This window comes from Pezoporus flaviventris, unplaced genomic scaffold (genome assembly GCF_033815535.1).
Source record: "Pezoporus flaviventris isolate CSIRO_AGI_PZ_B2104156 unplaced genomic scaffold, CSIRO_AGI_Pfla_v1 ptg000036l, whole genome shotgun sequence".
In the NCBI taxonomy this organism is placed as follows: domain Eukaryota; kingdom Metazoa; phylum Chordata; class Aves; order Psittaciformes; family Psittacidae; genus Pezoporus; species Pezoporus flaviventris.
In genome coordinates this window covers 42,306,576-42,377,196 of record NW_026892584.1, presented here as the reverse complement: position 1 = coordinate 42,377,196, position 70,621 = coordinate 42,306,576, and the positions used below count along the sequence as shown (strand labels likewise).

The 70,621-nt window shown below is 42.8% G+C and overlaps 3 protein-coding genes across 7 annotated transcripts; all 3 read right to left on the bottom strand.

Moving 5' to 3' along the window:
- Positions 1–3,775: 3,775 nt before the first annotated feature.
- On the bottom strand, positions 3,776–21,311 carry LOC133274643 (inverted formin-2-like). 5 transcript variants are annotated; one of them, XM_061464144.1, is made up of 13 exons: positions 21,142–21,311; positions 20,355–20,859; positions 19,390–19,532; positions 18,786–18,847; positions 17,203–17,305; positions 16,474–16,559; positions 15,362–15,462; positions 14,044–14,114; positions 13,831–13,938; positions 13,170–13,240; positions 11,778–11,898; positions 10,870–11,037; positions 3,776–6,386 (listed from the first exon to the last, which is right to left on the bottom strand). In XM_061464144.1, exons 1-13 carry the CDS (start codon positions 21,172–21,174, stop codon positions 6,270–6,272), a joined length of 1,689 nt encoding a protein of 562 aa, XP_061320128.1. In that variant the 5' UTR covers positions 21,175–21,311; the 3' UTR covers positions 3,776–6,269. The 5 variants fall into 5 exon arrangements, with proteins under 5 accessions (XP_061320128.1, XP_061320130.1, XP_061320129.1 ...); XM_061464146.1 differs by having other exon boundaries at positions 10,870–11,016; XM_061464145.1 differs by having other exon boundaries at positions 10,873–11,037; positions 21,142–21,310.
- A 6,560-nt stretch (positions 21,312–27,871) lies between these two features.
- LOC133274641 (inverted formin-2-like) lies at positions 27,872–45,882 on the bottom strand. The gene is made up of 14 exons (XM_061464142.1): positions 45,741–45,882; positions 44,259–44,361; positions 44,088–44,173; positions 43,492–43,592; positions 42,118–42,188; positions 41,900–42,007; positions 40,862–40,932; positions 40,131–40,251; positions 39,407–39,571; positions 38,594–38,696; positions 36,825–36,983; positions 35,043–35,813; positions 33,518–33,577; positions 27,872–30,119 (listed from the first exon to the last, which is right to left on the bottom strand). Exons 2-13 carry the CDS (start codon positions 44,337–44,339, stop codon positions 33,519–33,521), a joined length of 1,896 nt encoding a protein of 631 aa, XP_061320126.1. The 5' UTR covers positions 44,340–44,361; positions 45,741–45,882; the 3' UTR covers positions 27,872–30,119; position 33,518.
- A 4,251-nt stretch (positions 45,883–50,133) lies between these two features.
- Positions 50,134–60,243, bottom strand: INF2 (inverted formin 2). The gene is made up of 5 exons (XM_061464143.1): positions 59,856–60,243; positions 53,123–53,531; positions 51,684–51,799; positions 50,990–51,149; positions 50,134–50,171 (listed from the first exon to the last, which is right to left on the bottom strand). Exons 2-5 carry the CDS (start codon positions 53,514–53,516, stop codon positions 50,134–50,136), a joined length of 708 nt encoding a protein of 235 aa, XP_061320127.1. The 5' UTR covers positions 53,517–53,531; positions 59,856–60,243.
- Positions 60,244–70,621: the final 10,378 nt, after the last annotated feature.

Genomic DNA, 70,621 nt, shown 5'->3' with positions numbered 1-70,621 from the left:
TTCCCAGTTAAAAGCAAATGTTTGACTTATAAATTGACTAATGTGTATAATTAACAGGGAGGTCATGCAGACTGACATGAGATTTGTTAAGAGCTGCAGGTATGCATGTCCCCAGTGAGTCACCTAGTGCTGGTACTGACAAAGATGGGAACAAACCATTAACTCAGTAATCAGTATCTGTCTCAGAGGAGTTGCCTGTTCCTCAGAGCTCTTCCATCAAAACCACTTCACCTGACAACACTTGACCTTTGCAAATTCCCAGAAAAACTGCCAAGCATTTACATTCTCAGACAAAACAAAACAAAAAACCACAGTGCTTTTACTTTAGGGCAACTAATAAGAGCAAAATACAGCCACATGATTAAAGCAGTGCACTTGAGATTTACTGCAGAATAAATTAACCAGAACTGTACCATTTCTTTTCAGAATTACATTTTTACCTAACAGTTGTATGCTCACAGCTGTAATAAAAATAGTAAAGTGGTGCAAAAGCATGTGAAGATGTATCCTTGGGGAGTAGTAAAGAATTATTTCTTTGGACAAAGTGAACATCAAATCGTTAAGGCCCTGTTTGGGGTTCAAAATATTTTCTGTTTCCATGAAAGACCTGGAGTGTGCAATACGGTGCATTTATTGTATGTGCAGATGGCATGAAGCTGGAAGCAACAATTGTCGTGCTGGAGACCAGGATGCTTCTCTGAATAGGAGTCAAAATGCTGCATGGTTGCAGAAGTCAAACATCATGCTAAGATGGAAGAACAACCTGTAAAAGGCAGGAAGATGTCCTTTCACTCTCCTCAACCCTGCTGAACTGCCCAACTGGAGATACAGCACTGTGCTGTGGGGAAGGTGAGATCCAGTTGAAGGAAATCTAGAAAAGTGCCACAAGTGCATGAACACAGATTTGGAAAACCCTAGGATAAAAAAACTCAGAAAGCCCCAGGCTGAAAAACTGAAAAGGCTGGGGTTGTCAGTCTAGGAAAAAGAAGACTAGAGGTGACATGATAACAGCTTCTGAATATGTAAAACAGAGTGGTAATCTATTTTCTCAGTGGTAGATAGGATGAAATGAAAAGCATTTGCGTCTTTTAGTAGACTAACCCACTGATGTGATAAACATGGACATGGACAAACTTGAAGGCATATAAAGCTTTATTAAGCTTGAAACAAGCTGTGAGTAACACCAGCTTTGCTCAAGTACTGCTCCTAAGGATAGCATTTTAGCACCGTCTTAGCAGAGCAACAGTTTGTACAGGCTATGGGATTCCTGTGTCCTTGGGCATTTTTGAGAAGAGATAACACAAAAATGATTCAATGTTAACTGCTTTGAGTTAGACCAGCTTTACTAACTGAATAACTCTCAGTGCTGTAGGTCTTTTCTGAAGACTTTAGCCCAAACCCTCAGAAAGTGTTTATCACCTGTTTAGGTGCTAGGTCTAACACTAAAGCAACACTTAAAAAGCAGTTCAGCTGCCACCAAATTCTGTAATCACGTGTCTGTGAGTGGGCACATTTATTCCACTGTTTGTTGTGTCAAGCTATGAGAGGGGTATCACATCAGGTACTTTGCTACCAAGTCCCTCATGAATAGGGAATATATAAACCAGAGCTAATGTCCCACAACATGGTGTTTGGACTGTCACTAAAGGAACATTTTAATGAAATGAGTTCAATTTGAATCACCTCTCCAGACAGCATAATGAGTGAGAGATTCTGCAGTGAGATGTATGTTTTGAAAGATTAAGGGAGCAATGCAATACGGTTATGCTCCATTTGCCTACGAGAGCATGTCCCGAAGTCTGCCAGACTCCCAGGAAAAGAACTTCATGAAACTCATTGACTCCAGGGCACAGGGTCAATCTTTTTTATAAGAAAATCTTTGCAGTTTCCAGTTCATGTGGAATTAACTTAACTGCTTAACAGTTTCATATTGCCAGATGCAATTAAGAAGCTTTTTCTCAATTATTCACCATCTTCTTTGGGCGATTAAAAGCCATATAGTCTGTCCTTTCAGTTGCAATTAAAAATAAATAAAAACCCCACAACAGTTTTCACTATCAGCACAAGAGAAGCAGTTGCTTGGGATCTTATTTGCTAGAATGTGATTTAAAAACACAACTAATAAGCCTCACAGATTTGTTTATGTCTGTTTACTAAAATGAACATACGCAAAAATGAAATACATCCTGGATTACAAATACATACAAGAGTACAATGCACTAAGTAAGCTCTGCATTGAAAGCTGTACTTGTCATTAATACACAGTTTTTAAACCATTATTACATGCTTTAAAAAAGCAAAGCCAACCAACACAACAGTAACCCAGTAAGCAGTAGGCTTTTAGCAGCAGCTCTTGAAGAGTAGATGGTTTTACTATTGCAAGACCAATTTATGCTGATGACATTTTATCATCTATCAGTTTGTTACTCACAGCCGAATGAGTAAGTCCTGTGTAAGTACAGACATTAAGAATTTTGCCAGAGAAAAACTCTCTTGAATTTGGCCCTGAATATATCAACATAAGAAATTGGTCTGTGGTCTTTGCAGTTGGATTCTGTATGGAGTGCTGGTAGTTATGCTGTGGGACTCCCGTTCTTCAAAATTTACTTGCTTTGGATCTTTTAATAGCATTTTGTTTCCGCTGCAGTTACAATATCAAAGTGACATAATACATAAATTCTCACCAAGTATTTAAGTGCACACTTCTGTGGTTTTTTTTCTAAGTGTTTTTATTCTGTCACTTACTCTGGTCATTAGCTGTGTCTTCAAATTTCCATTAAAAGCAGCTCATTTTTCACTTGATTAGCTAAGGAAACCTCTGTATGTTATTTATTTTGAAATAACACATATATAAATATATTAGATGTTATTTTTTATTTGAAATAAGATCTAGAATTGGTCTTTGTAAGTATCTGATATAATTCTCCTGAAGAATTTAAATGCGCAGTAACCGAAGCTGCTGCAACAGAAACTGGAGAAAGTAAATCAGGATAGTTGTTTAATCCATTATCAGGCATGGAAAAAAATCTCAATGCAAATATATATGTAAACATGTTCAGAGAAGTTGAAAAAACCCTAGATGTCTGGGCCCCTAGAAACAGCAGGAGCTTTATTATTTTGGAAATCCTATCTTAAATTCACAGAAAAGTGGTTTTTAATACATGTAATCAACTAGGATATTGCTCTGTTCTCTTTATCATGCCTGTGGGAAAATGGGGGAAGTTAGAGACTGCCTCCCCCCAGCCCCCTGAAGTTTTAACACTAAGGAAATCTTAGAGTAAAATGCAGCTGCTACTTCTAGGATGGGATGCATGGAATCTACCCTGTGATAGTTCCCCAGGCAACCCTGCAACCTTGGCATATGCTAAGAGAAACTGAACAGAGGGTAGGGTGGAGTGGAGTGGAACCACCACAGCCAGGCTCTGTTATACTCCCTGTAGGAGCGAGAACTTGAAGGTACAATGTGCCGATAGCAGCATAGCAGCTGCCAAGCAAGGAAAATATATTTGCATTTTTAAAAGCAAAGCTACAGAATTTTACACCATTCTGTAGCAAAATATGCATGACTAGAGTCACTCAAGCGCCATAGGCTTATAGTTAAAAAATTGAAACCTGTGCTACTATGGAAAGGCCTGGACAGCTATAAGGGCCTCCTACAAGGTCAGGATAAACAACACTGGCGAACAAAGAACTGATAGCAGGAGAGGAGGCTTTGCCCCTCTATAGGCAGATTAAGAAACAGAGCTAACAAATCTCTAATCAGGAAGGACTGGAAGTACACAGACATCGTCGACATATGGCTTCACACATCAGCAAAGCATGACTAGGGTGTCCTTTCAATGAAAATGATGTAACATTATGTAAATTAACTGACCAATCAAAAAATGTGGGAGGTTCATGGGGAGTTGTTAGTAACCTGAATCAAATTGTATAAATGTGTGAAATTAGGAAAGGAGGGATGACTCTGTTGTAACTTCTGGGATCAGCTGATGCGCTGAACCTGTCTTCTCCCCCATAGGGATGCCTCTTGAGTAAGAACTGTATCTTATGCGTGCTAAATGACTAACTCACGCTACCTGTTATTAGCGATTATAGTCTGGTTGTGTGTCACTTCAAGCCTGTTTTTGCAGACCTCATCACTGGCAATATCTGAACATTACCCTGTCACAAACTTCTATTTTGTGTAGTAAAAGACTTCAGCTGAAGTCTGTTCTGTGCAAGTCTCCAGAGACTTGAATAATTGAAATAAGGGGTTTGAAAAGACATTGTTGGTGCAGGTTCCTGAACAGGTTAGATGAATCACCCTCCAGGCTGTCCAATAGGTTCCCTATAATGGAATGCAGATGGGCTGGTCAGACACAAGAATCTCATCTTTCTTGGGAAACTGCAGGCTGCTCAAATATAAAGGGTCTGACGAAACCTCCCTTGTAATGTGACAGTGTTGGAGGGACAAATTTGGACAAGAAGGTGCAAGCACTACACAATCTTTAGGCATAAATCAAGTCTGAGACCAGGATTGGATCCAGCTGAACCCAGCCCCTCTAATATCAGCTGGAAAGCAAGGGCATGCTTTCTAAACCTCATGACTCAATGGAGGGGTCTCCCTAACACCTGTTGTCTACTGGCCAAAGGCGACCACCCATTCTGTGACAATGCCATACATTTGAATTACATACATTTTGGTAACAACTTCTGACTCAGCTTGGTTCTCAGCAGTCTTTCAGGAGTAGCTGCAAGCCCTGCCTTGTGATCTGTGAATAATATATCAGCAATGGGTACTACTGTCTTCACCTCTTTTGTCTGTCCTTGCCAATTTACTGTCTTTTCATTCCCCCCTCAGAAAATTAATACAAAAGATAATTAACTTGCCAACTATTTGATAAATAAAAAGAAAAAAAAAGGTTTACATAAACTGAAGAATGTTAAGATGTGCTCCAACATCTTGCCATGCCAGATGTAATACACTGTAATTTATGTCACCACATCCTGATGGAGATTAAAATAGATTTTAAAAATGTCTTACTCTCATTGTCACCAGTGCTACACATATCTTTCTAAAATAAGTACAGAAAAATAATTCAGTCTAAATGCTCTCTCAAGTTTATGTTTATGTGCCAAGAATTAAATCCACCTTCTCACAAAGACCAAAAATAATGACAATTCCCTCTAAATTTCATGTTGGAAGTGCAGGAGGTTCTTCTGGTCAGGTGCTTCTTCTCTTCGCAGGGTTGAAGCACATCTTCAATATTTACAGCTCTTGAATGTCACTTTATAATTTTATTTTACCATATACTAAATTACTTTTCTGTATTTACAGCAAAAAGGTTTATTGTTCTAATCTGCAGCCTTACATTAAGCATGTTATGATTACAAAGTACATAAAATATATTTGCAGTGCAGCATATTGTTAAGACAATATTGAAAACTTTGTTTTGGTCAGTTTTCAATGAAGTTTATGCATTTTTAAAATTTATTCCTGTATAATATTCCTTATTATAAAAAGGAGTAACTGTGAAAGAGGAGCTAAAAGAAGATGTCTGATACAAGGGAAATTATAGCCTTCCAGAGGGTGAGCATCTGGTGTAATATCTACTTGAACTCCAATCAGATTTATTAATGCCATTTTTGCAGTGATTCGCTGAAGAATCAAGAATCATAACCAAATGCTATTGGCAGAAATTGTCAAGGAAAGTGGACGACAAGTATTTTCCAAAATAGAATTTTAAAACATACACATGCCAATGGTAGCACTAGAAATGCTTTACACCCAGGTAGGCCCAGCCCAACAAAAGCTTTCCGGTATTTATGTCAATCAGCTGTGTTTCAGCAAAGCAGTCACCCTTTTAGAGCACACTCATAACCACTTTAAGGAATCAGACATCTAATCAGAAAAAGGCAAATGTTGTGGTAACAGTAGCATGTAACATGACTTGCCTACCACAGTGACACAGCGCAGCTTGAAGTTCAAGTATATGCAACTTTCTACACCCTAAAAAGTCTTCCAACAGCTATTCATTGCTATAGCAGGGTATCACCTACCTCCAAGCAAAATAGTAGTAACTTGCTCATTGGAAGTGATGTTTTTTTCTAACATCTCTCTCATGATTTCTTCCAAGAATTCACGTGCACTTGAGAATTTATGTCTTACTATACTATCTGCATGGCAAGCGCATCACCCATGGCTAAATCACTGTCATTGTATTAGATCAACTACAGCTAAACAGATAATTTCCTCCTAGTTAACAAAAGACTGGCTGATAAAATCAGAATTATTTTTTGTTAAATGTACTTCCATACTCTCTCTTTGGCCTCTTTGCATCCTCTTCTTTAAGCTGTTTTTTCCTTTTCTCAGACTTTGCAGCTTGTCCCTTTCTTTCTTGATTTTCCTGCATTCAGACAGAAGGACAAAAAAAAAAAAAAGAGAGTTACTGAAAGAAAAGCTGGTAAAGAAACTCTCAATTTGCAATGAATAGCTATTCTGAATATGTCCTATGCACATTGAAAGCTTTCAGCTGCTGGGGTTCGAGGGTAAATAGCAGACCAGCTTCCCGGTCAATCCCTTGGGCATTCTCCATGTGATGATGTTACAAGCAAACAATTTCATTAGCTTTAACTGAAACATTCAACTATGGACTGAAATGCATTCTTCTTAATTAGTCCATTTGTCCACAAAACAGAACATTATCTTAACTTAATTAGCATGCTAGAAATTTATTCCATAGCAACCTTGATTTTATATTGTTTGCATTCAGGGATTTCTACCAGAAATTTCAGGAACTCTTCAACTTGCCTTAAACAGCAATTCACAGTTTCTTTTCAGGCACCCATTAAATTTGCCAGCTGTATTGCTTCACTAGTGTTCAGTGGCAGACTCAAGGCTGGATGTCTGTTGGTACCAGTCAAACAACTGCCAAGATGGCGTAAATCCTGTTGGGATTTATTCAGACAGGCAGGACTCTGATTTCCACAGAGCTGCTGGTACCAAGATGATATGATTAACAGAGGAAGAGAAAGCAATTGAATGATTACTCCTAATAAAGGAAGACCTTGGCTCAGTGGAAGAGTATTTCTGGGTTTTGGTAAGTATCACAATTGAGAGTAGTTCTGAACAACTGGGATAACTGCAGCAGAACATCCAGATAGCAAAAGCCATTTTCTTAAAAGCTTATGCAGTCCTTGTTGCAGAGCTGCAGTCATCAACAGAACAATGCCACCACCACGTCGAAGCTTGACTGCTTTTGTCTGCTATCAGCCAATAGCTTATCTACGTATTGTTGGTAGATTAGTAGTTATTTGTCCTGCTGTCCTAGAGATGTGTGATGCTAAGAGAAGGGTGCTGCTGTACCACATTACAAAATTTAATAATGCCCAGGAAGATGTTGATGATTTGATGCAGATAGGATTCTTGATGAGACATGTATGGTCTTCTCTGGGGGAGGGGGGGGAGTTTGGCATCAGGAAAGACATTTTCCCATTATAGTGATAGATTTGGTTGATTGCTGTGGGTCATCTGCCACTGTTTCCATAAGATGGGCTGAAGAAGTCCCAGGAAGCATGCACAAGTTTCTTAGAGACCTTATAGAAAATAAAATCCTAGAATTCTTTGGTCCAAAGAGATTTCCAGACAAATAAGGAAAATTTATGAACCTTAATAGAGTTAGTCTTTCTGAAATATAGAAGCATTATGGGCTCAAGGTTATGGTGCACCTTCACTGGATGCCTAAAAGAGGAGAGAAAAAATCATGTACTTTTGACAAAGAAGACCACATATTTGCTCCGAATGGAGGGTGCTTCTGAAAGAAAGAGGTGCAGGTGGTGCTGTCTTATGGGGAGGTTAAAAGCTTTTCATCACTGCATGCCTCCTATGTGCTTGCCTGATAAATTCCTAGCATAATATCTTTGAGATATTATGGCTGTTTAGAAACTTGCAGATCTGTGGGCCCTGGGAGAATATCTCTATGTAACATGCCACAAGGAATAAAGAAGGTGAATTCAGGGGTACATTACTTGAGCAGCACACACACAGTACTGAAAACAAACCGAAATACATTAAGAATAAATTCATGGATTGAGCAAGCCTGAACAGAATTGTTCAGAGAATTTTTTTTTTAAATATACAGAACGATTTGACACAAATACACTTTCAACAGAGTTTCTTCACCATAAGAAAGCTCAACAAGGTAGCTTGGTAACAAGGCAGAGGAATGAGTATTCACAATCACTTCTCCATCTCCTAGATTACTGAAGGCAGCTTTATGGATGAGACTGAATGAAAGACGGTATCACTTTGGATTTGCACTTTGTGGGATGTTAGATATTTGCCTGATCTTTGAATTAAAAGATGCTCCACAACAACTGTTTATCCCCACACTAACTAAAAGCACATCCTGTTCTGACACCATGTGCACCCTACTGAGGAGCACCTGCTCTGGCTTGATAATCCGAGGGGAGAACTCAAAGGAACTATCCCTGCACAGAGCTGTCTATATAACCTCTGTCAACTGAGTACTTCCTAAAGCATATTCTGTTTAACATTTTTCTCCTTTGTCTGAGATTAGACAGCCTCTTTTTTGGGAACTCCCCTCTTTGAACAGCTGCAACTACTAAGGGAAATCAAACGTTTCTCCCAATCTCCTATAATCACACAGTGTTTCTTTTCTGCACAATTTTACAACTCGGTTCTCAGTATATCTCCAATTATGTTTTTTTAACCTTGAGCTGGGAAGCTACTTTCTCCTTGTCTCCTTCCTCCTGCCATCTGCTCCTTTTATTTTTTAAGAGTTGGTGAAACAATCATCAGTCCCAGGTGACAAACCAGCTCCTTTTTGGTTTTGGGGGTAACTTGAGTGACTTTGAAAAGCCCTCCCCCCTCTTCCCTCACTTCAAGTAGATTAAGAGAAAGAGGGCAGGTTCTTACGATAGTAATTTCATTTGTGTAGCTCATTTTTTGTTACCTAAAAAATGAGACACCAGAAAGAACTCTCAGGGAATGGAAAAAGGTTTTGTTTAAACAAGGATACAAACCCGAAATCTTTCTATTTAAGGCTAGGAGATATGAAGTATCAGTCTATATCATAGTTGTTTCCCTTCTTATGTGGTGTGAGAATGGAAAGACAGCACTAGCTACTTTGGTAGTGCTAAGAGATCTGCTTTACACAGAAGATATCTCAAAATATAGGTTACACCTCAGCCTTAAAACTTACATCAAATGGCACTGTAAAGAGATGCACATGGCTGATTCTAGTGTAAAAATGAAAACTGCAAAACAAAAATATGCTTTAAAAACTAAGACCTTCAAGTTTCCAGCATGTTGTCATTTCAAGCACAGAGAGTATCTTTACTACAGTAATAAGAGAAAGCAAGGCAAGAAGGGAGAGGAGATTACATTACAGGTCTGCAATAGCAGTAATAAAGATGCATACCATGGGACTAACAGCTGTGGTACCTCTGAGGTGAGGTGCTGCTGAGAAATGAAACCAAAAATAGGATGAAAATGAGTTTATAAGTTGAGTAGATAAAAAGAAGCTTCTTTCTAGTTGCTCCAACCCAATTGTGAACAAGCAGCACCCAAACAAGTAGTTTGAATCTTCTGAAGCAGTACTAGAACAGTACATAACTTTTATTGGTACTGCTTCTTAGAAGAACTGCAGTTGTTACATTTACCCTTCACAGCAATTTCCCAGTATATGTCTCCACATATGCTGAGCCATTATGTTCTTAACTCTTAATTCTATCATTCCTGCCTACAGCTTTAGGAACTATAAGGATCAAGTGTATTGACAGAAGATCTGTGGTTCATAGGGTTTATTTTCCACACCGTCTGCGGTGCTATAGCATCTCTTTGGAGCCTGGACAGCTGTATTGCTTGCAAAATTGAAGCCCAGTTCCTCACAGGACAACCAGGTAGTGGGAACATTCAGGATATATTTTTCATCTTTCATCTTCCACCACTTCCCCAGAAGCTCCTTTGTTTTCATCTGAAACTATGATGTATGCAATAGCACTCCTTCAACCTCTCTTGCCTTGACATTGCCCAGCATAGATGTCTGTATTCTTGTAATATTTCTTGTAATGTGGATGATTTTCTCTATAAAAGGCAAATCCAGTCTGGGGCTCTCCTGGATTCAGCAAAGGAGTGGGTGATTGTTGCTGTTAAAATACGTAAATCTGAAGCCACTCTCACCTGGCTTAAGGGGTGATAAAAAGGGATGTTAAGAAAACCCTAAAGGAAATATGTTAGTTCAGGAGTGAAGTAGAGAGTAGGGGCTGTGAAACTGTGAAGGCCTCTAGCGAACCAGCTGGAAGGTGCTCTACACAACATTTGTGGTAGAGTTCCTATTTTCTTACTCCTTATTGCAAGCCTTATAAATTGATAAAGTGCCAAATATAATCTCTTGTGAGATACCTTGTTTTGAATGGGACACAAAACGTACTGTTTTGAGCTAACTAGTACAATAAAACACCTAGATGTAAATCTATCTTCCAATTAGATTTGTCTATTGGAAAAATCATCTTTTGCCTATTGGCAAAGCATATAAAGCATGTCAGGCTGTTCATTTTTTCCACACACCACTAAGCTTCTATTGCATTGAGGCCTGATTAATAATTTTGCAATGGAATGGCAACTTGGAGGTTTCCTAGTTCTCCAGAAAAGAAAGAAAAAAAAAAAAATAAGAAAAATCAATCACATTTTATATTTGCCCATGTGCTTATTTCTTGCTTCATGTTACAAGCAGATAAAGAATTACACTCATTTACTTCTGCAGCCGGGGTTTAGCCCAGCATGGAGTAGAAATAAAAAAGAAATTCTTGCTTGCTTAAAAAACACGAAAGTTCTCAACCTATTTCTAAATGGTCACAAAAGGAAACCACCTGTAAGGCCTTGAGGAAGAGCTCTCTGAAGGTTTTCATTGTCCTAAAAACATCTTCTAAAGACAATTTTGTTCGGTCTTCACAAAGATAATCAGCAAGTTCTTCTTTTTTCCTTTCAATGCTGGCAAATTCCTTCTGCAGGTCCTTTGAAGCATCGAGACTGTCCTGAGACACAGTTTACAACAAAGTTTATGTACATATAGCAAGTAACATATTCTGAGCTGCCCAGAAGACTCAAACCTGTTAGAGCAGTTAGTTTAAAAAAACCTGACTATTAAGAACAGTTCACAATATGTGATAGTTTCTTCTTCATTGAACCATCTGCTTTACCCACTTCCATTTGTCCCAAAGCAGCTTATTGCATGTTGCCACTTTCATCACAGCACCGTGTGGTAATTGGCACAACCTGGGATGACTGATCAAGGCAGATATAGCACTAGGGTTTCTGCCTTTTAGCTTTACTTAAGTGACCCTGTTTTGAGAACATGAAAAGCTGGAATGTTTGGAAATATGTGCAAAGGAGGAAAAAAAAAACAAAAACAAAAAAAGCATATTGCAAATCTGTTCACTTTTTTCCCCAAAGAGCATCGAGACAAAATATATTTCCATACTGCACTGTCTGCATTTATAGTTGCATCCTACATTTCATTTTTAGGGCCTTCCTTCCTTCTGCCCACACACAAAGCTGACTAGTCCTCAGCTGTTTCCTCATCACAATACCACATTACAGAAGTGGTAATGGGATATGGGATGCTCCTTCCAACAGGGTGCAGGGGGAGTGTAGCTATGACCTCTTTCCCATAGAGCTCTATGTCCAAATGCAACCTGAATTACAGTGGGTTTGAGAAGAGATTTAAAGTGTTTGGGAAGAAGGATGGGAAGTGTGTCACACCCACATTACCTACCTGAATAGATTTTGCATGCTGCATTTTTACATCATCTGTCGACAAAAATAAGCGCTTCTCTATTTCCAACAGTTTCTTCAAATTGGCACCTGCCTCCGCCCGCATAGCATCGAAGTGGATTCTGAAAGGTCCACAAAAAGGACAGTACACTGAAGGGGTGAGTCTTTTGTTTTCATTAAGTTAAAAGATTATTGCAAACAGTAACATCTCTGCAAATGAATGTAGAGTTAATCATCCAACCCAGACCCTGCTTTTGCAGTAGATCTCTAGATAAGTCCTTTTGGGTGTCCTCAAACCCTTATTTAAGAAAGAATCTGTGCTATGTCTTTGTGCCAGATAAAAAAATACTGAATCGGCAAAACTTGTGTTTCTCAGTGCCTCCAGGTGTGAGCAGCATTAGAAGAGTCCCTTGCAGGGTTTGCATTGTAAACAGCTCTCCACAGGTCAGCTCTGTAAGTTTGACTAAAGTAGAAGGCAATTATTTAAAACCCAGCACATTTCTGTCACTGACCATCAAGATTTAGTTTCAGGTAACAAAAGTATTTCTATTATGACACAACCCCAAAATAAATTCATGTTTCAAAACAACATCCAACTTAAATTCTGCACAGATAACTCAGGAAAGCCATAATATCTTCTGTTGCGCTACTAAATAAAAATACATTAAAAAAAAAACAAAACCAAACCAGCTACTTAACAAATGCTATTTCATTTCCAGGTTTAAAAGTTATCCCTGCTTCTAGATACAAGAAAATCTCGCACATTGCAAGGTTCCTATGAATCCATAGCAGGATTTAAAAATGTTATTTCTGATGCTATAAATGTGGATTCTGATTAGTGTAATTTAACATATCTCTCTGTGATTCTTCTGAGCTCAACAGAAGGAGTTGGCACTAGACTCATGAGGCTTTCAGGCACACAGGGGAAAGTCTGCAGAAACAGACTTTATTCTTTTTACCCAGATACATTAAAAACTTTTGTTAGAAACTTGCTCTAGAAACTCAGGGACTCCTGAGGACCCCCATTTGCTAGTAAATCACCCCAGTCGTTCCCTTCTTACACCAGCTCTGCACGTGTACCTCCTGATGGGCTTGCACATGAATACGACTAAGAATTTCAGGGAAACTGCATGTTTTTATTGCATTATTGAAAATGAGGGAGTTCACCATTTGTGAAGTTTTAGTAATGGATCATCCAAAATAAAAATCCACATGAAAAGTCTTAACCAGATTAATTACAAATCTCAGCGTTATTTGGTGTTAGAAGGGAACCTCTCCCACAGGAGAGAAGTCCTGTGACCTTATTACAGCATCATAAAATGACTCAGCTCCTTGTTAGCTTTAACGAGGTTAGTAATTTATACATGACAAAAACCAAACAATAATGTCCTACCCTGCTGCCTTGGAAACAAAGTCAAGATCTTTGGGAAGCTGCAGCAGATCTCTGTGGTTCTTTTCTATCTCCTAAAATTGAAGTGAAAAATGGTTACCTCGCACAGTCAGTCAAAGAGTATGGAAGTTTTTCAGCTATACAACATCATGATTGAAAAATTAACACTTCAGTTTTCATTCTTATAAGTGTAGGGATAAATTTCATCTCATTCATTCTTTTTCTCAATTTGGCATGCATAGGGAGTTAAAAAGAAAGCAAAAGGTCTTTTAACTGCTCAAGCTTACATCCCATGTGCTGCCACAGTGCACAAGCTGACCCAAGAATTTGTCATCATACCACTAAAATTAATTTCATTTGACAGACGAGTTTGGAAGAAATGTCAACACAAGACAGAAGCTGGAGAAGAAAAGATAGAAAACAGCAAGCAGATATGTTAAGTGAACTTGAGAAAGGAAATTTAATATTAACCCTCTAAACATTAATTTGGATTTGATCCCATCTGCACAGAGAGATGTGGAGAAGTTTTCGGTGTATTTCAGGCACAGAGGCTCACCTCCAGATACCTACAGTAGGGTGCTACTTAGGTCAAAGCCCCTTAGTTTCTGACAGATAAATATTTGAGAATAATGCACACAGGAACAATTTCACAGTTTCGTTATACCTCCAAAATATAGTGAAGCAGAGTAATGTGGCTTTGGTTTGCTTTTGTTTCTGTTAGTCTGAGCAGGGCACTGATTTTAAAGCCTCCAGCATCTCCAGTGTGATGCCCCTAGAAGATACAGAAAAATATTCCTTCCTTCGATTTCCAAGTCTTGCATTTGTATTTTCTGTTAATCTTTAGAAATACAGCAATTAAAGAAATCAGTTTACTTACATAGTTCAGAAAGTTTCCAACTTTAAGAATCAATTGGCAGAAAACTAGCAGTCGGTGACTGGTAAGAAGTGCTGAAAAATAAGAAGAGAGACATTTTCAATATATTAAATTATTTGAAACAGGATTTTCCTTAGGTTTGACAGTGGCAGTAACAAAATTCTTATCCAAGATTACATCAAGCCATCGTTACAGATTTGGAAATGCACCAGTACAGAAATAAATCAGCTGAATGGAAGTAGAATGAGTAAGTTTCTATTGTGATCTCTTCTCTGCAAATGGATGGAAAACTAGTTTTCCCATCGAGTTTGGAGTATAGATGTGTCATCTCTGCAGCTGCTTATGAGGGAGAAGTGCATATGAAAAAGTGTATAAACTTGTGAATGACTATAGCCCTCATTTCCAGCACATACTGGTCTAAGCTAAGAAAAGCAAAGGGCTTTTTGCCTCATTTTCATCCTTAGTGAGAGTGATAACTAGAAGCTGTGCATTTTAGAAGGAGAAACTGGGTCAAGAATAAAGCTTTTGGGAGAAATAGAACAGAAACCCTGATCCATGCAACAGGATGGACGGAGAACAAAGATGAACAGTTGGGACTGCAGTGTGCTATTGATTGCAGTGCAGTAAAGAGAAACTATAGCACTGACACCAGACAGCCAGGTATAGCCAATTTTGTGCTCAAACATAAACAAGTTTTGAAGTTTAAATGTTCAGTAGCAGGTCACTGACTCTCAAATTACTGAACTGAAGCAAGAATCCAAGAGCAACTTCAAGAAAGATGACTTAAAACTAGGACCAAAGCTAATTTTGAGTGGAGGGGGTTCCTGAAACACTGGTGAACATCACTTGGGGCATCCATTTTGGAAGGCAGACCAGATTCTGGTATGTCACTGAGGCCTGCTACACTACAGAGCTAAGCTGGACTGTGACCAGTGTGCACTAGAGGAAAAACTGGAACCAATTTATTGTTACAGACAAAAATCTCCACTGCACATCAAAATTTGACCTATATTCAAACAGAATCTGGCATGGACAGAAAGGAAGTTTCCTTCCTCTCTGCAGAACCACTGATAGGAGAGAGGTGTGTGTTACTCATGTTGACAGAAGGTCCACTCCAGAGCAGGACAGCACAACTGCAATTCTGCAAAATGAATCCTAGAAGAAGGAATCTGTAGAATAACTTTTACATTCATGACATATTCAGCAATTAAATAGAGTATTTTTATTGGATTGTAGCATATGCTACCACTGATGCTATTCAAGTAAAAGAGAGGCTTCCTACGACTGTGCCTGGGCATAGGCACAGCACTGATGCACTTACTTTCACAGGCTGTCCTGATGGCTTGTGCTTTTGGCCACAGACACTCCAGCTGAATTTTTGTTTCCTCACAAATCAGCATACATTCAATCCGCAAATGATAGCTAAAAGAGAAAAAAACCCTAACGAAACAACCCCACAAAAACAAACCTCACATGCCAGATTAATTGACTTGTGTTCAGCCCATTTTTAGGCAAAGCTCAGTACCAGCATTATGTTCTCCTTAATGCTCTGACACAAGAACTGGATTATAAATAAATCAAACACATACTTCCAAAGATGTCCTAGAAACAATTGTCTCCTCTTTCAGAAAGCAATGTTGCACTGACATCTGGCAGTGACTTCCTTGCATAAGGAAGCCATATTTTTTTCCCAGTTCCTAGGCAGCACTAACCAGGATTTTTGATCCTCCTTTTAACTTCCCAAACAGAAATTTAAAATATTTTTGCAGTGATGTCCTTTAACGGTATTTATGCCTCACCATGGATTAAAGCTGTGGAAGAGCCATGAAAACATTTTCTAAAGTACTTTTAAAGGTAGATATAAGTTTTAGACAATTAAAAGCCCCATTTTCACCGTGAAATTTTTGAAAAAGCATCTCTGGTTGTGGCATGGCAACCGATTGGATTTATGGAGGGCTATTGCTATGAATTACAACGTATCAACATGTTTTTATGAACAGCATAAAGATTTCTCTGTGTATACCTCATCTGACTGGGTGAAAGCACAGGCACTGCAGTGATTCACTCATGGGTTTGTGGGCTGTCTTTGGCAGACTGGAATCTCTAAACCAGTGGTGCAGTGAATCAGCAGGCTTGTGGTAGGATTCAGTCTGCAACTTGCTGCCATACAGATAGTTACTGTACACCAGTCAAGAGTTTCCTCATATCAAGGTTAAATTAACTGTAGTTTGCCAAAGGTGTCTGAAAGCCTCTTCAGCCTTTGGGAAGAAAAAGTTTCTCAAACCAGCTCTAGAAATAGCAGTCAGATGATTTATCCTGAAGACTGAATATCTGGAACATCTTTCTAGCACAGGAAACAGAGGTCTTAATTCTTACAGACAAACCTTACAAGAACCACACTCATAGATTGAAGACAAGGAAAATTTTGCTTACCTAGGAACTTCCAAGAGATGGAGATAAAACTGATCAGCATTTGCTAATTCTGTTCTTTCTTCTTTGAAAGACTTCAGGCTATTTATCTAACAGGGAATGAAACAGTAAAATAAGCACACAAATATTTCTGGTGCCTATTGCTTCATACAAGCATGAAGCTGGGTTTTCTGAACTTCTTGTGTGCACAGACAATAGCAGTAAGGCAGTTATACAATAAATCTCATATATGAACTGGTTTGTAAGGGCAAGCACATAGGTTTTGTTTTGACTGGAAGGTCACCTGCATTTGTACAGCATCTTGTAGGATGAATCCCTGATCCGTAGGCAGGGATTCAGCAAGTTGCAGTGCACAGAAGTCCAGCAACCCTTTGAGAAAGATAGGTACTTTCCCTTTATCCTCACTGAAACCTGCTCTGGAAGGCTTTTTATTCACCTAAGTCCGCAAATGTTAACGTACTTCATCCATCTAATTAAAACAATGTGAATAAAGAACAGCACTTGATCTACAGCAGTGTTGAGTCTCCCAACAGGCTGTTGCCTAACCCCTGTGTGAAGAGACCAGTCTGTTGCTGGGGAAGACTTCCCACCACTCTACCTTAGAAAATCATTGACTGAGATGGTGCAGGGGTTGTGGATTCCAGTTGTAGCTTCTTGCTTTTGTAGTGATAGTGTTTTAAGCTGAGCACAAAACACACTGAACTCCATCAGAATAACACACTTAATAGATACCTCATGGTCTTCAGGCAGCAGTTTAAGTAGCTGCTTCAGTATCTCAGTGTCCAACTTAGAACTGTCCCCTTTCTGAATCATGGCAGCAATCTCTTCATTGGAGCTGTATGAAAGAGAAGTGCTATAGAGCAATGGTGTAGGGAGGAGTAACATGACAAACAGAAAAGATCCAAATCTCTCAGCTAGCACTTCAGGAGTAAATGAAGTAATTTTTATTATACCTGCCTCACATTACATTTTGGACTTAGTCCTCAGAAGTACAGTGTAGATATGAAAAAGCAAAGGATTTTTTTAAACCTAAAGTAGTGTTACTTGTAAACTACATGTGCTTTCTGGGCTTTGTTCATCTTTACACAACAAACCCTGAAGGCTCTCCTTTTCCTGCAGGCATCCAGTGTCACTGAGAAAAGATTTACTTTTGAATTTCTCCACTCCTTACAGCAAAGCCAATGCTAAAACCAATGGCTTTCCTCCTGCTTAGAAGTATTTATAAAGATCCCAGAAGGTTTTACTGCAAATCCTTTCCTGAAACTTAGGCAGACAACATGTCTTTGAAATGGGTCCAGACTGCTCTGGTTTGGTCTCTGGAGAGCTTGTTTCCTGGTAGCTACCAGTGCTAACAGAGGCAGCACCCAGTTGCAGAGCAACCTCATCCCTCATGAGTGCAAGCAGGGCTCAATTCTTTGATCCCACAGTCACTAGCTGCCAGGAGAGCTTAACTGCTGCCCAGGGAATCATGCAGAGGGAGGAAATAGCAACTGGATTAGGTTATGCACAGTTTTTCCCCACTGAGACGCAGTTTGCAATGAGAAAATAATAATATAAAAAATAAAAATATTCCTCTGACCGATTCAGATTTATTCTTAGCACAAAGGAGCTTCTAGGCTGAGTTTCTTTTTGAAGCCCTCGCAATACAGGCCATTGCACAAAGAAAAGGGAGAGCGCAGAACATGCTGCAGTAGATTCAGAGAATCTAGGAGTAAAGATATTTTGCCAAAAGCTAGAACAGATTCTTTTATTTTGTTTGTTTGTTTGGTGGTTTATTTTTTTTTCTCTCCCTGTGAGGACTGTGACTTGGTAAATTTCCATTTGTTTAATTATAGAAACCGTTTCCTATTTATAGAAAATCTGCAGATATAGACTATATACCATATTGGATCTGAACCCCTGGAGATGCCTCTTTAAAATCAATTAAATAACTTGAAATTTCCAGTCAGGAATCTTCACTAATGCTTGCTGCCAGCAGTTCATATTTATGTCAATAATAGCAAAGACAAATATGTTTTCACATGATTTTGCTGTTAATTGTGACTATTGTGTCTTTAGGAATTAGTGGTCCATTTTATGTCTAATAACAATTTGAGACGTGGTATTAATTGTCTGGAAAGAGACTGCCAAATCTTATTGGTTTATTGTTTGCATTTGTTTGGGTTTTTTAAAAAATAAAATAGAAATTTGACTCCTTGCTAAAGAAAGATAAAATATAAATGTAAAGTATTTCTGCCAAATTTACCTCATTTAATGTCTCAATAAACAGAGACAACATCAAATAAGTAATTCACATGGAACTCTCCAGATCTTACCACTTAAATTGCTTCAGAAGTATACTCAGAAGGAGGCTCTTTTTTGGAGCTATGAATGTGATCTGTGGGGAGAAGAAAAAAAAGGCAGTGAGCTAGAAATACCCTGATTTTAACAGAAATTTTAGAGCTCTTGTTTGTAGGGCAAGATTAATTCTTCATAATAACATTATCAACACTCTTCCTTCATAAAATCATAGAATGGGTTGGAAAAGACCTTTAAGATGATCAGATCCAACCAATATTACCCAGGACTGCCAAGCTTATCAAACTCAAAGCAATTTGAAACAGTACAGGTCATTAGATCTGTTTTAGAAAGAGGCAAAGGCACAGAGAAGGGAATTGATTTGTCCAGAATATTCCGATTGATAAGAGTTAATATTGAAATTCCCATGTCCTCCTTCTCTCAGATGAAGACCTCTCCCTCAGCAAAGTTACTTCATGTTTAATTCTAAACCTCTCAAATGCTTCTTTTAGATAATCTCAGGAAATGATAAAAATATTTCAAGCTTTCTTATTATGAATTATTGACAGCAATAAAGAGTGAATAAGCTTTTAAATTTCAAGGATTTTGCCTGGTTCTACAAAAAGTGAGCAGTCCAAGTACCTCTTTTATTTTCTTTATTTTTGGCCTCATTTTCTCCATAGGTGCTGTTGGTGGGACAGAGAAAAGTAGCTCCAAGCTTGCATAGTCAGGCTCTACAAGCTCCTTGCTGCTGCTTGGCATCACAGCCCACATGGAGCGGCTTTCTAGAAGAGAGAAACACAATAAAGGACAGTTGCAAGACACTCACCGGTGATGGGCCAGGAGTTCATAGGAAGAACCATGGGGCATGACTGTTCAACAGATCTTTCCACTCAACACAAGAGTATTTTGTAATCTCCAAGACGGACCACAGAGGTAAATGAGTACTTTCAAGGCAGTGTGATTGTGGAACACACAATTTAGAAGATGAATGAAATAGAACGCTAATTAGTCCTGGACAAATGTTAATTATTTAAGAGTGGCAGCTCCCACAGATAGCATCCTAAAGATTTGAAGCCTAATTAAACCTGGAAAACTATTGCTACATTTGATTCACTGAACCAAAGACAGCAGATAAATTTAATGGGCTGCTTCACATTCTCTCTGCTATTGCTGACTGGTTACACATTGCACAGTTGTGGTACCCAAAACAGGGATGTTGCATCCAATTAGGTAAATGTCTCTCTTTGCAAAAGACAGGGACTTCCAAGCCCAACCTTATTACCAGAATCATCAGGAGCCATCTGAGTAACACATGGCACTTCAAAACATGAACTGGTCTGCACCAAGGATCTCGCCTCCTTTTTCTTTAGGAGAGACTGCCACAGTGAAACTGAAGATACTGGGAATGAATCTGAATTTAGATCTCTGCCCAAGAAAACATATTTTGGTTTTGTTTGTTTTTTTTTTACATGCATGTTTATATATTTTATCATAGCAGCAAGTTCTTATTCCCTGATGTCAAGGCCTAGCCCCTCAACAGTATTGTTTTATTTGGATGCGAAGTAAATGAACCAATCAGCCCAGGGATAAAAAGAAGTACGTACGTCTCACCACATCAGAAGGGAGCTTTTGCCAGTGAAATATCTTCATCCTCAATGTTGGCGTCTTCTTAGGGTGAGGCTGCCCCCCATAGCCACAAGTAAGATGGTTGCATTCAGGATTGCTGCATGGCTGGAGAGGTGGGAGTGATGGTGCAGTTATGCCAGGCACAAGAAGTGGTGGAAGAGGCACTTTATTTCCAGGGGGTAAGGGTGGAGGGGCTGGCAGCTGTGGTAGCAGAGCCGACAGAGCAGACTGTACTTGGGAAGATGAGGAAACACCTTGCTGGGAAGGTAACATGTTCCCTGGACATAGCTGCAGCTTCCTGGAAAGGCCAGTTGGAGAAAGGCTCAGGTCTGCACTGGGGTTCTCCTCTTCCAAGTCCATATAAACTTGAATGCATTTGTTTACCTTTTGAACAGATCTTTTAGACACTCTTTTGAGGTGATTTGGGCACTGCATGCTTGATAGCAGGTTCTCTGTGGCTTGCCCCAGTCCCATTTTCCTGCTCTAAAAAAACAAGATGGTGCATGGATTAGCAAAGTTCTTCACAACCAGTAGCTCCCACAGAGAAACTGAAATAACAGTGACCTTCTCATTAAGGTAACAGAGGAAATATTTTTATCTGCTTTGCAAGCGACATATCGTGGTGCTTTCAGCTGCGATAAGTCAGGAGCAAAGCAGTACTGCTGGTTATAAGACTCCTTTCTGAATTCTCGTGATCCTTCTGCTTTCTTGTTGTGACATTTAAAGAAAAGAAGAACAAATGCTATCAGCACAGTAAATTTCTACCTGGTTGCTTTTTTCCCCTTGTTGCTCAGCCATTCAGGGGGATTTTTCTCCTGAATGGGTAAATAGATGCCTCCTATGGAAGTTGCTATAGCACTCTACAGATGGAACTTCTCAAACAGCAAGGCCACACTTGTTCCTGAGAACCCATGTTACTACATCTTATCTTGAATGCAGAAGGGTGGGGATTTTGAGAGAAACTCTCAAACTAGCCTAACAAATAAAACAAGCTACAGCTGAGGAGTATTCAGCCTGAGCTGCTTAGTGGCCACCCAGGGAAAGGATGGGTGAACATTTTAACGAGTAAGATGGTTTTTGCCCTGCAACCAAATCTTCATCTAGGATAAATCTTTACATTTGCACTAAATCTATACAGTTTCTCTCAGAGTCTCTTGCAACAGACTGTGGAAGTCCCCATGTTGTAGGTATGCCCAATTTTACGCATGGAAGTGGACCAACTGAAGTTAGTAAAGCACTTGCTGACTCAGAACTTGGTTTTGTTTGCTTGAGTGAACAAACCTTTCTTTTGCAAACGCTTGCGTTTCTTGTGGATGAGCAGTGTCCTGAGGCACTTCATTTCAGTAGCTAGCAGTTGTCTTCTGATTTCTCTCTTTATCTTCTATAGCAAGGGTCATCAGCAATGGTAGAAACACCACATGTTAAATGGGGAGCAATGAGCAGACCATCAAAACTTCAGAGATGACACAGTGGGTGCAGCCTTTTTGAGACTGTATGTAGACAGGAATGAAGACTCTTGTCATCCTAGCCCTTGCACAAGCCTTTAACGAAACACACATTAGTAGCATCAGCAGCTTTAATGGCATTAACTATATGGAAACTTTCAATTTTATGTTTAGTGTATGATCAGGAAGTAATGTTTATGTTTCCAATGGACTAGATACATGGGGAAAATACTTCCCTAGTTAATAGTTACGAATTACCATTTTCCTCCTGACAAGGTAATTTTAAGTAATGACTTAATGCAGAAAAAACCTTTTTAACGAAGATGCATCTCTAGTCCATCATACAGCTCTAAAGCATCCCCTGTAATCTGAAATAGCTTGATTTTGAAACCTAGAAGTTCATATTCAGCTCTTACAACAGCCTCAGTAAAATTGTGAACCAGTGGATCCAAGGCAGAAGAAATTAAAAAAATCTTTTGATTTGTGTTTTAAATCTTAATTTAGTAAGAAAGACCTACATAAAAAAAAAATAAAATTAAATCTACTAGAAAATAACACTTGATTTACATACAAAGTGGAAAGTTAAAATAGCTGAGCCAAAAGCCTATCACAGAAAATGAGCATTAACTATATTTGCTGTTTACATGAATTAATTTGTTGGCTTCTGTAAATACTTTTTGCACAAATAAGCACTAACACTTCCCCAAAGGTAAAGCAGGCTTACATTTAATTTATACAAACAACTTACTGTATCCTCTTTAGGACTTCAAAATCTCTATGCTAAACTTGTACAGATGTCTGTAATTACTGTAACAGGACAAGTGAGGGATTCAGCACTATGAAAGAGCCTAATGAGAAATAAGCCACTTTACACTAGAAATATTACAAGTAAAATGAGCTGATTAAAAAAAAATCTTATTAAAAGTAATCGTTTTAGGATTCTGCTGCTTGTTTATTTTAATTAAACTCTTGGAGGAATCACTAAAAGACTATTAATTAGGCAGCTCTTGTTTTTTATTCAATCAGAGTGATCTTCTGAATTGCTATGGGGGTTGTGGAAAGGAAAGACTTGTTTTTAAAGATCCTAACAAATAAGTAATACAACACAAGAAACAGCTAATACACCTTGAATGATAAATAGGCTTATAATAATGTACCTCCAAAGATTATACTTTAAAGACTGTAGAGAAATCCATGCTGTTAGGAAGATTAAAGCTTTGGAATAGCGTCAAGGCAGCTGTAACTTGCATTGCTGATCATGTTCAAATAAGCTTGTGGGTATATTTGGAAAATAAAACAAAACAAAATTTCTCCTTAGAAAGTGTGAAAAATCACCTCTGGTAAATATACACATATATACACACACACACCTCAGTTCAACCAGACAAGGACTACCATACTGCAGAAAGCTCCAAAAGCTCAGTAATTGGCAGGCACCACTTTTGGCAGGGCAGAGAAGGGAGATGATTGACTCAATGCACCAGCCCAATTCTGATGATCCAGTTGAAATCAATTAACTTGCAATTAACTATGAAGCTGTTTTCAGTGCTTTGCTACTCTACCTTTTGGGTTAGTGGGAAAGCTGCTGATGTTTGAGGACTGTTACAATACAGGCTTTCCTTTCCATCTGCTTACTGACATGCTGAAAAATAGGCATATTTTTCATTAGCCTGAAAAGATAAGTATGTTGATGGCATAGGGTTTAGATTTTTAAGTCAGATCTAAAAAACATCTTACCTCTGTGTCTTGGGCCACGTAAACACTCTTATTATTTTTGTTTCTGTTGTTGCCAATGGGCTGATGTGGGGCTATGTTATTTTGCAAAACTTGATTTTCTTTGTAGCTGGAAGTTCATTTATTGGTCATTTATTATGCTGGAAACAGGGATCTCAGTGAATGCTTCCGAAAACCTGGTTATTTCCCCTTGTGTGCTATTCCCAAAGGGTTTCTTTGAAGTGGGGAGGAGTAGTTTTTTAAAACTTATGCCCCATACACTTCCATGGTAACCATCAAAAGTGTAAGTATAAAGTCAGTATCTGCAATGCAAGAAGTCTTTGAGGGTAAGAAGGTATACTGCTTACCAGATGGATGGAAGTGAGCTACAGGATATATAACCCAATTATGGAGAGCATTAGTCACTTGGTTATGCAGGTATATGGTCCCTAACTGGTAATGGTCTCTAATTAAAACAAAGCTACCGGTCATTGCTTCCCAGTGCTATGGTTGCCCTTGCCATGGTTTGGATTTATAGATCTGCTTGCATTTCAGAAGCTCCCAGTGCGATATTCTTCACTGTTGACTTTTCAACAGGTGTAACCTGTTTTGATGTTTATGATTCTTACAGGAGTAAAAAGTAGAAGAAATTAGAGATCTTAATGCTTTCTTGCACAAGCAATCTTGTTGCTATAAGAGTCATCTTCTTCATTTCAGATGCATTCCTAGAGGTTTCTAATGGTTTTCTGCATTCTGGATTCACAGAAGTCTTAGGGGAACCACAGTTCTTTGAAAGTTACCCTCTTCCTTTTGTTTTGAGGCTAACATGGCTGCAAACATGTGTTATCAGAAAAGAGAAAATTATAAGGTTTTTTTTTTTTTCTTATTACTAACAGTATTTCTTTTGTGGTGTTTTTCATCAACAGTTGTTCAAGTATTTTAAAGGATATAATTGCCCCCATTTTATAGATGTGGAAGCTAAGGTACAGAGAAATGGCTTCCACAGTCACTTAGGAAGCCAGCAGCATAAAATGAGTGATCCAGTAGCCCAAGTCCCCAGCATATCATTTCAATGCTGTTTAGTCTTTGCAACCTAGCAAGTTACCCACCTCTCCCTTATTAAGATCCAGCTACTGCCTCCATTTTCTTACATCAAAAAGCTGGAAACACTTTCCACTCTTTAACTGCCTCCGCTGCTGGTTGGAGCATGTCTGTGAAGTCTATGCACTTAATGCCTCTGGGCTCGGTGCTAGCAATAGAGTTAATGAAAAAGCCCTCTATGGGAACTGGCTGCAGCTTTTGGCAGCTGGTGGGAAGGCAGGAGCCTTGGGATCTGCTGCAGACGGAGCCTGGACCAACAGCAGCTGCAGGCTGCAGACACTAGGGGAGACTGCTGCTAAGACCTGGTCTTTGTGCGCTGCAGCAAAGTGGTGAGGCAGCTCAATCAAGGAACCATATGAAGGTGTATGTAGAGCATGGAAGTGTGATGTGAAAGGTGAGAGGCTGGGAGAACATGCATATTAGCACCAAGGGCTTTGTAGAGAGTAGGAATGAACTCTTCAAAATTGAATGTCAACAGTTACTTTAATTGGGGCTTGTATAGTTAGCTGAAGGGATTAGTGACAGGATATAATAGGTGTAATCTTTGGATTAAAGCTATTTGGATTTGCTAGGTTTGAGACACGTCATGATTTGAAAGAGATTATTACCATGTTGCTGTCATTTGATATACATGCAGTTATGCTATGGTCTGCACCTAGGCCTCTGCAGGCAGCCAGCAGCACGTGTCATAGAATGTGCCTTGCAGAGGTCAAGCCTCCCCTCTGTCTTCTAGACCCCTACAAGCAAAGTGGAGCAGCTGAAAATACCTGGAGGGATAAGAACCCTTCTGTCCTTCTGTTTTTCCTGAGGTCATGTCAATTAAGGAGGTATTTTAGAAAAACAAGCTATTTGTTTGTGATTCAGGATGGGTTAGTAGACTGTTACTGTAGTAAATGTAGTCAATGCTCCTGGGGCATATTCTTCTGAGTGTATGATGCTGGTTCACCAAAGAGGATTAACATATAGACCTGAAAGGGTTTCTGGACTCTTGCTACTATCTTTTCTAAACTACACTGCTTGTCTTGTATCTAGCTCTTGCCAAACAGAGAATCAAAGAAATGTTGGTTGGGAGGCACCGTGAAAATGGTCTTGCCCAAGCTCCCCTTCAGGGGACTATCGCCACCACAACAGATCAGATCAGCTATGGTTTTGTCTACTTGGGCTGTGAAAACCTTGAAGAAGGGAGATAATAAAACACGGCAAAGAGTGCAAAAAAGATCTGTTGCTGTCAAAGGATCACTCCTGGAAATTGTGTGCTATTGGGGGTTTCATTTAGATTACAGAAGAGTTGTCAGTTTTGAAGGATCACAGCAGCAGACATTGTAAGATGTTACCTTTTTTACCTGTGCTGCCTATTTTTCTTTGCACAAACACTCTCTCTAGTAGTTCTGACTTTCTCCATCTATTCTAATGGATTTGGTAATTAATTGTCACTAATTCATGACTAAACTCATTGCAGATTATGTTGTACGAAGCTGCGGAAGTGCTAAAAGACACATAGGGTTCTGCATGCCCAGAGCAGAGCAAACTAACCGTAACCATCATGTAGATGGTGCCAGCAAAGACTGCTGATCCTAGAAAAAATCTACTTGGACAGGCTGAGAGTCTATCTAAACTGATTTGATAAGAGCTGACTATCACAGACTGATTCTTGTCTTCTGACTTTGAGTAATGTAAACTGAGTCTGCTTAAACTCTCCATGGCAGAGGAGCAGACCTCCTGCTAATTCTTATTGACATCTGTCTCTGTGTGAGTTGTCACGCACTGTTCTGGCAAGAGCTGTTCATGCTGCAGCAAAGAGACGGCTGGAGAGTCCCTAACATGAATTAAGTACTAGCACAGAATGGATGGAGGAGTGACTTATGCTTACAGTGTTGAATATGCTGATTAACTTGCAGTGATTAAATTCTCCACTAGTATATAAGGTCTGCTACCTGCTCTACACTAAGGAGCTGGAAACCTTCCTCTACTGTGGACCTTATTTCCATTGCAGATCCTGAAAGCAATGCTGTTAGTCTGCAAGATTGTTACTGTGTAGTAACTGCAACCACTTAGAGAGGTCCTGTCATTACCACCGTCCCATTTTTAACTCTCTTTATTTGCTTTTCTAGATATGGCAAAGCTGTCTTTCATATCCCATCTACAGCCTGATTATGAGGTGACCAAACAAAATGTGGTTTGTGATGGCTCATGACTGTATTTGCTTTCAGATACATTAGGTGAACATAACTAACATGTTCACCCATATTTCATGGCTGTGACTATTACCACATAGATAGAATAAGACTGGTACAGTGCTGACTTTTATTGGCAAGCTTGTATGTTGTCCTCGGTTGACCACTGTGTACAAAAAACTAGAAACGTGAAACTGTAGATCCAGGCTTCATGTTTGGACAGAATGAAAACTGGTTAATTTTGCTGAAATGGGCTTGTGCATTTTTATTTCATCTCTCTTTCTAAGCAGAAGGCATTTCTCAGCCCCCTCCGTGAAATACATTCTCTACTGAATGTAGGAGAAGATCAAACGATATGCCCGAACTTAAAGATATTGGCATACCTTTGGACACAGATTTCAGCTCTGCTTTAAGTACAGTGCAACACTGGTGATATCCATGTACTAGGTATAGCTCCATTTATACATCACTTTTTCTTTGAGAGAAAACAATGGGTAATTATTACTAAGCATACAGGACAATTATACGCTTAGGTGCCTTATAAACTATGTGGAAAATATAGGACTTTGGTGGACAAATTCTGGTGAATCATAGGTCTTCCTCATTCCCACAGGAGAAGGGGAACTTATCAAATACTTATTTTATTCTAAACTTTGATGGGGTTTCAGTATTGAAATAAAAAAAAAAACTATAATCCCCACAACAAAACAGAAAATAAAAACAAAACTCCCAGAAAACTAACCCTAAAAATCCATCTCATTAACACATGTGAATTCTGATGTGAAATACTTGGAACAGACTTATACTGATACCTTTCATAGCTTCATTTTATCATATAACCAATGCTTAGTTAAGGAATACACAGTTATTTGGCAGCTAGAAACTTGTGGCATTCACAGCCTGGTTTACATACTGGACTCCATGTGCAGTTGCTGTAATATACCAGAAAAAAATCTTTTCTGAGGTCCAGACTCATTGTTGACTTAAATGACCACAGACCTGTTCAAGTAGCTGCAAGTAACATTTTTACCTGCAGTTAATTTAGCCTTGCAAACACTGAAAAATCTTCAGGATTGTGAACTTTATTTTAGGGTAAAAATGGAGCAAAACTGCACATCCCAGTTGAACATCTTTCTTTGACCTGCTTTGGTTCTGTCCCTCTGTTTTTCATAGTCACTGTAATGGAAGCAGAGCTGCTCTGGAGTAATAAATTATAAATGCTGTGCTTCAGCCTGCATATTGGGATATGATTGGGATATGATAATTTAACATAGTTTTCACAGATGACTATGAAACAAATAACTGGCAGTGGCTCAAAATAACCCATTTTTTCATAAACTCTTGAGGGCAGTGGAAAGATAATGCCAAGCATCCTCTCTTTGATGGCCAAGGTAAGAACACAGCAACAAAATTTCTGGCTGTGTGGAAAGAGCTGCTCTCTCTAGGTAGAAATGGGGGATAGCTGAAAGGCCCAGACAGAGAAGTGGACACCTGCTGAAGCAAGCAGTCTGCAGAGCATTAGCAGGTAAGGTTCCCTAGGTAACACCCAGAAAGCCTGTTTGTTCCCGAGTCTTGAATCTCCAATGATGTTCCTATTGACAGAACAGTAGGGTAGGGAGGAGGAGGCTGGCGAGCCTGGGCTAGCAGAAACACAGAGATTGCAAAGTTGCTGGGAAAATGTGTTTAATAATCAGATTTTTGAAGCCTGGGGTCTAATCTGAAAGCAGAGAAGCCAGACTAAAGAGCAAAAGGATGATGCTTGGGTGATGTGCTCTGAGACAGGAAAAGAGAAAAAAAGAAATGGGAAAACCTGTAAATGTGATAGAGCCAGTCCTGCAAGTCAAGCCTGGGGTGGGTTACATGATTATCCAGGAAACGGTGGGGCTCTGCCTGCTTCTGCCAGCCGGGAATGGAATTTCAGTTGACAAAGGGCTGTGCCGCTCTGTGGGGTCTTCTGAACTGAAGCTGCCCATGTGTCTACTCTCAACGCATCTCTGTTTTTGTTTACCGATTCTCAATATGCTAATGCCAATGCTTTGGTTAAAATAATCCAGTGATTTAATTCTTGATTTAACTTCCAACTTAGTCCAGAAAAGTTTTTACAAAAATAAGTCCTGTTAAGCAAAGCAAAATAAGCTTTAGCCTGAACATTAGTCTAGCCACAGTGAGTTACCATATAAAGGCATAGTTCTTAGATGTATCCGGCTCTTCCACTTTGATTCATGTTTCAACACAGTATCACACTATAGATTCAACAAACACAGATAATTTTAAATTGACAGCTATGTACAAAACTATGATACAATGTTATTACAAAACTTAAGAAATAATCTCTGAATTTTGAAAACACAATACTGCACATTCCCAGCTTTAAAGCAAAAGTAACATGAATCTACACATTCTGCAGCTTGGACATGAAGAATATTGAGTGCAAGCAGCTGACTACAGAATTCAAACCCAGAGATCTACCAAAGGATGAGCTGAAATGTGTCTGATAAAGCACTCTGGAAAACCTCTGTTGCTTTAGTAAGAGGAACTGGGGCCCTGGATCTCTGAAAGTTCATGGATGCATCTGCGTGTGTAAGAAGACTGCAAGACTACTGACGTGCTTCAACTTGCACATAAGCATCATGTAGAACCAGACACTCTTTATATGGCCATATGCTTACTAAAATACATACCTTTTTTTTTTTTTTTTTTTTAATTTTTTTTTTTCTCCTGTAACCAATTTCCCTGGGTTTAAATGATTGAGAGTGAAAATACTTTTCTCTGATCTGGGTCTTGGATCTGGTCCTATATAAAATTGTCAGTGGGCGATGAGAAGAGGGAGTTAACATGCTTCCCCCTGTGATGGCACAGACACTGCTTAATTTATACCCTACTTTGGTTGAGGCACTGCTATTTTTAAGATTCCTCTGAGAGCTAAACACTGAGGTCCTTTCTTGGGCCATACTTGGCTGTCGTTTCAAGTGGAGTTTGGCCTAAGAGCAGGTTGAAAGATCTGGTTTCCAGGGCAGCAGATGACAGCTCTGACCCTTTCATGTCACCATGCACAGAACTGGCCCCCCAGCCCTGTGAGTGCCCAGCATGAGAGATGAGGCGAGGGGTCCAAAGTCTCCAGGGAGGCTCTCTGCGTCTTGGGGAGGGAGCAAAAGGCTGCACGAAGAGAAGCAGTGAGTCCTATTGGGCAGAGGTGACAACAGTGGCATTTTGGCGATGCAGAACCTGGCTTCTGAAAAGCTGGCAGCGCTCTTAGGACACGTGAGTGGTTCACTAGGTCCCTGTTATTTCTTCTGCCTTGTTGTGACACCTGCAGGAGGAGGGGAAAATGCAAACTGTTTGTAACTATAAGACAAAAGCAGTATGGTTTTGCATGTGCATGTATCTAATGGTCAGCGTGCTATTAGGGAAATCAGACTCAGGTTCCCCCAATAACCTAAACCCAGGTAGAGCTAAATGTTTATGTTCTAATAAAAGCTTCATGTTTCCAGAACTGATTCTGATGTTCAAGATTTTGGGCAACTCTGGTTTTAAGCTGGGTGCTAGTTCAGTCCAACAACATGAGTCTTGTGTTTTCCAAGCAGAACACTGGAATATGCTTCAAGGTATTAAATTGCTGAACTTACTAAACCTAGAGGATTTAGCAGGACTGTCAGAAGGATGGGGCTGCACACTGTCATTTTAAAAGCTTGTCTCACTCATAACCAAAACAAATACCATTTCTAATGGCAGACATGAAGGCAAAGGCCATACAGGAAGATGAGCATTAGCTTGGATGCATTACCATGGTCTATAAGAAAACTGCTCACAGACAATACTGAGTCCGCAGAAGCAGATGTGAAGCATCTGTTCTCTAGTATTAAAAGAAAACAATTTAAAAGAAAAAAAAGGAAAACCTGGACCCTCAAATCCTGATGTGTCTGTGGGAAGAGGCTGACGTCCTACTGTGCCATGTATTTGTCATAGCTGCTGACAGTATTGTGCTCCCCTCCTGCCCTCTGCCTGCATCGTTACCAGGCTGCGGTTTTCAAGCACTGGCCTATGCTCCCAGTTTGGTTTGTCCTTTTACTTCATAGGGAATAAGTCAAGTAGATTTGTGAGCAGGGAAACTGTCAAAGCCTGGTTGAGACTTGTGCTTTCAAGACTTTTGTTTCCCCTAACCTTCCTAAGTGACATAAAGATGGGAGGAAAGGAAAAAGGAGCTGCACAAACAGATGTGAACATTTGTCTGTAGCAATCCTCTGGGGTTTAAGTCAAGGGAATTCAAAGAGCACCTCCCCTGAGTTCAGGCATTTGTGCAGTCCCTTCTGGGTTTGACTGTCAGCTTTTGTTAAACGGTCCTTCAAGCTTTTTCAGATTTGGTAGGAAATGAGTTCAGATGTTAACAGGGCGCACACAGAGTGTGACACCGGTGCCTTGATACCACAGAAAAACCAGCTAAACCATTTCTTTCATGAATACGGAGATAATGTGGGATACCACTCTTTGGGTGTAAAAGCTGACATTTGAAGAATATTAATATCAATACAGAAATTGCTACATAACATGATACAGTCAAGGTGAGGCAAGAGCTCTGTACCTGATTTTAACAGTGTTTTACTGCTCTGAAATTTTATTTTACAGGCCCTTACTCTGCTGCTGTTACAGAAGCTCTAAAAACTGGTAAGGGGATTGCGTCTTAATCCTTGCAGCTGGATCTGCGCAAGAAGAAAGAAGATTCCTACGACTTCACTGAGACCCATCAACTTCCACATCCAGCAAATCCACCAGAGAGAAATACCCTGTACGAAAAGAGAACTGGTGCTGTGACCTGACCAGACCATGTGTGTTTGGGACAGAAAAGAAAATAAAAAAACAAATCACGTAGAACATCCTAGAAAAAATATTGACGGCAGCACTCTAGGCTTGCTAAGTCTGTCGTATCAAGAGGGACAGACTTGAGCTGCATCTGAGTAAGGAAGCTGGAGATTTAAGAGAAGCAAACAGGTTTTTGTTTCGGCTAACCTTTCCAAGTGACATAAGGATGGGAGGAGAGGAACAAGGGAATTGCAGGTTTCAAGGTGCAGCTCGTCACTGCCCTCTGGGCACCAAAGCACTGGTGGGTGCTGCTGATGCAATGCAGCTGTGCCAGGCACTGCATTTTGAGGATGTGCTGGAACTCCTGCCTGTATCAGTCACTTTATAAACATAGTTTGTCCATGCATTCCTCTGTGTTGCTTTCCTATGTCTGCTAAGGAGAATGCAGAGCTGTCTATGTCTGTTTTTTTTTTTTCAACTGGGACTGTTTTTAGGCCTGCATGTTGGAATCCCTGTGCTTAAAAATACATAATGTGAATTATGCTTAACTCCCAGTTTCAGCTGCCCTCCCTGGGCATGGCTCCTGACATACTTCTTCCTTATGCTTCACTGCTACGATTTTCTGCTCTTGCAGTAAATCTTCCATAGGACTTTTAAACCAACAGAGCTACTTCCCTTTTCCACTTGATATAATCCTGCAGCACATCACAGAAAGGGCCAAGAGGAGGGCAGGAGTAGTCAGGACTGTAACTACCTAATTAGTATCTCATTTTCTCTTGTTAGAAATGATGCTCCAGGTGAAGGAACAAAAGCAACCCTGTGTGGAAATCCTGCAGACATTCCTCAGTTCTGCCACTCCAGGAGCTGGAGCAGATGGGCTGTGTGGGAACAGGGCTCCCAGCTGGGCCCCCAGCCCCAGGCACTGGGGGAACTGAAGAATAAATACATTCCTTTCAGGAAATGAGACAGAGGGAGGTTTGATGTTATTGATTCAGCTCATAAGAGATGCTCATCAGCATGGAAAGGACAATGCATAACTATGCAATTTCAGTACAGCGGGTATTTTGAATGTTTATTTTTCTTGCTTTTCTTTCCACTTGCTGTAAAAACAGGCAAAGTTTTGCAAATGAAAATCTCATTCTGAAACTCCTCAAGTTTTCTTTTGAGAGGCAATTATATGTTGCCAGCATCAGTGAAGGATGCAGCAAACTTGGTACACTGTTTCACTAGAAATTTGGTTACCTGTATTATTTTTTTTGGTAACAAAAGCCAAATGACTTACCCCCACCCCCATCCCAGAAAGCTGCATGAATGCACCTAAGAAGCATGCACAGTCTGTTTGCTCCAATGGACTAGTCTGTGTGCAACTCTAGAACTGAATTTAGCTTTTAGTGGGAGTTCGTGTCTTACCCCAACTAGTACTTCTCCCAGGGTTCAGTGTTCTACTCCCTTTTCCAGGTACCTATATTTAAACAGTGCTATAGGAAGTGATCACCTGCAAGCAAACCAAACACTGTACTTTGCAAGGAGTAGGTACTGAAATTGCATTTTTACAGTTTATGAGAAAATAATGGGATCAAAGCAAAGACTCTTTATCACATGAAGCTGGATTCACTTGGTTAGAATAATGACTTTTAATTATCTGCAGGGAAAGGTGGTTTGGTCGCTGCTGACACAGAGGACAGACATGTGGGCTGCGACCCTGTGTCAAGGGGAGATCAGCACTGACTCCACTCAACGCAAGATCAACACCCTGGAGAGGAAAAATCAGAGTAACAAATTTATTTTACATGTATTTGTGATTAGACACAAGGACAAAAAAGCTTAGCTGATATGCTGAATACTGATTAGGTCTGTAAAGTCCCAATGCTGTGGTTAGTTCACGTAAAAACACCTTTGCGAGTTACATACCTCATTGTACCACACAATCTTTTTTTGTTTTATTATCTCCAGTATCAGTCTCAACCTCTGCTTTTAAACAAAAGAGAGACACTAAATACATCTGATCATGGCAAGGCAAATATAACAACAGGGAACTTTTTATGATGAAAACATTGTCTAGTAGCAGACAGTTTCCTAAGATGCCATACCTGGATGCCCAGGGAATCCTGTGGCTTTTGGGGGAGTCAGTTCCTTAAGCCAGAAATACTCATTTCAGACGTCAGGAAAGCATCACCACGTGGTTCCATGCTGGGAGCGTGGGCTGCTCCCATTGCTGCAGCTCCTGCTGCCTTGTGGGAAGCAAGTTTGGGAACCACTGCTCCACAGAAACCACTTCTGGTTTGTGAAAGTGGCAAGTTTAGAAATGTAAAAAACTATAGCTCCAGGGCATACTGGCAGTATAAGTTAAGTCCCTCAGTGGTAGACACTCATGTTTCTGAGCAGTGGGTATTCAAACCCCTCTTTCCTTTCTCCTTCACTTTCTTTGGAAGGAAAATCATTAAACATTGATAAAAAGACACTTTCACCACTTTTCTGCCCATTTGACCCCAGGATCTTGCAGAAAACAGGCTTTGGACAGTATATTAGTATACTGTGTCTTTCTAAAGGCTGACAGACCCATGTGTCCTCACTGTGAGACACCTCTATTTTAGGATTCAAGTACCCACCCAAGGGTGGCTTCAGTTCAGTAGACTTTGAGGGACTTGGATGCACCTCCCAGGTTTGGGACCAGCAGTGGACATCTCCCATGAGGCAGAGACCTGGGTGGCTCCATGCCTCCCGTGGCTGAGCTCTCTCCCAGTACCAGTGGGGCAACCCAGTGTGAAGGATTGATTTGGCTGACCAAAGCCAATCCTTCACAGAAGCATTAGCAAGATCACCTTTTCTAACTGCTGACTTTCCCCCCTCTTCCTATAGTGATGATTTGAGGGCCTGAAGTTCAGGCCTCACCTAAGTCCCCCTGTGGCAGGCTATCAAGTGACTGCAGGCAAAATGTTGTTGCAAGGAGGCTTTAGGAGAGTTAAAAACAACCAACCCCAGGTCAGCACTGATGTTGCTGCATTTATGTGTTTGTAAGTAGTTGGGAGGAGGTGATGGCTGATTAAGTACGCAGTATTAACTGCTCCTAATCACTGCTCTGGAGTCTAATGGGGCTCTTGTTTGCACATAACTGTGCCTTGTAGCTGTCTTTAGCACACTTGACAGATGTGCTTATTGCCATCTTTACTGCTTATGTGTAATGGGCTTTTTAATTATTGATTCATCATTACCCTTTTATAAACTACTTGTAAATGTCAAGAGAATGAACTATGCCTATGTTTTTCTTTTTCAGTCTCTTTCAGGTTTAAAAAAAATAACAGCTCCATGAAACAGTGTGGCTCTAGGGGCAGGGGGCACTGGACCTTGAAGTGGGGAGGAACAGATGTATACAAACATAAGAGGAAGCTTCCCCAGTTTAACTCGGTCCCCAAGCACTATATGTGAAAAAGGCTACCTGAGTAGCTTTTGCTGTGCCTCTTCTTCTTCCTCCTTTTCCCAGATGACCTCTGCTTTTCCCTGTCGGTGTGAGTTTGCTCTGGAGGAAGTGTTGCTGAACAAGAAGAGTCAGTGGCTGGCTCCTCCGAGAAGGACTTCTCTTGAGAGGTGTCCAACAGTGAGTTTGCACCAGGGTCTTCATTTTCTTTCACCATCTCTTTTGACTCTGCTTGATGAGACCCACAGAGAGCAGACTGAGCACTGCCAGGGTCAACCCCGCTCTTGCTCAGCTGGGTTTCTGGCTCCTGCGCCAGCCCATAGCGCTCCAGGCCATCAGCTGGGCATTCCTTGTCCTGGACTTCTGAGATGGCCCCGCTGGTCCATCTGTGTTGGTCTCTCAGAGCAGTGGCGGAACTACTGCTCACAAACGTTATCCCTGTACCCATGTTAGCAGTAGAGAAGGCAATGGAGCCGCCCTTTGTGCTTGGCTGGAGGCTTACCCAGCTGTCTGTCTGCTTCATCCCAGTGCTTGGCATGGGCTGACGGGCCCCATCAGCTTCTACCAAGCTTACTGAGGGGCTTTCCATGGGGGTCTCTGGTGGCAAATCTCCTCCAGCATTGTGTTTAGACAATGCCTGGTTTGAAGCTGAAGCATCTGTAACATCTCCACCCACCTCCGTCAAAGCAGTGTTTGATGGGGAAGTGCTTTCTGAGGGATGACCATGGTTGTTTTCCTTGGTCTTATCATCCATCTCCTTTCCTGCTGCTTGTGGATCCTTAATGCTGTTTCCTTTGAACAAGAAACATGCAATTAGCCACAGATGCAAAGTTGCATCTGGGATCAATCAATGTGTTTCTGCCACTGAGAATGCTTACTATGAGCTAGCAGCTGCCTGGGGAGGGTGCACTGACCCTAAAGAAGCTGTGCAAAGGCAGCACCATTTTATCCTCCTTATATCCATGTGGCCACCCCAGCTGGAATCCAAGGCTCCAGCTCAGCAAAGCCTCTGCTCTGTTTTCAGCAGGTATTTCTGTGTCTTTGCTGCCAACCAGCTGATTTCCATGGAAGCCCCTGGACTCAACAAGGGTGCCTGAAAGCCTATGGCAGGAAGAGGGAACCCACCTGCGAGGTCCAGAACCAGGTGGGATTGCTGGCTTGGCTGCATGAGCACTTCAAAACTGCCCATCAGCCAGCCTAATCCTGCCCTTTCAGAGCAGGTTTAGGAGAGCCACAGTGCACAACTCAGGTTCTATGGCAGGCCAATGTCCTTAGACTTACCTAACGCACACTGACAAGGTCAAAAGACCAAACAAAAGCTAAACCCAAGGGCTGTTTCCTAATAAGCACATAAGGACTTAGGTCTTTCTGTAATTAAGAGTTTTTGAATCTGTTTTTTTAAGGGGTTCTTTGGGCTTCCAAACAGACTAAGACAGGGTGCAGCAAGCTCCAAGGCAGTGACAAGCTGTGCTACTGAGACTTGATAGCACAGAAGGGACTTGTGTGGGGATGACACCAGTGCCCCATCAGAACGGTTGTGTGGCTGACCTGCAGGCCATGCCTCTCAGAGGGTTTATCAGCATGGGTGCAAGGCCATACTGCTCTAAATTGCTGCTAATTCTGGGACAGACCTGGCTGGCAACAGTTCAGGGCTCTGCTCTTCCCCACAACACTGCCTGCAAAGCCTCCTTAAATAAAATGCCCCAAATACAAACATAAAGGCTTCTTGCTTATGTGCTTGGCTCAGGCTCAGAGGCAAATGGGAATGAACAGCTGCAGGTACAGTAGCATCTGTGTTCTTACCAGACTGGCTCTCCTCCGGGCCCTCTGCAGGCAAGGTTTTAGGAATTGCATCCAACTCGTGTCTGTTCTTTGTCTTTCTCAGCGTGAACCCTTTCCTTATGTCAGCTAGCAGCGCATCGATGACACACATCTCCTCCTGCTTCACCACCCCCTTCTTAACTGGGAGAGAGACAGATTGGGGTGTTAAATCTGCACATGAGGTGGGGCAGAAGGAGACTGCAGTGATGCTATTGCTTGGGGTTGGTACTGCTGTGCTGGAACAAGCAACCACTGGGCAAAACCAAGGCACCAATGCCAGGCCTGGCAGCAGCCCATGCTCCTTGCCCCCGCAGCAGTGTGTCCATTCTGAAGTCAAAAGGTATACCCCAAACTCTGGGTGCTACAAGCTGGCACCAGCTCTGCCCAGGCTTGTGCCTGGTTGTACCATGACATTGAAAAACCTCCTGTTTGCTATCCATGTTGGTGGCAGCCTTTTTTTTTTTGGAGGGAAAATAATACAGACTTTTCTTTCAGCTGCTTTCAAATGTACTTTTCAGTTGTGCCTTTTATTTTTGCACAGAGAAATACAGATTGAAGTTACCTGCAGGATTTCTGGGCTGATGCCAACCTCATGAAGTTTAACCAAGCCAAGTGCAAGGTCCTACACCTGGGTTGGAGCAATCCCAGGCACAGCTACAGGTTGGGCAGACAAGAGATTCAGAGCAGCCCTGCGGAGAAGGGCTTGGGGGTGTTGGTTGATGAGAAAATGAACATGAGCCAGCTTCAGTGTGCGCTTGCAGCCCAGAAAGCCAACCGTATCCTGGGCTGCATCAAAAGGAGCGTGACCAGCAGGTCGAAGGAGGTGATCCTGCCCCTCTACTCTGCTCTTGTGAGACCTCACATGGAGTATTGTGTGCAGTTCTGGTGTCCTTAACATAAAGAGGACATGGAACTGTTGGAACAAGTCCAGAGAAGGGCCACGAGGATGATCAGGGAACTGGAGCACCTCCCATACGAAGACAGGCTGAGAAAGTTGGGGCTGTTCAGCCTGGAGAAGAGAAGGCTGCGTGGAGACCTCATAGCAGCCTTCCAGTATCTGAAGGGGGCCTATAGGGATGGACAATTCATTAGGGACTGTAGTGACAGGACAAGGGGTAATGGGTTAAAACTTAAACAGGGGAAGTTTAGATTGGAAGGAAGAAATTCTTTACTGTTAGGGTGATGAGGCACTGGAATGGGTTGCCCAAGGAAGTTGTGAATGCTCCACCCCTGGTGGTGTTCGAGGCCAGGCTGGACAGAGCCTTGGGTGATATGGTTTAGTGTGAGGTGTCCCTGCCCATGGCAGGGGGGTTGGAACTAGATGATCTTAAGGTCCTTTCCAACCCTAACTATTCTATGATTCTATGATTTTTGGGATATCAGTAGTCTGTGGTAAAGAGAGATTATTCAAGCGTATATAGGTATTTCGGAGGTTGGGGAAGTCAAATGTTTCTTGTGAGATCTGGAATTCAAAAGTTATGTTTAGAAACAGAAAAGTTAACTGAAATGTTTCAATTTGATTTTTTTTCTGCTATTCAGTCAGCAAACCTAAAATTAACTTCTCTGCCCAGCTACAACTGTGAAATATCAGTTCTCAGCTACGGCTGAAAGACATTAAGGCTAAAAGCTTTTAGTCATCAGCATGTGGAAACCCACAAAATAAATTACCACTGCCGGTCCATTAAAGCGGGGCCAGTAAAAAGCTCCTCTCAGCTCCATCTCTCTTTTTTGAAGTCCTTTCAGATACTCACTGACTTTTCCATTTTCTCCCTTCTGTCTTTTCCCTTCTTCCTCTTCCAGCTGTTTCTTTCTCTTCTCTGCTTTGGCAGCTTGCTCCTTTCTGTCCTTGTTCTCCTGCAGTGAGGTAACAAGGGCATGAGAAGAGTGGCAATGTCTGCTAGAGAAGCTGATGAAAAGAAAGATCCAGAGATTGTTGCAAGGGAGGATGAGAAATTCTGGCCTTATCCTGTGCAGTAAATAAAATGGGCATATGGAATAGGGGTTGTCTTGCCAAAAGCCAACACCACCGGGCTTGGCCAGGACTCAGCCACATCCCAGTGAGAGGTAACAGTGGTGAGCTGTCCAACACAGCTACCTACCAGTGTGCAGATCTTCCACCTGACCTTTAGCTGAGACAGAAGTGGAAGGTACTGAAGCCACAATTCCCTCCAAACTGCTGGCTTCTTTACTACACATCCCTTTTCTGAGTCTGTTTGCTCAGGTTGGAGTAAAGGGTTAAGTTTTATTAGCCCCTTCCTCTAAAACTTGACACTTGACTGGAGTCAAGTCACACTTGACTCCAAAGCACCTTTGTGACTCTGCAGCTAAAGTTGCACCAAAATCCCAAAACACCAGGGTCTGTGCCAGGCCAGGAGCACCAGCACTGCATGAGGATGCTGTGATCAGACACCTCTTCACTGGGTGACGTCATGTGAAGCACTGAAAGGAGGAGGCCATAAACAGCATCTTCCCCTCATTGGATCTGAGTACCTATCCCACCACTGTCAGAGAAGAGGCATGCACCAGTACTAGGGATGCTCAGCATTGTGTGTGCAGATGCCAACCTTCAGGACTCGGATGAAGAGGTCTCTGAAGGTCTTCATGGTGTTAAATATGTCCTCTAAGGACAACTTGCTTGGGTCTTCACAGAGATAATTTGCAAGTTCTTCTCTCTTCCTTTCAATGGTTTCAAATTCTTCTTCTAGCTTTCTGGAGGCATCAATGCTATCCTGAAATGCATTTAATATACACAGTAAAACACCATCCAGAGGACAAGGAGTGAAGTGCACTTAAAGGAAAAAGGATGTCAGTGTTAAGAGCTTGGAGTAGGCTGCAGCTTTTATCTGCATCAGAGCTTAAAATGTGGGGAGAAACTAAGAATTCCGGATGACATTTGCCCCTGCCAACCGTGCTGTGCCAATTTACAAGGGTGGCTTGGGCAAGACATGATAAGCTCAATGTAAAGCTTAATCTCAGCTGAAGGGCTTTATTATGTGATCCACATAGAGGGTGAACAACTTCACTCAACGAAGTCACTTCACATACCATGTGGAGAGAACAGTCGGGGCAGGTGCCTTAGGAAACGGCCTCACCAAAGGTATCTAGGTCTGGGGTGGAGCTGGCAATAGGACACTAATGGGTTGTGTGGCATTGTAGCCTATTTCCAAATCTGAGAGCATGTCTCCTAGCAATATTTTCCACCCTTCATGAGCTTACTCAGCTGCACATGTATTGCGGACTGCCTATGTGTGTGTAATGGGAGAGATACACCAGAGCTCCATTACTGACCTGGATAGGTTTCTCATACTGTTGTTTCACATCGTCGTTTGATGATAAGACTTTTCGCTGAAGCTCTAGCAACTTCTTTAAATTGGTACTGGACTCCATGCGTATAATATCAAGATTAATTCTGAAATCACACAGAACCCCCCCATTAGCTGATACTCCAGCATCTTGTGCTGACCAAAGAATGGACAGGTCTGAGCTGGCAGCTTGGTTGTCTCTCTGCTTCCCATCACTTCACTGAACTGAAGCCTGCGATCTGAACTACCATCTATACAGTCTGAGCTCACAGAAAACAGCTTCCCTCCAGCAGCACCTATGAAAAGGCTGCCAGGTCTACCTACAATTTTATGTAAATGTCAAAAATAGCCCACCTATTCAAAGGGCTGTTCTCCACCCCCAGAGCTTGGCATTAGCTCACTTTCCCTGGTTGAAGGCATTTCTGGGTAGCTGGCCTTCACAAGCTCCTGGTACCACAAAGACAGTACAGATATTGGAAGGGCCTGGGAGGCAGCAAATTAGCTCTGCAAATTTCAGCCCTAAGTGTTGCCAGCTGTGGTAGAACTAATCTATATTAAAGGGGTTTCAACATTTGTCAACCAAATCTTTCGGTTAAAACTAAGTAAGATGCTGTTTCTTTAATGTGCTATACCAGCTGTGTGTGTCCTAATTTCTGGTACATTGTTGATATGTATGGGATTTATTTTTATTTTGAAGGAAGTGACACACAATTTTACCCTGCTGCTTTTGAAACATATTCAAGATCCTTTGGCAGTTCCAGTAGGTCCTTGTGGCAGTTTTCTACTTCCTGAAGTGGAAGAGAGAAAGAAGTGTTACTTGCTGTAGCAGGAGCTAAGAGAGGAAGCTGAGGAGAAAAGACACAGGCAGAAGTGCTTGGGAAGGAGGACTGTGCCAAGTCCTGCTGCTGCCCCTCCTCTGCAGTTTGCCAAGACACATTCAAAACAGTATGGCACATTCAGAGGGGAAAGGCATTACTCCTGGGCTATAAAACCATACAAGAAGGCTGAATGTTCAGAAATACTTATAGTTCAAAGCAAAGTTGACCTGCTGCTAAGTTCTTTTTCTCCTTATCCTGAAACAGCTACTCTTGACCATGGGAAGAGGCAGAACTGTGGTTTGATGCAGTTGGACACTTTCTACAGTTCCAGAAGGGTTTCAAAAGGGCTTGAATCTTATTTGCATAATTTACTTTCATGGCTGTGCTTGCTGAAGCTACTGCTGCCTAAAGCAGGGCCTGAACTTGCGTAACTGCAATGGAGGGACTTTGATGAATGAAGGTGGCAGAGCAGAGCATGGAGAAAAAAGTTAAAAACAGTGATTCAGAGAGCAAGAAAGCAGTTGGCGCTTAGAGAGGAACAATAAAAGCTTGAGCATAGTCACTTGGAGAGAGGAGCAGCTGTAGAAAGGCAGAAGGGCTGAATGGGTACAGACCAGCCAGGATAGCTTTGGTGGCCATGTGCTCTGTGGTTTGCAGCTGATGGCGTGCAGATTGCACAAATATGAAAAAGGAAGTTCCAGCCATTGAGGGGAAAGACGCTGGAGGAAAGCAGAACAAGTCTTAAAACAAGGAGCTTCCTGAACAGTGCCCACAGGCAGCCTCCACCAAGTAATTCCAACATTCCCAGCTTGTGACACTGCAGCTAGCCAGAGGGGATATGAATATGAGAGTGTGGCTTTAACTGAGAGTAGGAGAAATGGTTCATTCATGATAAGTCTCTCCCCCTTCCCTGTCACCCAGGACTTGGCATTTGTACCTCCAGAATGTGGTGCAGCAGCGTAATGCGGGTTTGGTTTGCTTTGGTTTCTGTTAGTTTGAGTAAAGTGCTGATTTTAAACCCGTCAGCATCACCTGTGTGACTTCCCTACAAGATAAAAACAAAGCAGATGTAACTTCTGTGTCCATTTAAATGATAACCTTAGAAGAGACCACCCACACATAATGGGGGCATAAGAAGACAAAATAAGTACTTACATAGTTCAGGAAGTTTCCAACTTTGAGAATCAGTTGACAAAAGAGCGGCAGGCGATGACTGTTCAGAAGATCTGAAAAACATAAAGGACTTTTAAACAAAAGCCTCTGTTACACCAGAATATTTCCTAAACCACACTGAAATAGAGGTTCTGAATTCCAAAATCTAAATTCAAATCTGATATTTCAGCTTTGAAGCCCAATGGCCCAACTTGCAGAGAAACTGATTCTAGATAGATTCAATTCCATGAGCTGTAAAAATTTTCAGGGACTTAAGTTTCTTTCTTTCTTTCCACCTGGTCTCTCAGTCCTAATGGAAAATAACCTGGAGTTGGAGGCCTCTCACTCACAGCCATCAACTTGCTGCCTTGTTTGGAAGTACCCTGATTTACTGTGGTGTAAGCAAGGGTAAATGGGCTGCAATTTTAATCTTGCAGATTCCATTCAGTTGTGCAGTGAAACCAGTTCTGACAGCCCTGTGATTACTGGCTGGCTGCTAAAACCAGACACGCTCACCTTGTTCTTGATCTTGCATGGTGGAGGTGATTATCAGGGCACGAAGGATACAGTCCTTGTCCTTATTCTTATGACAGGGTGCTGCAGTGGTGTGCTTTCTGAAGCACTTGGCTTTGAGGCAGGAACAGGTCTCAAAGGACAACTGAGCTCATGGGAAGACACTTTTAGGGGAAAGCTTCAATTCATTCCAGCAGGCAGCAGTGATGCCAGCTGGAGAAACCCCCAGCAGGCAGCTGGGGAAACTGGCTCTGTTGTGTTGACAGCACCCGATAGTGTCAAAACAGCATCCTGCTCTCAGCAGAGTGGGACCTGAGGTTTCTGGCATATGAAGCCAAAACCTATTGCATGATCTCTCCGTGTACACACAATAATTGAGCATCTGCAAATTATAGCCCCCAAAACCAAACTTTTCATTCTGATTCCATTTGTAGGCAGGGAAGAACTAAAGCATCACTACTTCCTGGGGAAAGTGCTTTCCTGGCAGCAAAGAAAATTGCCATGTGAAGGCCTTAATGTGACAAATAGTGATGGATGAATTAGCTGTAATGGGACCAGCTCTGCTGTCTGAATTCAGCTCCTCTGAAAGAGTTGATGAGCTTCCAATGCTTCACTGTTGAAAGTGTTTCAGAGGAATACATCTGCTGCAGCAAAAGAGGGCCGAGTGTTTGGAAAAATGATCTCTGGTCCTATTAAAGGCTTTGACCACCAGTGGAAATGCCTAAAGCTGTACCCCAGCGCACCAGTGAATGAACCACAGAGGAGTTTTTCTGGGAGCTGGGTAGCGTAGCTCCCCCTGGAGCTTTGGGAGGTTTAAAGCTTCTTGTCATGAATAAGACATAGAAATAAAGCCAGGTCATTTACCTTCACAGGCTCTCCGGATGGCTTCAGCTTTCGGCTGAATCATGTCCAGCACAACAATGGTCTCTTCACAGATCAGCATACATTCAATGCGCAGCTGGTAGCTAAGGAAAGAGATTGAATCAAAGCTTAAGGCTGATCTCAGCCAGCACAGCAGCCCTCCTCCCACATCACAGGTAAGACTGGCCACCCCATAACATCACTGTCAACCACATCCACATGACACCAGTGTTTGTGGCTTGTGAAGGGAGGCAAGGGGCTGCTTTTTGCCTTGGGAAACAGTGGGGATGTAGTTTCTGCTGTCACACTGTGATCAAAGAGAAGACTGATCACTGTGTGAGATATAGGTTCCTCCTTCTGGGCAAGTCTGACCCTGTGTCTGGGCCAGTTTCTGCTGCTTCAGAGGGAGAGGAGGTGCTGAAGCAACAACAGCCCTTCATCTAAGGGCAATGAGGAAAGGGATGGCTCTAAGGTGGAAGGAGGAATCCACCAGCTATATCCATCAGTGTTGGTCTGTGAGTATCCTATAAAGAAACTTAAACTTCCCAGAGGTAAACCAAGAAAAAGATTAGGCTGAAGTTCATGAGCAACACCCTTACCTTGGAATCTGAAGGAGGAGAAGATAAAACTGATCTGCGTTCGCTAGTTTTGACTTCTCTTCTTTGAAGGCCTTCAGGTTTTCTGTCTAATGAGAGAAATAAAGAATCAAGACTTCACAACTGCAATGCATGTTCAGCCTTGGAACTAAGGTTACCATTTTTCCTCCTGACCTCATGCTTTTCAGGCAGAAGCTTCAGCAACTGCTTCAGAACCTCAACGTCAAACTTGGTCCGGTCCCCATTCTGGACCATGGCAGCCACCTCTTCGTTGGAGCTGTAGGGAGAAAGAGCAGAGTGATATGTCACCCAAAGACCCGTCTTCCACAGCTGCACACTACTAAGACACGTATCTGCTTAAGCTCCCTGCATTTTCCCTAGTGAGAGCCACAATAATCCACAAGCTAAGATGTCTCCCTATGATATGTCTCTGTGAACTTAGAACTGGGACCTGGATCCCTGCTATGCTCCAAATTTTGGTTCTGGCCCTGGTCAAATGACTCAAGGCTAGAGATCAATCCTGCAACTCAGATCTCTGTCTCTGGGGATTTGAATACCTTAAAAGAAATCTAATTCTTAACTTTTCCACTGCCCTTGTTTGAGGAGGGATTTGACCTCCAGGGGTGTCTCACAATCTATCACCATAAAAGTCTGTGCTACAATATCATCTGTAACTTGGTGTGCTGGTTTGGCTGGAGTAGTTATTTTCTTCATGGAGGCTAATATGAGGCCATGCTTTGGATTTGTTCTGGAAACAGTACTGATAACACAGGGATGTTTTTGTTACTGCTGAGAAGTGCTTACAGAGAGTCAAGGCCTTTTCTGCTCCTCACCCCACCAGCAAGGAGGCTGGAAGTGCACAAGGAGTTGGGAGGGGACACATCTGGGACAGGTGACCCCAAGTGACCAAAGGGATATTCCATACCATATGGTGCCATGCTCAGTTATACAAAGCTGGGGAAAGAAGAAGGAAGGGGGGACATCTGGAGTTATGTTTTGTCTTCCCAAATAGCCATTATGTGTGATGGAGCCCTGATGTCCTTCCTGGAGATGGCTGAACACCTGCCTGCTGATGGGAAGGGGTGAAGGAATTCCTTGTTTCACTTTGCTTGTGTGCGCAGCTTTTGCTTTATCTATTAAACTGGCTTTATCTCAACCTGTGAGTTTTCTCCCTTTTACTCTTCTGGTTCTCTCCCCCATGCCACAGAGAGGGCAGTGAGCAAGCGGCCGAACGGTGCTTAGTTGCTGGCTGGGGTTAAACCATCATATATGGAGATGTAACACCTTTGCAACATATGGGGATGTTGTATGTAAAAACATAATCAAAAATTAAGCCCCTAAATTTAGTATTTTAAAGACAGTGTAGGAGAAACTGGGAAATCTTTAGATGTTTCAGTAACACAGATCAGTATTGGCTTTTTAAAATAGATTTCATGAGGAACTTCCAGATACTATGCAAAACCCGTTCAAAACTTTGTCAACTGTCATAAAAAATTGCCATATCTTACCATTTAAATTGCTTCAAAAATATGTTCAAATTGAGACTTTTCTTGGAGTCCAAAAATGTGATCTTCATTAAAGAAAAAGAAGATATCTCATATTAGATGAGCTGTTTGTAGTGATCTTTATCCGAAAGAATGAGAGGGAGCTCCTCACCTCCTTTGGTTCTGCCTTCACTGGTGCAGCTGTTTTCTCTTTGGGGGTTGCTTGTGGAAAGCAGAAGAGCTGCTCTATGCTTGTGTAATTTGGCTCTATAGTTTCCTCACTGCTGCTGCTCACGGAAGCCCACATTGAGTGACCTTCTGAAAAGAGAAAAGGTGTTCAGACTGACTACAGGGACAGCCGAAAGCTCCTGGGTTCTGGGACAATGTGAGTTACTAGAAGGGACGTCTCTCAGAAGTTGAATCAAATAAGAAGAGATCTTATTCCTGGACAAATGCTAATTATTGAGGAGCGGTAAATCCCACAGGCAGGATTCAAAGGGCCCAAAGGGTAATTAAACCTGGTGCTTTACCCCAAGATATGCTGGTAAGGGGATGCAGCACTGGGCACACAAAGGCCATACAGCTCATATAGCCTCCCTACATGACTGCATTCTACTCCACAGAAGGCAAACTAGATCAGCATGAGAAAGACCTTGGCCCTTTCTTTTCTGGTCCCTGACTGATGTTATTTTTGCTTCCTTGCATGCTAGCTGAGGGACTGGCCACCACCTGGGTGTTTTCTGACTGTGTCCTTCCTCCATTTTTCATTTTGTAATTGAACCTTCTTGTAAAATGCTGGCTATAGGACTGCTTGAATTAATTCTCACTGCACTTGCTTAAAAATATTATATTTTCTTTTTAAATCACCTAAACATGCCTGTAGAAGTCTCTACTGAAATAATCCCACCAATTAACTTCTCTCGCGATTGAAAACAAGCTTTATTTAGACTTCACCTATGCCAGCTTCTGTGCGGACTTGCTTGTCTAGGACAAAGCTGATGTCGCCTGTCCAGGCTTCTCCTCATATTTCATTCTGGATCACTCTTTGGATCCATTAGGAGAGGGAAATGTAACCCAAAAATCAAGACACAAGTCAGGGATTCTCACAAATCTCCAGTTCTTTCAGTGTCTTTCTTGAACTGTGATGTGATCCTTACCTGTACTCTTACTCATGACTTTAATATACCCAGATACAACTATACATGAACTAGGGAACGAAGGTCTGGGGAGCCCAGATCAGAGGCTGTTGAGAACACAAGCCTAAGGCATGTCATGGTGGATTTGGGGAATGTTCCCATCCCTCCCCCTGCTTCTAATTTCAAAGTATTTCAGCTATAAACCAGCTATTATAAACTACTGATTTAGTTGGAATGGTTATTTTATCAGTAGTTTTGTGCTACTATTAGTTACTTAAGCTCTGCAGGTTAGATGTAATGGAAATCAGGGAAGTTCTGTATCCAAGTGGAGTCAACCACATTTGACAAACTCAAAGACAGTGTTTTTTCCCTGGGTCACCTTCAAAGCAGCAGTGACTGTGCCAGAAGCACCCACCTCTCACCACATTGGAGGGCAGCTTCTGCCAGTTCAGTTTCTTCATTCTCAGTGTTGGCGTCTTCACTGTCTTGCGCGGAGGCCTGCCCAAGCCAAGAGGGCAGCTGAACTGGGTGGCCACCACAGCTTCTATATGCTCTCCTGCCATGCTGGGCAATGGGGGTGGAGGAGGAGGCATGCCCCCCATGCCAGGCAATGGGGGTGGAGGGGGAGGGATGCCCCCCATGCCGGGCAATAGGGGTGGAGGTGGAGGGATGCCCCCCATGCCGGGCAATGGGGGTGGAGGAGGAGGCATGCCCCCCATGCCAGGCAATGGGGGTGGAGGGGGAGGGATGCCTCCCATGCCGGGCAATAGGGGTGGAGGGGGAGGGATGCCCCCCGTGCCAGGCAATGGGGGTGGAGGAGGAGGCATGCCCCCCATGCCAGGCAATGGGGGTGGAGGGGGAGGGATGCCTCCCATGCCGGGCAATAGGGGTGGAGGGGGAGGGATGCCAGGCAATGGGGGTGGAGGGGGAGGGATGCCCCCCGTGCCAGGCAATGGGGGTAGAGGGGGAGGGATGCCCCCCGTGCCGGGCAATGGGGGTGCAGGGGGAGGGATGCCCCCCATGCCGGGCAATGGGGGTGCAGGGGGAGACAAGTCAGGGAGTGGAGGGACTGTAGTTGCATTCATCATGGGGGATGTGGGGGTCACAGCAGCTATGCCAGAGGCTGGGTGTAGAGGTGGTGGTGACGGTGGTGCCAGAGCAGCATTGGGTGAAGGGTTAGATGTCTCTGGCAAAGCAGAGCAGGCTGTGAGCTGGGAACATGAGTTCTTTTCGTTGAGAGGTGGCCCTGAGGGAGTTGCTGATGCCTTGGAGGGGTTTGAAGATCCTGCTGGACTCTGAGCTGCATGTGCACATGGTTCTATCTCAGCCTGGAGGTCTTCATTCACATTCCCAGACAACCGGTTTTCAGCTCGCTTTTGCTTGTTTGGATGTTTCTTGATAGACAGCAGCCTCTCGATAACTTCTTCAACTGTGTTCCCCTGGACTAGAGAAATGAGTCAGAGGTCAGAGAAGGGGATGAAGCCCAAAGGTTGGTTCATGCTATTCAACCCTCACCAAGGAGCAGATCTGAAGCCACAGAGACCACTGCCTGCTGTCACTTTACATAACTGCACTTCTAGCTTCCAGGCAATTTCCCATGGTTCTGACCAACTTTTTTGAGCATGACTGCCAGCAACACTGCCCAGCAGTAGCAGCAGGATGCCAACAAGGACAGATTCCCACTGACTCCCACAACCCAAAGCTCAGGGCTTAACCATCAAAGCAAGACTATGAATCCTGAGCCCACGGCTAAATGCGGCCAGCTTTCACTGTCATCCGCATGGCTGGGGCTTTGCATTGAGACTTGACTCTGCGCAGGAGATGTAGCTTTGTCCCACCTTCAGCTCTTAACAAGTCCCATAGATTATTTCTTATACATTTGGGAAGGACTTTGTTGGGTAGTGGGTAGGACAAGGGAAAACAAGAGGACAGCGTGAGGCTGGAAGGCTGGATGGATATGTCATTCTTACTGTCATTTGCAAGCAAAAGGGCTCTGTTCACTACTGCATCCAAGGACTCCCACAGCAGGAGGCTGGAGCGATGAGATGGTTCTAAGTGCAGCAGGCTCTGGAGGATGGACAGTAGTTGGACGGACACCGGAGAGCGGCTCACCTGGAAAATAGGGCAGCTTTCTATTACAGCTAGGCTGGGTCCAAGCAAAGTGTGTTAACTTTGTCATTGCATGACTTTTCACCCCACCTGAGGGCCTACTTACTTTATTGAAGAGAGATGAAAAGACCTCATGATGATCGTTCATGTTTATCCCATCACATATCTTTAATAATTCCTCATCATCTTCTATTTTGAACTCCTCAAATGTATCACACTGGATAAGCAGATCCTCCTCCTCTATGTCTCTGCAATATTACAGCATTCATTTTCACTGGAGAGCCCTTCACTGATTTTCAGATTATTATTTTTGTTTACATGGCTTTTATCTCTTTGCCTCTCAGACTCAGACAGTCAGTGTTGAAAGTAACCAACTGCACCTTATTTATAAAGGACCAAATTTCATCCGAGCATCCTTTCTTGAACGGAATGTACCTCTTTCTAGAGTTAACGCATACAAATTAATGGGACTTTTCATGGCATAACCTGGCCCTGTGTATGCTTTGTATAGACTTCTCCTTGGAGCTGTAACAGAAGTGGCATTTCCACGTTTTTTGTAACTGGGCCACCTTTATTTATTTATATATTTTTTTAATGTCAAGGCAAATTAAGAATATTCCAGTGACATTTCTGTTTGAAAAAAAACTTCCCTCTCTGTTACTCAAAATTGGATTGACAAAACTCCAGCCATTCTAAAGCTAACTTTTTCAGAACTCTTGAGACAACTCAGAGATGGAACTCTATGCTTGCTAACTGGCACTACTGAAAAATCTTCTCTTCCCTAATTTTTGTGGGGTTGGATGGAACAATTCCAGTTATATGGATAACTGCAACTCACATATAACGCATTCTAGGATTTACCATGGGTGTTTCTGACAGAACATTATTTTAAAATTAAGACACTGCAAAGAAGTTATGTCAGATATGCATTAGTAAACTGCTTTAGTTGGATGCTTCTGGGAGAACACCAGCAGTGAAAGGGTTTGAATGTAGCAAGCCACTCATTGAGCTCTCAGCATCACTTCAGGTTCAGTCTGAAACACAGCCTCAACAAGGATGTTGCTGAGCCTTGCTCCATTGTGCCCAGAGACGCTGTCAGTGCCATCTGCACCAACAGCTGTCCCTGTGACACTGCAGTTGGCAAGAGCATCTTAACACTGGCCTAGTGCCTCCAGTTCCCATGTAATGGGGGAATACAAGTGTAGTCCCCTCCACCCAGGTACACTTGACTTCACACAGCTGAAAGGAGATAAGTATTAAGTTTCCACACCTTAAGTTACTATGAATCTCACTTATAAAAGAAAATTTAAACAGTGATCCTTACCTTAGCTTGTCTAAAATATCCAACAGCTGAAGACCTGGGAGAACAAAAAAAGTAGGTATGTTGGCATTATGACCTACTTGGTATTGATCTGTTTTGATTTTTACATAATGTTATGTTCAGAAACACTTTTTGCAGAGAGAAAATGTGAAAATATCTTCAGATGGATCACACAAAGTAGGTAGGGTGATTTGGTAAATGAAGAGACCCACGGTACACACGTCTGCAGCTGTGTGAACCACTGCAGCATCCCCCTGGAGTTACTGAGGGACACAGGCAATTCTGGGGCATGAGCTACCTCATTACAAACTAGACATCTAAAATCAGTCAGATGGACAGTGTGGTCAAATGCCCCTTCCTATCAACAGAGAGAAATGAAGCTCAGGCTCACCAGCTCACATGGGTGTATCACGTGAGGTAAGTCCTAACAAAGGTACCTAGGATCCCAATATTCAAGCAGTTGGAAAGTATTTCTGTACCACAGGGCAGCTTCTGTGGCTAAACTGAGTAGACACAGGGTGAAGAAACCTTATTTACTCTTACGAGGAGTTGCAACATATGCAAATGTGGCTACATAAGATGGCTGGCTATAGAAATGTATTGAAAAGTGACACAGTCCTGCTGGAATTCCAGAAAAGATCAAAGCTATGAGAAAGCAGCAAAGTTAAAAAAGTCTGGTTACATAAAAGTTACTGAAGGTAACAGAATTTAAAAAAAAGGAAAATGCCTTTAATATTTGCAGTTTTGCTCCCAGCCCTCTTTAGTCACCTTATGGATACATCCAAAAAAAAAAAACAAAAAACACCTGGCAACTGATTTTCTCCAGAGAAAGTTAAATGCAACAAACATCTTTACCAATGAACTCATTTCTGATTTGTGTCCTTGTTCTTAGCTCTTCTTTCCCCAGTATGATGGCATTGATAGCACTCAGCAGTGTAACCATGTACGGCACGTTATCTGAGTTGGAGAGCTCGTTCATTATAATGCTGAATCGATATTGCTGGTTCTTCACACTCTGTTAATAACACAAGTGATATTTCTATTCAGACAGTTCAGAAATGAATACCACTTTGGTGCAGGCTGTCAAATGGAATTAAAACCTCTTAAAAACCTCTCAGTTTACCCCACTGTGCACAAGACAGGAAAATAGGTGAAAACAGCACTCCTCCATTATGAAGCAGGGTCTGGTTGGCAGAGAAAGTCAGTGAAACTCCTCTTGGATCTCCATGCTTTCTGATAACTGAGGCACCTATCAGAGCTTGTGGCCAGTGAAACTCATAGATGTGGCAACATCTTTTTTGCTAATTGGGTTGTGCTTTTCCTGCCAGAAATGACCTTGTGGTTGGCAGCTGTCTGTCCAGACAAGTCACAGTGCCACAGGTTTATGCTGAGCAGGCCAAATTTCCTATCGTTATCACCCCATAAATCCCTGCCTCTCTTATTGAAATGATGCAAAATTACCTTAACTCTCAGCCCTATTTTGTGGTACATGGATCTACCTGCATGGATAAGACCAGAGCCATACCTCCTGCTACAGCCCAACACTTGCCTTGTAATGGTCCAAGGCATCCAAAGCCAAAGCGTGGCCATCAGATGAGTAAATGCACAGTGCAGCCAGGAGCTCAAATATTTGCTTTTTGACCATGACATTAGTTGTGTCAAGTGCTGGAGGAAAAACAAAACAAAAAAGAATTTAGAACGACATTAATGTTCTGAATATCAGTGTCTTTTGCTACATGGGTCATGATCAGTGGTAGAAAAAGGACTCAAGAAGTGGAGCCACTACATGGAAGATGGGAAGAGAAATATCCCAATGCATAGATATCCCATCCCAATAGCATTACGTGATGTTAATTTCTAGTGTGAACAGTAAACGCTACAGGCACCCTACTGGCATTTTGCTGCAGCTTGCATCGATTCCATGTACCAGGGGCATGCTGCAACAGCAGCCAAGATTTCAGCACCCACAGTCACACATCTCATTTCCCATTTTCACATATGTGTACTTTCCAGAACAGCAGATGAATCATTTTCATCAACTAATGAGCCTTATTTTTAGTGCAGAGACACCCAATGTGCATATCAAGTAGGCCAATTGTTCTAACCAGGCCCCATGAATTCCCCTTTTCCCACTTCTCTTTCTCTGTCAGCCCTTAGAGCTAGAAGGGGGTGGATGAGACCATCTTATATTTTTTATTAATGCCCAAAGAAGCTCAACCACTGAAAAGCCCAGGTTGCCTCCCTGTTTCCACAGCACAAAAATACAGCTCTGAATTTCACATGGGTTAAGAAAATGCAAGGTGGAGAGGAAAAAGACTTCAAAACTGAGGAGGGGAACAAGCCAGCTTTCAGACTAAATGCATTTTGAAGAGCTATTAATAAGGGTTTCTGGGCACAGCTGTGATCTCAGCTCTGTGGAGCAGCACAGAAGTTATCCTCCCAGCAGCACCATTATTAAGTGCTATACAGTAACTCCTAGGAGATGCCCTGATGAGTTTCATACCTAATGACGAACCAACTAAATGGCAGCAGAAAGTAAGCGGCATTAGCTACCCACTTTCTAGATGGAACAGACTGAGCAGCACAGAGAATGGACTTTTCTGAGTCTAAACCATGCCACCTTTCCTTATCTTTACAGGCTACAAGTCGTTAAGCCCTTTCAATTCCTCTTCCTTTGCCCTTGGGCAAAGACTAAACAGCAAATGTCTGCTGACAACTGCAGGGTTGAGGACTTCTCATGCCCACATAAGCTAAGTCTGGGTTTATCCCTGGTTTCTCAGTAAACTATGAAGATATTGTGTGGAAATCGCATTGCATAGCAAAGGCAGCATGATTTCAAAGCAGTATTATTCTAAAGAAGAAAACAATGTCTTTAATCAGTTGCAACCAACAATTTCCAAGAAGCCTGCTGCAGGGCAGGAGAATAAGGAACAGGAAAGTCTGCCGCATGCTGCATATGACGGATGAAGGAGGAAGGTGCCTTCTCACCTTGAAAGAGTTTTCTGACATAGCCCTCGTTGCTCACAATGTATTCGATGCCTCTCTGGGAGTTCATAACCGCTCGCACACAGCTAATGCAGGTGAGCTGAAGCAAGGCATCAGAAATCCTGGCCACTCCTCTCCCAGACAGCCTGTCCAGGGCCTCCAGAAGGAGGTCCAGCCCACACAGCTCCAGGAACTGGACCATCCAGCTATCGTCACTGTTCTCCAGGCGCTTCTTCAGCCCAGAGTAGTTCACCACTGATGGCATTTGCAGGAGACGGATGCACAGCTCTGGCTCTGCATTTTCCAGGTTGGCCTCTGACTGGTCAGTCTCCTGGGGTCCGAGTTTCTCCTTCAGGGCAGCCCACTTCTTGTGGGCACCTTCCTTTTTGATTGACATAGTGAACAGTTTGTCCTGAAAGAAGAAGAAAAGACAAAGTAAGAAGTTTGTCTTGACCGACCAACAAGCCTTCAGCAGACAGCGTTTTTCTCCTAGAGATTGGGATGTAAAGCTCAACTGCAGCAGGTCCCCAGCTCTCCAGCATTTACGGCCCACACTAGAATCTGTCCTTCCCCAAAGAAATTCAATATATCCCTTCCTTAACCACATACATTACATTCAGGCCCTGAAAACTCTGTAGAGAGACTCTTAGTACATGTAAGCCAGCAAATACAGTTCTAAAAGTAGCCAATTTACATCAAGCAAAAGGATAAGGTTGGAAGTGGCTTTATCAGCTTTGAACTTCTTATGCCTATTAAACCACTTCAAAGTCTCACTGTGCTGGAGAGGCCATGCAGTTTCTAAGCATTTGCAATGAGATGGAGAAGTAATTTTGAGCATATCCTGCTCATAAGAGCATCTGATTACCCTGTTATTTTTTGCTTTTATGTCTTTTGACTGATGGAGGTTAGTTTTATAGCACTCAACCTCTTCCTGTGTGCTGCAATAGCAAATGCGCATGATAATGTGAGAGCACAACTGGTTGCATGTGAAGGGACAGCAGCAAGAGGCTATGAAAACAGCAGTGTGTCTTTTTGGAAATGGGTACCATCTCTTCAAAGCCCATCTCCATGGAGGACATGGCCTATCTCAGGATGCTGCTAGCAGCAAGGGGGGTGAGGAGCTGATTCAACACAGAGAAATAGCAAAGCCAAGTCTAATTAACTTTTGGTACCAAATTTTATGGTTTTAGGCAGGATTATTACTTCTAAGGCCCATGGTGATTAAGTTATACAATGCAAGTCCTTTTCAAAGCTGAATGCAATCGTTTTGAAGCTGAATTGCTCCCAGAAAGGTCAGTTTGTACCACAAAAGGAGAGGATAAACCTGCTCAACCCAAAACCAGCCACTAACACTACCTTCTCCTCCCTGCCACACCACAGGGTCATTAGCTTCCCTGGGCTGGTGAGCATGCACAGGGATCAAAATAAACTGGAGGCCAATTGGCCCCCAAAGCCCAGCACTTGGGGATTTAAGGGATTATAGGAGAGTCTTGCTTTCCCTTACCAGCTCAAGTGCAATAGGTTTCTACCCCTGCAGCATGTACAGAAAGAAATGGGAAAAAAACCCAAGAAATCTCTGAGAGGTTTCATTTGCCAGAAAGCCAAGATAAAGGATGGACCATTTGGAAATAATGGATGGACCAAGTTGGAAATAACTGTTTTTTTTAAAGCTTGCCTTCTGACATTTCCTGGGGACTGCACTGTTGAGAAAGGTCTTGGCTGCTTTGTTGCAGTAGAGCATCATGGCTTCTGGTTTACCAAAAGCCTTATTTTGGCAGTCACCCCTTGGCAAATATACAGCTAAAAAGTTTGCTCATTTGAGATACGCATCATATTACAGGCCTAAACATGTCTCTTGGAAAGATGCAAAGTGGGACAGGACAGGGTATTTCAGAGAGCTTGAACATTTCCCCTGGGAAAAGGCAGTGGTGGAACTCTCTGGCAGTGGCATTCAGCTCACAACTCACAGCACCCGTGTTGAGTAAGGGTCAGAGGGGTGATGGAATTAGTGGAATACAGTCACAGCAAATCCTTTTAGAGAGCTCTGAAGAAACCCTCTTGCAGAGTTTCCCTTTGTTTTAATGGGGAAACAGCTGCCAAGTGCCCAGTTGTTCACTGTTCTGCTATCTGGAAAAAAATGATGGTCATAATCGAGAAACATGAAGTTGCAAACATATTATCTAAGAACACAGTGGTAATAAAAAGCACCATATGAAAAAAAAACAAACCAAACCCAAAACCCAAACAACAAACCCTCCTGCCAAAGTACAGGCTTGAGTTTCTAAGATTTGTCATCACTATGTGCAGGCCAGAGCCCTTACTCACTCTTGCTGAAATTCTTGTTGGAGTTAGTCACCCCCAGTCACTCCTTTGTACTGCAGACCAGGAATTTAGGTTAGCCTCAGTGCAAAGGAGAAGAGAAATTCTCCCTCTCCAGAGGGAGAAAAGCGAAACTATCCTGCCCCAAGGTCACAGCCCTGGTGATGGGGCAAGGTCCTACATCTTTCACCACAGCTAATTCACAGCTGTGGGGCTGGAGAGACACTCTTAAGGAGCTGTGGTCAGATCCCACCCCATTCTGTGCATGGAACCCAGCAGTCCTCTTCCAACTCCTGGGGTCAAGCCCAGACCTTCAGCATGGGGCAGTGTTGAGGACCATCTGATCTGGATGAAGTGCAGCTCATCCTGCCCAGGCCCATTCTCCAGTGCCTTTCACAATAATCCAACATCCTTCAGCCTTCTGCTGGGAGGATGAATCAGCTGTCCTGTATTTTTTCCTTCTGCACAGGGATGGGCACAAACCCAAGCCCTGGCACTGGGGCCAAGCCCTGGCTTACTGGGTGGGACTCATCCTTCTACTGGCTCTGCTGTAACCCAGACTCTTTCCTCTCCACAAAGTGAAAGCATGCATCAAGCAGAAAATCTGGTTTTGGGTCCTGTGTGTTCACAGCAGAGTCTTGTGGTCCTACTGGTGAGAAAGACTGCCAGTGTAGCTGCTGGAGGAGGATGTCCTCCTGGATCATGCCAGAGCTTGTGCTGTCTACCCAAGGGGCTGCAGAAGTTCCTATCAGCCACAACCTCCCTGTCTCTCAGGGTGACTTGTTTTTATACTCAGCAAATCACTATTTTTACTTGTATATATTGAAATGTTTCTTATCAAAACAGATAACAAAACAGGCTGGCTTTTTGCTCCCAGTTTTGCAAATACTTCATTATATATCAAAGACAATAAAACAGCATTACTGAACTTAGGCTCAACTGATTTCTGAAAATCAAGCACAACCAAGTGCAACACGAGACAGGAAATACTGATGAAGCATCCTGTTTACCAGCAGATTGTTCTGAATTATCCTTTCCCTCCCACCTGCTCTGTACAGATGTTAAGAGATAGGAAACCAAGGCAGGTACTTCTCCAAACAGTACCGGCTTGTATTTTTATGTGCTAAGCTGAACAAATTGGATTGATTAAATATTCTTTCCCACAGACAGTGTACTCTTTTTGTAGGGAAGAAAAAAAGACAGCTAATGTATTTAATCATAAAAAAGGAAACAAAATAAATAGGAGCTGTACTATATAAATGGAAAGGAAATAAATATGGAGGAGACTGCAGTATGATTCTGCAGATGGTGTGATAAGTCTGTTTACAAACATAGATATGAGTGATACATTATGAATGCAACATCTTTCCATTCTTCCCATTAAGCACAGTGCTGCAAAGCCACTCAGATACATCTTTAAAGGGCTGGTAGTTTCACTTTTTATCTCTGACCACAGGAACTTATTAGCAGGTAAATGATCTCAGCAGAGTGAGACAGATAAGGGCTGAAAATGGAACGCATCTGTCTGCTGTCTCACAGAGGCCATTTAGACTATGCTGGCTGAGGGAAGGAAAGTCCCCTGACAAAAAGAGACAAGATGCTAGATTTAAAAGGCTGAATACATCTTGCCTTGTGCCATTAGAGGGGCATGGGGAGCTTTGTTTTTTGCTGCCCAGGACACAGAAGAGGATGTGATGGTGGAAGCAATGCCCCCAGCCTCTGCAGCTAGCCATGCCTGCAGCACCCACAGCCTGTTCTTCACAGCTAAACACTTGGCATCGGGACTGGGTGCTGGGTGCTGCTCCCTAGGGCACAGCCTGATGGTGCCTCTGTGCTTCCTGCTGTGGGGACACCAACAGCCACGACATTCACTGTGATAAATGCAACCCTCTCCTCATCTTGCTTCTCACCCTCAAAGGTCAGTTAGTCCTGATGGGGAATGACAACTAAAGCATCAATGCAAAAAAACTTTGAAGAGATTCCTGTGGGAAACATAAAGGCATCATAAGACTTGTCCTCCTGCAACCAGCCACAGCAACATTGCAGTTCACGGTGCTAACTTTTTGGATCACTGGCTTTGCAAAGCTGTGATGTTCCCTGCATTCACACAAACCAGTTCATAAAATTTCCTCCATTCTTTCTGAATCGGGTGCTTCCCAGAATCAGTTTTCTGTGCCCTTCTGTCCTTCAAGTCAGCTCCTAGGGAGATGACATCTGTGGGAGGTAAATCAGGGCACATCAATACTTTCTCCATCCTGTGAAGCTGTGGAGAAGAGATTTGCACAGCACAGCTTTCAGCTGAAATTATTACATGCCTCCAGGATGACACGGATCACAGCAAGGACCCAGGAGGACTTGTAAAAAGAGATTTCTCAGGGCAGCTAAGTGCAATTGAGTGAAAACAAAAGGGAGAAAAATTACAGCTCAAAACCATTCTGATTTTTTGGGAGCAGACCTGCTGCCCTTGCTGCAGGATGGGCAGGGGTGAGAGGAAATAGCAGCTCCTTGCTGCCCTTTGAGGAAGTCTGAAAGGACCCTGCCCTAGGGCTGCCCTAGCAGCTGGTGCCAAGGAAGCTCTTTTTCTCTGCTCAGTCCCTCCTTCCTTCTGCGCCTGTTCCTGACGCTCGGGAGCCCGTTCTGCCTGTCTGACTGCTAATGATAGGTTTTGCTTCTGGGTAGTTCCAGTTTTCACTCTGCTGCTAGGAATATGCTAAGTCTTTGCATTTTGCAACATGTCAGACAGTCACTAAAAAGAAACAACATCCTGGCTTTGTGCTTTCCAAAACTACTGCCAGAAGCATGATGGGTTTCTTCCTTCTCTCCTCTTGCTTTCACTTGTACTGTTGTGTTTACCCATGTAGTGTCTGAACTGCTCGCGCACATACAGGCTAATGAAATCATCCTCCCAAGTACTGAAAGAAGCAGGGACAGGCAGCAACACCACAAATCTCTGGTTTAGAAACCAACCTGACCCCTTGGTGTGGGCCCACCAGCATCAGTAGGAACCGTCAGTGTAATGAGTCTCCTAGGGCAGCTGACAGTAACAGCACTATAGGAAACTGAGGCTTGCAAACAAAAGGCATGCTTTGCCCAACAGATCTCAGCATGCAAACCAGCCACTGCTCCATCCTTTCTTCTGCCATAGCCAATAGACTCAGTGATCTTCAGATCTATGTATTCTTGATCCTCACCTGTATCAGAGGCCAGAATGAGTGATAAATGCTTAAAAAAACGAAATGGTCTTGGAATGAGTGCCCAGTCTTGCTCCACATTACTGAAGGAAATGAATTCTCCAGCACAGTGTGTTTTACTTTGGCACAGCCTATGTATAAGGCAAAAAGGAGCTCCCAAAGCAGCCTAGGTTGGCTTTGTCCTCAGAGGCGCTGCACTGTTACAGGGAGTTTTGCCTTTAGCAAATGCAGGAGCACAGACATTCGGGCTTCTGTGGCTGGCAGGAAGGATTTGTGCCATTCACACACTGCCTGGGGCTGGCATGGGGCTGACAGTGGCTTCTTCCGGAAATGAACTCCCAGGAAAGGATTTCAGTGCTTAGACAAAAAGGACTGTGGCAATACTGGCATAAATATATATGTATTTTGCCAGTATAGCTCATTACAAAGAAAGGAAAACCACCTTGTCCTGATTCATTGCCATTCACCACTACTGGAATTATGTGTGCAAGCACAGCTTCTCTCCCCTGGGTAAACACAACCTACAATACCACGTGATGTCTTGCACAAGGGGTAAATATGTCCATTCAATATACATTAGTAGTGATGGGGTTACACCAGGATTAACCACACCAGTAAAAATCATCACTAGTGCCTTCTTCCTCACCAATAAATAAACAAGTAAATAAATAATCAGGCTGCTATCAGTACCACATACAAATCAAGCTCAAGTGAGATGCTTAAGGATGTTTATGTTAGGACCTTCAGTGGCATCTAAACACTTATTTATACTTAACGGTTGTATTAGCTTAGCTTTAAATGGGTTTAAACCCACTCTTTGTTACAACAGTAACACACTCTAAAGACACTCAATATCCAATTTACTTTAACCTGGTAAGCCAGGTTTAAATCAGGTTGGTGCAGCTGTCAGACCTTTGCTTGGGAAATGGCCACTGCCACTGGGAGACCTGGCCAGAAGCACCTCCACCTGCCAGTGATCCTAGCATCATTCAGCATTTTGGGATGTAATTTATTATGATGATTTGGGGGTCAAGTGAGAAGCAGAAACCCAGCAACATGGACAGTCTGGCAGTAACTAAGACTCCCGCAGCTGCCACTCAGTAGGAAGCTGTCACACAAACAGAGGAGAGCCAAAACCCTTTTATTGCCTTTTGGGGGGTTAATTTTAAACACCTCCACAGGATGCCAAGTGGAGAGAGAAAATGGGCAGAGAGAATAATTCATACCTCAGAGCTGAAGCCAAATTATTTCCTTGTCTCTCTTACACGGAAGGATCCTCTTGACTGGTTGTGTGAGCCTTCACTTCACTGACCAGCTCATTTTCTTCTCTGCCAAGCAACCTTCAGTCAGCAGTCTAAATCCCCACACGAGCATGTCTGCAAATCACAGGCTCTAAGAAAGTTCAACAGGATGTCAGCGTCTAATAGCATGTAAATACCAGTCTTTGGAAAGGTGCAAGGAAGTCATTTTTCTGTAGCCTCCAGGGAATGCATTTGCATGTAACTTGTCACCCTCTCCATTCACTGCACTGGCAGCTGGGAGGGTGACACTTCCCCGTGGGCTGGGGAGGAGGTAGGCTTGCACCCCACCACAGCTCCACCCGCCAGCATGAGAAAGCAGTCCAGGCATGGGGTGACTCAGAGCAAGGAAATGATCAAAGCAGGGAAATGATCTGGTGAAAGGAAGGGGGGAAAAAATTAAAAAAACCCCAGGACAAGGATGGCCGGGCTGGGTGGGATGGAGAGTCTGAGAGAGGCAGGCCGTGGGGGCAGCCCCTTCACCTTGCATCAGCTGCGTGGGGGCTTTACAGCTTTGTGGCACTGGGCCTTAAACAAACACTGCAAGATGTTTGAAACCCTGAGAGAGGCAGGACAGCTTAAAATTATGAGGATATCCAACCCGAGGCAGCCCAATCCAGGATTAGCAGCTAGGAGAGGCATAGCAGGGCAAAGGTTGGAGGCTCAGGCAGTGTTCCCCTGCGCAGGGGCTCGATGATGGGAATCCTGCTCTCATCATGGCACCCCTAAGGTCCCACTGAGCTTCAGACCAGCCCAGCTTTTGTGGGCTGAGCAGGCTCTGAAAATTTTCAGAGCTTTTTGTAACAGAAAACTTCTCTGTGCCATTATGGTCAAGATTTCACGTGGAAACAAGTTTGTAAGCCACAGCTGTAAAATGCATCCATTCAGCCTCTCAGGAGGTGTTAACTGAAAGCCAGTTATTATTAAATTGTGAATACTTCAACATGGCCCATTTTAGCAGAGACCTCCTGCCTGGCTCAGGGTGGCAATTAAGCTTCAAATGCTGCTTTTTTCTCATCCTGTGTGGTCTCTATCCTGAACTGAACCCCCTAGATTCAAAGTTGGAGCCCACAGCAAGAGTCTTCCTGCTTGTAGTGGGGAAACTTGGCCCTTGTGTACACAAAAGTGCATCTCCACCAATATTAGAAATACACTAATTAGTCTGTCCTTCAGTTAGTCTTTAAGAGACAATTGCCCTTGTGCTTTCTAGTTAAGGCAGTTTCACCACAACAATTCAATATCCAGGGAAATGATCCTGCACAGATCCCCATTCCGCCTTAGGAAGCACTCTGAGGGCATGTTTATGCAGTCCAAACCAAACATTAATTCATGACAGGTTTTGCAACAGAAAATGAATGTCACTTCACATTACATGCCCTCCTAAAGTATAATCCCCAAGTCCTCAAGCGATTAGCCCCTAATGTGGCTCTTGGGAGCAGGATGGGGCTCACAACAGGTTTTAGGGAGAATATAAAATGTTAAGAGAAAAAAAAAATATCCTGAAAAGAAAGGATTGTTGATGTTGCAAATTTCTGTTCTTGCAACCATGGAAGAAATTTAAAGGGCTATCAGCTTCCATCAAGCTTCATCTGAAGCCTGGACGTGTGAGATATGCCAGAAATGTCTGTGTTCTTAGAAAGGCTGCACCATCCCTCCCATAAAAAATAAGCAGAAGCAGACAAATCTGGCTAAAAAAGCAGAAAAAACAGCTCTAAGGCTTCAGTGTACCTCTGTGGGTCCCATGGCACATAAATAGCAGCAGCAATGGGCAGTAGCTGAGAAAAATGAGGGGGTTTGGATCCCAGCTTCTGCTCCCAGGTTGTGCATCACTTGTGTTGCTTCCAGGGGCTTGGAGCCGTGCCTGGCTGCTGCAGGCAGTTGTCTGTGCCCTCACCAGGCTCTAACGCCAGCCTATGTGAGGCTAACTCACTGACAGAGAGATGCTTCTGCACCCTGCTGAGGTCCATCAACCCAACCGTCTGTAACTTGTCACTAGCAAAGGTATTTGTTTTTCATGGCACAACCAGAGAGAGTCTATGCATAGGGTTGTGTCTCAGACTGAATGCTTTGGGCACTGACTAAGGAGTGAGGGTTTCCTCAGCATCCATGGCCTCCCCTTCCCTTGAGGGAGCATCGGCAGCCCCATGCTGATGTGCTTAGAGAGGGGTGCCGGTGGGGAGTCCATCCCACCCAGTTCAGCCATCCTTCTTCCTCTTTTTTTTACAGGAGAGCTGAGTGCTGTCCTGGGGAGCAATGCTTTGCCCCCAAACCACAAGGATGTAGGATGGTAAGGGCATGAATCATTGAGGCTCCATCTCTGCATGTCTGAGCTTCTGTTCCACCAACTTTGCTTTCAGATTGCTCAGAGAGAGGGATAATGGTTTTCCCCCAGCAAATTAGCCCAGCTTTACCCCATTTTTCTAGCAGATGATTTGGTGGCCCTCTGAATAGCAATTACGTCAAAATCAGACATATTAAATCAAGAACTAAGAGTTTAGTCACACATTAGGTAAAGACGACCCAAGACCATCTACGGCTCCAGTATCACTCTGCTGCCTCTGGATTGCAGCGTGGTGGCTCCCCTGCCCACATGGCGGATCCACAAAATCCAATTAAACAGAAATAAATACACCCCATTTGCCCTCAGGAATTAGATTATTCCTAATTACAGCAATCAGTGTCTTCTCACTGCTCTACATTTACATGAAGAATCAGCTCCTGTGCCAGTGGCTTTTCTTATAAGTTGTGTCAAGGATTTTGGAAAGGAGACACCCAGCTTATTTCTGGCTGGCAGGGAGAGATGCCAGCCAGAGGTCTGCTGCGGTGGCTTTTTTCAGTTGATCCTGCCTAAAATACCTTGTTTCATCTGCTACTAAATTACTAAACATCAGCACAGCCAGTATTCAAAAATTACAGGCGAAACAGTCACCTCTGCATCTCTGTGACTAGCTTGTTGGGTATTGCAGCTCCTACGGAGCCAGTGAAGACAACATATTAATAGGGGAAAAATTAGGGTACTGGAAAGAAATCTGAATAATACAACAACGTTCCTTTATTCACCTGAGAACTGAACTCTGCGTTAAGCAACCAGAAGTATCAAAGAAAGTGCCGAAAGGGCACTGAAAAGGTATATGGCCTGGTGAAGGCATACAAATTTAGGAGAAGAGCCCAATCCTCCCCCTGCCCACAAGGAAGAGAAGATGTCTGGCCTTTGCCATAGGGACAGCAGGAAACACCAGAACAACTGCTGGGTAGCAGATAGGGTAGGCCAGCAACGACCTTCCCAGGCACTGGAAGAGCACAGCGAAAGCAGGCGGTTTGCTCCCTCCTTGGGAAGCGGAGACACTGAGCATCCTCAGGAAGTCACAAGAGTAAGACAGGAACTCAGCAAGATGCTGGCTCTTCTGCTTACTCAATTTCTCTACGCTCCTTGGAGACTGACAACCCTCCCGCTCTCTTGTCACAGACCAGCTCTCAGACTGCTTTTTTGCTGAATACATTCACTTTATACGACACTATCAGAAAAAAAAGGAAAAAAAAGCTCTCTGAAGTAGTCTATCTGATGGATACTTCCAATAATGAAAATAAAGGACTCTGCTACTGCCAGCACGTGTGTATTTCTGGGAGCTTTGTATTTAATGGGGTTGATCTGCTTTAAATATCCAAAATGTTCTCTCCACAGCTCCTTTGGTAGGAAGCTTCTGCAACAATAAAAACATCCTGCTTTGGGGAGGGTGCTTCCAACTGGGAAGATTAAGCCATTAACTGCAGGGAACTCAGCGCTTTGGACAGGTGTTGACAAAATTTTCTGCCAAAACGCCAAACTGCACCAGCAGTTCTACCCTGAGCAAAGGGCACAGACCTATGCATGGGTTTCGAAAAGATTTATGTGCTCCTAAATGCAGGCTGAGTAAAGAGCCCGATATTTATTCAACGTATTTATTCTACACACCTATATTACACCCATGCTAAGGCTTCAGGGGAACCACTTAGGAACTGCCAGGATGAAGGCTGCCAAAGCAGCTGAACTCTGCTCCCTTGCACACACACTGGGGCTGCAATGGTGAGATGTAATTACAGAAAAAAACACCTTTTGAGCCCTGCCCCAGTGGGAGGGAGGCAGCCAGGTCTTGTGCAAGGTTTAGCTGTACTCCTCCAGCACAGGCACAAACTCTCCTCACTTGCTCAAGTATGAAGATCTTCAGGCAGGGAATAGCTCTTCCCTAAAAAAACAGTTTGAGGCAGGAGGTCCACAGGGAAAACGGTTATAGGCACCACTAAGCCAAAGAGCTACCAGGATCCATATTAACATTTACAGACATCCCTGCTGAAAAAAGCTATGAAACACCAGAACAGTATATAAGGAAGCAGTGTTTTTCCAGCTGTTCTCCAAACAGGCTACAAATACAACTCCCTCCTATCAAGATCAGCTTTTCCGTTCAGCTGCTAACGAATCATGGCTGCTGGTGCCTCATCTGGTAAACAGCTCAAGAGCAAACATCATGAGCATTTTTGCGCAGATAAGGCTGACCATAGCCCAGATTCCTAACGGCACAGGAAAAGTACATGTTGCACACATTAAGGAGAACAGGCATGGATACTGCTTGGTACTTTTCTGTGAGCTTGTCTGAATATGGACGTTACTAGACCAGAGAACATGCTCAACTGCTAATTCAAGAAGTTAAGCATCTGAGCCGTTTAAAGAAATTCTTGCAAAAAAGTGGCTTAGCATGGTTTCCAAACTAATCTCCAAAGATGCCTTCGGACTATTTTCTCTACTGCTGGGTGAAAAAGTTTGAAGTCCCTATTTTATAACGCAGTAATCCTAGAATATTGACTGGCTTAACCCTTCGCTTTGCTACAGTAGTTGGTCCAGCTGTTTCAAGAGAACCTAAAGTTGTCCTTCTAGATATGATCCTTCCAGTTCTAACTCAGTATTGGAATTAATATTGAGTGAAGGGATTTTAATATGGCCTCACCAGACGGAGGTTTATGATGGGAAATTCTCATGCTTAGAGTGACCTTACCACACACAGGTCTAACTTAGATGCAGGATCTCTTATATCAATACTTGGATCTCTTTTAGTTTTTCCTGTATAATAGTTTAAGTCACTTTAGAAACAAGTAGTTGATATTGTTTTTTTCTTTGCAAAGAAATCAGTTTTTCAGTCATATTCTCAGGTTTGCATAGTCCAAAGACCTGCAGCACTTTACGCCAGCTGAGTATGTGGCTGTCACTGATTTTCAAGACTAAAATCACTATATTTATCTGATAAATAAATATACAACTAATACCAGGATATCATTTTATAAGTGATTCATCTCCACACATATGGCTTTCACCAACACATACTTGGAACTGTAATCAGAATAGGGGTTTGGGAATTACAGGCTTGTAAATCAATTTAGCTTTGTGATAGTCCTTTCTCTTACCTTTCCTCTAGGAAATAGAGGCCATACTTATGGCTTGCTAATGGTTGTGGAGGTTCGGTCCATTTCCAGTAATGGAAATAACAAACCCCAGAATTTATCCCCAGGCTTGTAAAAGAAGCCTCAGGACTGGGTAAATACAAAATAACTCATGAATATCAGACAGCTTGTTCTGAAATGTGGAACTACAGACCATCAGTGCATAAACAAGTGAGCAGAGCCAAGCAGGCTGGAAAGCAGCCTCCCAGGGAAGAAATGGAGCAGCTCAGCCAGGCTTCGGATGCAAGCTACTTGCGAAGATGTGTGCTACATCAGCATGATGTAAAGCAGAAGGGAAACAAGTTATAAAACCTATCAGGGAATAAAAATATTTATTCCCCAGTTCACCTTCATGGTGGGCTCGAATTTGCACGACCTGTCGTATAAGTCAAGAACAAGTCACAAATACTTCCTAAATCGCAGAGCGCACAGCTGAAGTGCCAGGTAAATACTGCAATCCAGTTTCTTTTTCTATGAAAACTTTTTTGCCCTGGCTCAGAGCACATTTGTCTGACTGCATTGAACAGGCAGCCGAAAGTTAAGCTGACCAACTCTAAAGGATATTTTTTAACAACAGAAGTAATTAATCTGCTTCAGAGAATGAATCAGCCTTTTCTGAGCTAGAAACACACAAAGGAGGAGATTGTGGCTGTTTCTGGGTTGTGAGGGAGGATTACTCACACAACTAACACAGCAGAGGCAGCCACCCAGGGTCCATAGTTGTGGGCAGCAAAGGGGGCAAAACTCCAAAGCTGAACCCCAGAACCTCCTGCTGCCACACCATGCATTCAGGGGACCTGCTGCATTGGAGGGAAGGAGCTGGAAGAGATGGGGCTGCACAAAGCTAATGGCACGGGGAAGGCTGTGTGGCTTTGCCTCTCCTCCTGCAGTCCCCCTGGGCTGCACCCCCATCACATGAGGGGCTGTACCTGCCTTCAGAGTAGACTCTTGCAGCAGTAACCATCCTTTTATTTAGATGAAGTACCTTGATCTGGGCCAGGTGGTGCAAAGAGCTGATTTGCCAAGGCTTGGGTTGTTTTCAGGCTGTGGGAAGAAAGACATCATTCAACAAAAAGCTGCTACCTTGTACTATGGGAACTTGTGTTATCACCTGGGGCCTTTGTCAGAAAATAACACTAATGCTTAGCTCACTGCTTTCAGCAAACGCCATGCAGTGACTTAACAGAAAAGCAGGATGGACGAGTAGACAGCTCCCAGATAGGGGAAACCAGCACAACAGAAGCAGCATGGAGATAGCTGCCTTATTAAAAATAATGCAATTTAAGACAGAGCGGAGGGTAACAAAGTTATTCCTTTAGCTACACTGACACAAACAGACCTGCTCAACAAAGTTATAAACAAATAAATAGAAATTATGCCATTGTCATTCATTGATCTGGAGAGAGGAAAAAGGCTCTGCTGCTGCCCAAGAGCTGCTGCTGCTTCTCTGCCTTAGTCCCTCCCAAGCCTGCTGAGGCTGGCTGGGAGAGGCTGTGCCTCCAGAAAAGGACAGGACTGCTGTGCAGTCCTTGGGATGGAGATGGCATGTCCCCCTGTGTGGCACCAGCCCTGCCAAGGGGCAAAGCAGAGGCAGGCAGTCCCAACTCCACGTGGAGAGGCTCACTGCAGACCAGAGCTGCAGGTCTCCAAATTCATCTGACCTCTGCAAGGGCAAAATAACCAACATTTTCCATTTCAAGCTACAACTAAATTTAGAGGTTTTATGGTTCCAGGGTGCCTCCTTTCCCACACTTTCCTGGAGTGATCTCCAAATTCCGCTGCTGTCCTCACTCATTAAAACACAACTTGGCTCTCCCAGCTGGAAAAGCGGAGACCCACGCAGTCCCAAGGTGGCCTGTGATGTCCTGTGTCAGCATTAACTACCAGCTTGGGAACAGCAGAGGCAATTTGCAAGGCACATTTGGGGAGAAATCAGTGTTACTGAACCTGTGAGTATTCTGTGAGCAGCTATGCAACCTATCAACTGGATTCTCTCATGTCCTTTTTGGGACAGTCCTCCTAGCACCAAGGACTGACCGAGGACACCTATACAACAGATTCTAATGCAGCCGCAACACAAAAAGCAAATTCCTCCTCTGCCCTTATACATTCCCCCAAATTAATACCATGTACTCCTCAGCTGAGGCAAAATAATGGTCATGGTAAGAAAAATAAATGGAAGTCAATACAAAATAGCACCACTTGGTGACACCACTTGGTGAACATTGTACCCCACCAACTACAAAATTTGGCAGCTTTTCATTTGCCTTTACTTTTTTTTTTCCTGTTATAGTGCTGAAGCAACATCCCTTCTGAAGTGAGCTGTTACTTTTAGAGTATTTAAATATTTTGGAATGAGTGGCTCCAACGCTGGGATGAGGACTTAATCCACTGCCTCACAGTCCTCCTTCTGGCTTTGCCTGCCCTCCTTTATCAGCTCAGCAGGTTTCTCAGAGCACCTTGAAATACACCATGAAATGCTACAAGAGTTTTTTGCAGACGCTATTGCTTGCTTAAGATTTCCATTGATCTGTGGCTTCAGCATTCCCAGCACTTTGAAATGTCAGCTCAGGTATCAAACTGGTGGAAACAGCTGAACCTGAGCAATACCTGTTCATTACATCAAACAGAGAAACCATCATGCCGTTAGGCCCTCTCCTGATGCTTTCTGCAGATGTGAAAGGCTACACTGACAGAACAGCAACAAATGTTCACCTACCACATAATACAATTACTTACTTTTAACTGCAGCTACTCTTTTAGATGCCAGGCTATGACTCAGGGGCTCATGAACCCCACACACCCTCTTCCTATTTGTTTCCACATTCTGTTCCATAAAATCAGCTCCTTATGTACCACTGACGACATCTGGTAGCGATCATAAGGCTTGGCTGTTGCTCACTAGTTATTTTTGATTAGTAAAAGGGAACTAGATGATGCTTGCCCTTGACAAGGATCCTGAGTGGCACTGGGGAGCTGCTGAAATGTAGTGAACCATTTTTTGAATCATTCCCATCCTGTGCTTCACTCCAGTTCATATAGCACCTCTGGAGAACTGGAACAACTGGAATAACATGACAGCCCCACACCAGACCTATCAGCATGATGTTGCCCTTGGTTAGAAGGAGAAAGTCACGGCTCAAAACTTGATGTAACTTTTTTCCTTCTCTCAATTTGGTCTTCGCATCTTGGTTGACAGCACAGGACCCAAGTACTCTCTGTCTGTTAAAATACAGATTGCCTACTCTGTTCCAGCACTTGGTGCTCTCAGTGCTTTTCCAGGCCACTGGGAGATGACAGCACAATGATCACAACCACTGTGTGATGAACTGTGGTGGCACATGCAACGCTGAGAAACACTGGTATAAACTCCAGTTTGGTGGGTAATACCAGGGAGATTATACAGAAAAATTCAGTCATTCTTGAGCCTCCCTCCTGCACTGAACACTAGGTTTACCACACTGCAAGACTTTATCTACCTTCTGCAAAATATTTAGCTATTTTCCACCCAGTTAGATAATAAGCAATGTACAATGTTAATGAATGGAACAGGGATAACTCCTTGTGATGTGTTCACTTGCACCTACCGATAGCAGTATTTTGCACCCAGCAGAGCTGGATTTGTTCAGTGTCACTGTGTGAGCCTGTGAGTTGACTTTGTTGATGCAGTGGGTGGCATTTCCTCTGAATCATTATTGATAGATCTTATTGCAAATATTAAGAGCAAGGATATTCAACTGGGAGTTAAATCTGAGCTCATATACGAGTTTGTCTTAAGTTCCCCCAACTGTTTCAGCTCTATGAATATTGTTTGCTGCCCAATCTATGGCATTGCGTTACTACCCACTGCCGAATTACACCCATCATCTACACAGGGTTCTTTACGGTACAATGGTGGGACTAAAAACCCCTTGTCAACAGAATAATCATTCCAGAAAAAAAAAAAAAAAAAACAAAAAACCAAAAAAAAATGAAAGTAAAAGAGATGGGAGGGAAGGGGGATGAAGGACAAAATGCAACTTACATTCTACTCAGTTACTCTGGGAAACTTATCTGGCATACCTAGCACACAAGAAAGGCGTACAGTCCAGCTTCCAACGCATCTGAATTGCGGCCATTTGCTACACAGCTCTGTGAAACTGGGAGGACACAAAATTCCCAGTTTTCTTAAGTTATGAAAATATGTAATAACTAGGGTACAGACCTAAAAGGATCAGACAGCCTTCCATGGAAGGGATCAGTCTGAGTTTGGCAGTGGACAATACTGAAAGTGAGGGAGACCCCAACATCTCCCTTAACAACAGAGCAAGTGGAAGAAACCTGGGAGAATACCATACAAACACAGAAATGGATACATGCAATAAAAATAGGATTAATAAGAGGGATGGAATAAGATCAGTGCTGACAGCAGGAAACAGAGGTTGGACAGACACCTGGGGATGAAAATCCCAGTTTCTCATCCCCATCATAACATAGGAGGGGTCTGAGAAGGGGTTAATTGCAGTACCCACCAAGTGAGGTATTATTTCTAGGTGAGGTGTCAAACAAACACTGAGCCTTGCAGCTCTGCTGTTCCATGGGGAAGCTGGAGAGTAAGAAGCCTAGCACAGGACTGCCAGGAATCAACAGAAGCTAGAGCCTGCTTCATGAAAGCTGACAGCAAGTTCTAGCTTGTTTGGCATTGCAGAGTGAAGAGAAAAACATGCAACTCCTATTTCTATACTGATAAGAGAGAAAAGCATCTCTCTAACTAAGCAATCGCAGGGCAAATACAAAGTAAGAGAAAGTGACATATTGGGGAAAAAAAATAGCATCAGTTCAGAAGGGCTCTGAAAATTTCCCTTCCTGGGCAACTGGGAAGGAAGGAAGTACAGCGGAGTGCAATACGCGTAATACCATTCAGTAGTTAGATTTGCTGACCTGTCTGGTGGCTTCCTGTCCTACATTTAGGATCTTTTACACAATAGGTCTTGTACACTGCTTGCATTTTTGAAGCAAAATTCTTGGATGACAGCCTAGAATTGGATTATTAACTTCTAACAGGACAAAAAAATTGTGTCTCCTCATAGGTTCCTGTAGTCCTATCCCCCGCCCTCCAGTTTTGGCAGGCAGTGCTCCTCTGTGTAGTATTAAAAACAAGCTAAAGTGGATGGAGAAGAAATGAGATTAGCAGCCAGACAGCCCAAATTTTGAGCAAGTTCAGTAGGATGACTGCAACTGTACTG

What these genes read in the sequence shown, in the direction of transcription:
- LOC133274643 (XM_061464144.1), bottom strand. Translation starts at nt 21,174, where the DNA reads ATGGCTGAGCAACAAGGGGAAAAAAGCAACCAG. An exon ending in CCCTTCTGATGTGGTGAGAC is followed by an intron (nt 19,533 to 20,354) that starts GTACGTACTTCT and finishes TCTCTCTTCTAG; the next exon opens with AAAGCCGCTCCATGTGGGCT. An exon ending in TTGGAAACTTTCTGAACTAT is followed by an intron (nt 13,939 to 14,043) that starts GTAAGTAAACTG and finishes TGTATCTTCTAG; the next exon opens with GGGCATCACACTGGAGATGC.
- LOC133274641 (XM_061464142.1), bottom strand. Translation starts at nt 44,339, where the DNA reads ATGGTCCAGAATGGGGACCGGACCAAGTTTGACGTTGAGGTTCTGAAG. An exon ending in CATCCGGAGAGCCTGTGAAG is followed by an intron (nt 42,189 to 43,491) that starts GTAAATGACCTG and finishes TATGTTTTTCAG; the next exon opens with ATCTTCTGAACAGTCATCGC. An exon ending in TCTTCATCCGAGTCCTGAAG is followed by an intron (nt 38,697 to 39,406) that starts GTTGGCATCTGC and finishes ACCTCACTGCAG; the next exon opens with GAGAACAAGGACAGAAAGGA.
- INF2 (XM_061464143.1), bottom strand. Translation starts at nt 53,516, where the DNA reads ATGTCAATCAAAAAGGAAGGTGCCCACAAGAAGTGGGCTGCCCTGAAG. An exon ending in TGTCAGAAAACTCTTTCAAG is followed by an intron (nt 51,800 to 53,122) that starts GTGAGAAGGCAC and finishes TTTTTCCTCCAG; the next exon opens with CACTTGACACAACTAATGTC. An exon ending in AATCAGAAATGAGTTCATTG is followed by an intron (nt 50,172 to 50,989) that starts GTAAAGATGTTT and finishes TTGTTCTCCCAG; the next exon opens with GTCTTCAGCTGTTGGATATT.